This window comes from Papaver somniferum, chromosome 2, assembly GCF_003573695.1.
Source record: "Papaver somniferum cultivar HN1 chromosome 2, ASM357369v1, whole genome shotgun sequence".
NCBI lineage: Eukaryota > Viridiplantae > Streptophyta > Magnoliopsida > Ranunculales > Papaveraceae > Papaver > Papaver somniferum.
Genome location: NC_039359.1, coordinates 166,838,640 through 166,910,449, shown reverse-complemented (window position 1 = coordinate 166,910,449; position 71,810 = coordinate 166,838,640). Strand labels below are relative to the sequence as shown.

General features: G+C 36.8%; 3 protein-coding genes and 1 pseudogene across 5 annotated transcripts; 2 read left to right on the top strand and 2 right to left on the bottom strand.

Annotated features, from left to right (window-relative positions):
* Positions 1-11,210: 11,210 nt before the first annotated feature.
* Positions 11,211-14,239, top strand: LOC113349696 (annotated as a pseudogene).
* Positions 14,124-16,952, bottom strand: LOC113349695 (probable glycosyltransferase At5g03795). 2 transcript variants are annotated; one of them, XM_026593718.1, is made up of 6 exons: positions 16,593-16,952; positions 16,231-16,500; positions 15,723-16,009; positions 14,903-15,135; positions 14,627-14,784; positions 14,124-14,448 (listed from the first exon to the last, which is right to left on the bottom strand). In XM_026593718.1, exons 1-6 carry the CDS (start codon positions 16,764-16,766, stop codon positions 14,347-14,349), a joined length of 1,224 nt encoding a protein of 407 aa, XP_026449503.1. In that variant the 5' UTR covers positions 16,767-16,952; the 3' UTR covers positions 14,124-14,346. The 2 variants fall into 2 exon arrangements, with proteins under 2 accessions (XP_026449503.1, XP_026449504.1); XM_026593719.1 differs by having other exon boundaries at positions 16,231-16,516; positions 16,593-16,727.
* A 27,142-nt stretch (positions 16,953-44,094) lies between these two features.
* LOC113349694 (dynamin-related protein 3A-like) lies at positions 44,095-50,864 on the bottom strand. Of its 2 annotated transcripts, none has more exons than XM_026593716.1 (20): positions 50,195-50,864; positions 49,435-49,717; positions 49,276-49,304; positions 49,053-49,154; positions 48,657-48,725; positions 48,508-48,567; positions 48,067-48,180; positions 47,897-47,945; positions 47,489-47,598; positions 47,142-47,234; positions 46,915-47,007; positions 46,681-46,818; positions 46,439-46,552; positions 46,227-46,325; positions 46,110-46,152; positions 45,765-45,931; positions 45,523-45,669; positions 45,327-45,379; positions 45,123-45,222; positions 44,095-44,998 (listed from the first exon to the last, which is right to left on the bottom strand). In XM_026593716.1, the coding sequence occupies exons 1-20, from the start codon at positions 50,570-50,572 to the stop codon at positions 44,714-44,716; spliced, it is 2,526 nt and encodes an 841-aa protein (XP_026449501.1). In that variant the 5' UTR covers positions 50,573-50,864; the 3' UTR covers positions 44,095-44,713. The 2 variants fall into 2 exon arrangements, with proteins under 2 accessions (XP_026449501.1, XP_026449502.1); XM_026593717.1 differs by having other exon boundaries at positions 46,466-46,552.
* Positions 50,865-68,592: 17,728 nt separating this feature from the next.
* On the top strand, positions 68,593-69,648 carry LOC113352393. The gene is made up of 2 exons (XM_026596217.1): positions 68,593-68,838; positions 69,025-69,648. Exons 1-2 carry the CDS (start codon positions 68,593-68,595, stop codon positions 69,646-69,648), a joined length of 870 nt encoding a protein of 289 aa, XP_026452002.1.
* Positions 69,649-71,810: the final 2,162 nt, after the last annotated feature.

The window sequence follows — 71,810 nt, the reverse complement described above, 5'->3', positions numbered from 1 at the left end:
TACTCGTACGATATAAGATGCAAGATCAGATCACACAACTACGATAAAAGTAGTATCGGTCTGGCTTCACAATCCCAATGAAGTCTTTAAGTCGTTAACCTGGTTTTAGAAGAAGAAAACCAAAGGTTAAAGGAGAATCGACTCTAGTATGCAAACTAGTATCACAAGTGAGGTGTTGGGATCAGTTTTTTGCAAAATACTAGATGTCTCCTTTATATAGTCTTTCAAATCAGGGTTTGCGATCAACATTAGCTTAGTAACAAAGCATTCAACATTCACCGTTAGATGAAAACCTGATTTAAATTCAAGCTAATATTTCTCAACCGTTAGTTCGAAAACTTAGCTTGTTATACACACTTAACAATGCAAGCTTCTAGGTTTGTTAACCGTACCCAAACGTATGTGCTTGTTGGTTCAACAATAGTTAACCAAAAGGTTAGCCATATAAGCATTTCATATCAACCATGTTCTTCTTCACCATAACTAGTTCAAATGACTTCAAGATAAACTAGTTAGAGAGTTGTTCAATTGCAAGGAAATCTTATGTACTACACAAGACACAATTGAAGCAAAGATGATTTGATTCACTTGAATCGGTTCATGAACTTTTATAGCCACGGTTTGCAAACTGCATTCCTTAGTCTTTTTAAGTTTAAGTTCAGAAATCATCTTCATATATATAACCTTCTCAAGTTCGCAGACTAGGTTCACGGACTTAAGTTACCCGGCAGATTTTACAAACTCCAGTAGAAATTCTCGGGAATGAGAAATTCGTCGGTTCGCGGACTTAGCTTCACGCAAATAGTTTGTCAACTCCAGCAGAAATCTTCCGAACTTGGCTCACGCCATTCTTCCGGTTCTCTTGATCAACAAAGTTCGCAAACTTTGGTTAAAGGAATAGGACTTATACATAAATGTGTTTCCACAACAATGCTTATGTCCACCATTGGTTAAATAATCTAAAATCTCATTTCAATCATTGAAACATTCTTAGAGGATGTTATATAGTTGTTACAGCATTTCTCGTCAAAGCAATTTTCAAGATGATTGAAACATATCATGGCTTTCGTCACATGGTAAAGATAAACTTGATCGAAGCGAAAAGCTTACCAACACATATTTCGAGATATAGATAGGCGAGGTATACTCGGCTCGAAATACCAAATGTGTATAATCCAAGTCTTATATATAGCATAGGACTTCTTGTCTCAAAGAGTAGGAGATAGAGTAGATAGACTTTTGAGTGACAGATAAGTTCAAGTCTTCACATACCTTTTTGTTGAGAAGTTCCACCGGTTCCTTGAGTAGTTCTTCTACTTGTATGATGAATCTCCATGAAGTCCTTGAGCTCAACTACACTTTTTATCCTAGTCCGAGACTTAGCTACAATAGACTAGAAATCAAGACTTATAGTTTTGATCACTAACATTGACAAACATGCTTGAGATAGCAACGCATGCGAGTTCGACCGAGCAATGCTCTAACAATCTCCCCCTTTGTCATTTTTAGTGACAAAACTATCAATACATATGACATATAAAAAAGATAGAGAAACTTTAGTAGCTCCTATTCCACGTGTATAATCTTCAACATTCCTCAAAATCTTCGTCACTTCCAAGTACTCCAATGATCCCAAAGGTTGTAAGTTTAGCATCACCGCTGTTGAAGATCCGTAGCTATAACAATGAGAAAGCATCGGTCTTGATCATTTTTATACAGTGTCATAGTATTACTACACAGTGTCAAAGTTCAATTATATCACAACTTCAACAATAATACTATGGTGATATGTATCACTCCCCCTTAGTCAATACTCCATCTCACATGGAAACCACTCCCCCTTACACAAAGATCCGAAAACCATATATATCTGTAGTGTGAACTACATATTAATTCTCCCCCTTTTAGTCAATAAAATTGGCAAAGGTAGAAGAACGAGATCATAATGAAATTTTCGAAAGAGACATTTCATGACTAAAAGAAAAAAAATACATACCAACTAATTTAGATGCACTCATAATGCCGAAGCTAAATGCATTCATCAAGGAGTTTAAATATACAAGATAACCCCTCTAAAATACCACAGCCGCACACTCCCTCAAGATATGACCATTAAGCACAAGTTCAAAAAAACTCTCCCCCATTTGATGTCATTCCCGAAAGAACAACAAGAGCGACCTTAATTTCAAAAGAAAAGAAGGATTTTATTGGACACCAAAAACCATGAAAATGATTTTCTATATCCAAAAACCCAATCAAATAAATCACAAGTAAACCCATGATTAATTTAATCGGAATACACAACCAAATTAAACACAAAAAGTGATCAATTCAGTTGATTGTGCTCAACATAAGAGAACTTATGGAGACACAAAAATACTCAACTAGAATAATTACAAGAGAACCCATAATTAATCTAATTGGAATACACAACCAAACTAATTACAAAAGTACTCAATTTAATTGTCATTTTTTTTTGCTCGACATAAGAATACTTACGGAGCAATAACTAAATAACCAAACAAGATGATTAATTTAGTTCAATATGCTCGACATAACATATCTCACGAAACAACAACTAAGCTAAGAAAATCAACTTGGTTGTATAATGCTCAACATAAGATACATTACGGAGCCTCACAGTAATACATAAAATGTGGATCAGGGATGATCAATACTGCGGAATACACAAGGATTCATTTTATCTTCAATAACTATTTGCATAACGACAATAATAAACATAATCCTTGAAAACAAAATATTTTAACCTATCTTCCATAAAATATTTGACACTATAAGCTTAACTTTTGTATTTGTCAAAAGTCCATTCATTCTTTTACCCGTACGTGAATACCGAACACGAACGACTTTACTTTTGACAAAGTATGGGACAAATATAGTTCACGGACGTAAACTCCAATGCCATAACAGATTTCAATATATAAAATTATAAAGATTAATACTGCAAGAACATCATCCTCCAAATATTTTTAGAATTTAAACGAATAAACCTATAAAAAAACAAGAAGATGAAAAATAATAGCTATGTGTAGTCACAATCATTGTTATTCAAAGCACTAGTTATTCTTCCAACTAAACCAAAAAGAAGACATACTAGGCAACAATAAAGCAAACTAAAAATAGACTCCAGTGTTATCCCGAACACGAACTAAGATCATATGGACGGTTCAGAATCCTCACGAGACAAAGGGTCTTTTAGCTTGTGATCAACAACATTTATTGGAGCATCAGATAGGTGATTCTCTTTGCGAAGATCATTGATGTACGACTTTATGAGACCAAGGTCATCAGTAACCTTTTCCAACTCAGTTTTCAGCGCATCAACACTTTTCAGAGTAGCAATGAGCTCTTGTTTTGCTTCCCCAAAGTACTTAAGAAAGTCATGAACAACTTCAGCAGAAATCATATCATCCTTTTCAGCATCCTCATGAATATAGGCAAAATAACATGAAGCATTAGGATGATCTTCATCTACAAGGGTTCTTTTCTTTTTGGACTCAACAACACCTTTGTCAAGGAATCCTCTTGCAAAATCACCATAGCAAGATGAAGAAGAAGACATTCTTGACAACCCAGAAGTCAACCTAGAGCACGCGTTCGCAATCAACAAATTGATATTTAAGGGTCTCTTAGGGAAGGGATTCTAGGGTATTATTAAACAGTTGACTTGTCCCAGAACACGGATATCCGTTCGAGTACAACATGACCCCCAAAAAAAATAAAACCCAAAAGGAACTTTTGCAACAAAAGACTAAACAAAAATTCCATAATACAGGAAGAAAATTTTTGAGCGTAGTTGTAGCAAGATTCAGAAGAAGACTTCCTAAATAAAATGACACTTTAGACACAGATAATACTTTAAGCACAATGCGTCTATAATCAAAAGGCTTAGCTATGGATGATAAGAAGATAGCTCAACCTAACAGACGCAAATTCCAAAAGTATACCTGAAAATTAACACATCTTACTCAACAGGATTTTTATGAGTAAGCTCTTTAACCCTTGTGATTAATTAGCACAAGTATGAGCCACAAGCTCATCAAGAGATTTGTGTTTATGTTCAAGGCTCCTCCTGAATCTAGAGAGGGACTCTTTTTTATGTGAGAAATTATCATAAAACTTACTATCATCAAAATACGAGACATAGTTTGAGTTCTTACCAGAAGAATTTTGGTTTGAGGAGGAGGACAACCTGTTGACGAATTCTTTATAACCTTCAATTATCTTTTTTAGATTATCTCTCATTTCATTAATTTTTCTTATTTCTTCTGAACTTCCTTTCTCAACAGGAGCAGCGTTATTTCCTTAGACCACGACACGATCTTCCTTTAGACGATGTTTATTAAGACGTCTATTTTGTTCTTGAGTGTTCGAGGAACTCATTGAACTGACTTTCCTGGTAATATACACAGGGTAGGTACAAAAACCAATTGGTTTAGTCATATGAATGTCGGTTACACCTTTAAGAATTAAATCTAAGGTGTGTTGAAGTTGAACCAAGGAGTTTTTCTTCAACCTAGAGGTTCCCTTCCGTTTAACAGAACTCTTTGTCTCACAAACAAGACATACTTTCTGATCATCAGAATGATTAGATAGTACAGTCTTAATATCATCGTTAGAAGATTTCTTCCCTTCATTTGATGTGCACCATCCTTGAGTGTTGGTTACTTCAGGCACATCCATTTTACTAGAAGGGGCTTCTGTTTTTACTTCTGAGCATGAACCATATTTAATTGTGTCATAAGTACTTGGCATATTAGATTGCTTTGAGCATCCTTGAATAGAGAGCTTACTCAAGCGATGGTCAATTTCCAAGGCATCTCTTCTAAGGCTAGCTTCAAGAGACGTACGCGAAGAATGAACTTCAGAATTTCATTTGGGTTTGCAATCTCTTGTTACTCCAAGTAGAACATTGACATGGTGCTTCAACCGATTGAATCTATCATCTTGGATTCTAACAAGATTCAAAATCAACTCACTTTCTTCAGTTGAATCCCGTTCATCAATGGAGAGGCTCACATTTGAAGGGTAATCCCGTTCATCAATGGAGAGTTATCAATCACCTCACAACAATCTTAATCCTATGTTAGCGAAACAAGATGTTCCGGAATCTCAAACAATGAGACGAAGATGTTTGTGATTACTTTTTATATCTTTCCTATCGGAGATATCAATCTCAAGCCAATCAATCTGATTGTACTCGTACGATAGAAGATGCTAGATCAGATCACACAACTACGATAAAAGTAGTATCGATCTGGCTTCACAATCCCAATGAAGTCTTTAAGTCGTTAACCTGGTTTTAGAAGAAGAAAACCAAAGGTTAAAGGAGAATCGACTCTAGTATGCAAACTAGTATCACATGTGAGGTGTGGGGATCAGTTTTGCACAATACTAGATGTCTCCTTTATATAGTATTTCAAATCAGGGTTTGCGATCAACGTTAGCTTAGTAACAAAGCATTCAATATTCATCGTTAGATATAAACCTGATTTAAATTCAAGCTAATATTTCTCAATCGTTAGATCGAAAACTTAGCTTGTTATACACACTTGACAATGCACGCTTCTAGGTTTGTTAACCGTACCCAAACGTATGCACTTGTTGGTTCAACAATAGTTAACCAAAAGGTTAGCCACATGAGCATTTCATATCAACCATGTTCTTCTTCACCGTAACTAGTTCAAATGACTTCAAGATGAAATAGTTAGAGAGTTGTTCAATTGCAATGAAATCTTATGTAATACACAAGACACAATTGAAGCAAAGATGATTTGATTCACTTGAATCGATTCATGAACTTTTATAGCCACGGTTTGCAAACTGCATTCCTTAGTCTTTTTAAGTTTAAGTTCAGAAATCATCTTCAGATATATAACCTTCCCAAGTTCGCAGAAATTCTCGGGAATGAGAACTTCGCCGGTTCGCGGACTTAGCTTCACGCAAATAGTTTTTCAACTCCAGCAGAAATTCTCGGGTTTGGGAACTTCGGCAGTTCGCGGACTTGGCTCATGCCATTCTTCTGGTTCTCTTGATCAACAAAGTTCGCAAACTTTGGTTCAAGGAATAAGACTTATACATAAATGTGTTTCCACAACAATGCTTATGTCCACCATTGGTTATGTAATCTAAACTCTCATTTCAATCATTGAAACATTCTTAGAGGACGTTATATAGTTGTTACACCATTTCTCGTCAAAGCAATTTTCAAGATGATTGAAACATATCATGACTTTCGTCACATGGTAAAGATAAACTTGATCGAAGTGAAAAGCTTACCAACACATATTTTGAGATATAGATAGGTGAGGTATACTCGGCTCGAAATACCAAATGTGTATAATCCAAATCTATATAGCATACGACTTCTTGTCTCAAAGAGTAGGAGGTAGAGTAGACAAACTTTTGAGTGACAGATAAGTTCAAGTCTTCACATACCTTTTTGTCGAGAAGGTCCACCAGTTCCTTGAGTAGTTATTTTACTTGTATGATGAATCGCCATGAAGTCCTTGAGCTCAACTACACTTTCTATCCTAGTCCGAGACTTAGCTATAATAGACTAGAAATCAAGACTTGTAGTTTTGATCACTAAAATTGACGAACGTGCTTGAGATAGGAACGCATGCGAGTTCGACCGAGCAATGCTCTAACACAATGCATAACTTGGAACAAAATTTTGATGAAACCAGTCTTGGTTTCATCAGTTATTTCTCACTTACCTTTCATTGTTCTTTCTGAAAAAATTGGTCACAGGGGGTTTCTCATTTCTGTTGAGTACCTTCAAGATCTTCAAGTTATCAACTGGTTTCAACTTAACCCCCTGGTCTTCCTGCACCTCCTTGTTCTTCTTGCTCTTACGAGCTGTAACCTTTCTTTTTTTTGTAAGGTTGTAATCCTGCATTCTGATAGGTGGTCCAAATTCCTTTTGTCTTCCTTCATTCTTGTAATCATGTTACTCATCCTTTGTTCAACACTGACTTCTCCCTGTCCTTGCTCTTGACTGTCACACTGCGACAGTCCTAAATCGAATCCAGGTTGTTCATTTTCTAATTCAATTAAATCCTTCGCCATTTTTACGGCTGATTAGTAGTATACACTTCCAACATTTGGCTTTGACGACGAACAACCTTTCTTATTGTATTCGGATTCCATTTTCCTAATAACATCTTCGTCAATCACAAACTGAGTTTCGTTTTCTTCTTGTTCAATAATTTGCTTCGACGAAGAAGCTTTCTTCATTTCAGATTCCACCCACTCTGCCAACTTGATATCCTCAATGGTATTTGGAGTTAACTCAGTACCCTCTCCTTCATGTTCATCATTGGTGACTGGCTTCGACGAAGAAGCTTTCTTCATTTCAGATTCCACCTGTTCAGCCACCTTGATATCCTCAATGGTATTTGGAGTCAACTCAGCACCCTCTCCTTCTTGTTCATCATTGGTGACTGGCTTCGACGAAGAAGCTTTGCTCATTTCATATTTCACCTGTTCAGCTACCTTGATATCCTCAACGGTATTTGGAGTCAACTCAGTACCCTCTCTTTCTTGTTCATCATCGTTGACTGGCTTTGACGAAGAAGATATGACCTGCTCTTTTGCTACCCCTTCTATTAACAAATTTGTAAGGTCAACATCTGAAAAGACACTATCTAGAGTACTGGGATCTTCACCTTTTGCAGATTCGTGTTGATGTTCCGCATCTTGTTGTGTTTCTCCATGGGTTGAATCCTTTTCTGGTTCCATCAGAAAATCTTCAAGAGTTTGAGCAGCATATTCACGTGTTTCAAAACTTGAAACCTTTTCTCCAGGCAGAAAAACCTCACCTTGTCCATCACAGCATTGTCATCATGTAGTATCCTTTCTCCAGACAGCGAAATTGTTTCTTGTTCTATCACGCGATCCACTGTCGCTGCATCTATCATGTTAACATCCCTTGTTATCACATGCAATATTAAGATATCTAAGTCATTTTATTTTTCATCTTCCTGTGTTTCAAAACCTAATGTTGTAAAAATCTAAAACTTCTGAAAGAAAAGAAAGAACTGGCCAATTCATCAAACAAACATTAACTTGAAATGGTAGAACCAAATCTGGTTCCATCAAAAGAATGATGAAACCAAATCTGGTTTCATCAAAAAAATGATGAAACAAACATTAACTTGAACTGATGAAACCAAATCTGGCGACAACAAACCAAATCTGGCAGAAATGGTACATAATACCACACAAGTTTATGAAAGACTACCAATAATCTGAAATTTATGAAAGAAGTTAGAAATTTAAACTTTCTACTCAATTTAACTCATACAAGTTTCTTAAATTTAAGGGTCAACAATGTTATTCATAGGCAATGAAACCCTCTCTGGTTCCACCGAAAAAGAATTTTCATAGCAAATAACGGACAAAGCAACCTAATAAAACTAGATCTAACATATTACCTCAACATCTTCTTCACGGTTCGAAACCGCTTCAGGTACTATTGGAATATCCGCTTGTTTTCTTTTACGTCTCAAGTAAGTGCTTTGTACCGGTTGTTGTTCCCTGTCCTCGGCATCATATTTTGCCAGCAGTGATTCTTCTTCTTCAGAAATAACACTTGTAGCATTGGTCCTAAGATTTTCAATCAATGCTCGCGCAAATTGGTATTTGGCTTTGTAGAAGTTAGCTTCACTGCTAGCACCAACATTTTCTTCAACCGGCACTTCAACCGGCACTTCATTTTCATTGTCACCAACAATTTCCACTTCAACATTATCTTCAACAACAATTTCCACTTCATCTACGGGCTCAGCCAAGCGCATTTCTGTTTCGTCATACTGAAGCAAGAATGATCCCTTTAGGTGACCAATATTCTCTTGCAGTACACAAGAAAAATTGGTTTCAGCTAAAAAATTTGATGAATCGAAGTAAATATTTACACAAAATTGGTTTAAAATAAAACAGACGACATACCAAGCATAACATTTTAATGGTAACAAGTAATGGCAAGAACTCATAGCAATAATTCATAACATGCCAAAAGAAAAACAAATCTAATTCCGACATACTTGGGACACCCCAATAATGGTTTGGAAAAACACAATATCCCATCTATCTATATATCAATCAGTGGAAATTTTGTAGGTTGAGTGGTGGATGATTGGCTGAGTCATAATATATGTTGCCCTACATTTCAAACATCGTAAACTATACTAACAAAATTAATCAGTGCATAGACAGTACAAGATGAGGAGTTGCTACACTTGTGGTGTGAAGATTTATTGGTGGAACATGGCATGATATAAAATTGAGACATGGACGATATCTAAAACATAGAATATTTCGAATATTGTCTAACAAACAATATCATATAAGACCCTCTAAGTTATCTAAGAAACAAATATTCAGCTAGAATTTTTGATGAAGCCAAAATTGGTTTTATCAGAAAAGTAAATCTTCCAAGTAAATATTTACCTCAGATCAATGTTCTGTTTTTTCGACAAGCTTCTCGAAGTTAGAAAATACTTGTTGGCAGATGTTGCTAAGATTTCATCTAGCAAACCTCAGATACTTGTCTAGCCCATCCTTTCTTTGTGCGATCTTTGTCATCTTTGCCAACCAATACTGGAAAAAAAACAACAACCAATATTCAAACTAATCATCAAAAACAAGTCGCTTATTAATCTACAACCAATACTGAAAAAAATACTCAACTTATGAAACAAAAAGAACAAATCTTAACTTACCAGAGGGTATATGGCGCAACCAACTACTTTTTCTACGTATTTTATGTTTGTCATTATCGAATCAAGTAGATAGTCATGGAAGACTTCCGGCCAGCACATGTACAAGTACTTTGCTGCCAGAGTTTGCCCATATTTTTTAGGGACATTACGAAAAACTTACGAAAAAGAAACATTACGAAAAACTTGACAAAGTCATCCGCTCTGGTTTCATCCTTTGCGGCTTCCAGCATACATTTTTCAATATCGTTTTTTCTCGTCTTTTTATTTCCACGAAAATACTTAGGCACGAAGACGTTAACCTTTTTGAGCAGCTCTTCATCAATGTCATCTGCTTCTACATAATTCACCATTTGTAGACCAAAAGTCACAGCAAAATGTTTGGCATAAGATATACACTTGTAATGATGAAACCATAAGCACGAACAAAGTGATGAAACTGTGCATAATTCGAAAGTGATGAAACCATAAGATATACACTTGAAAAATGATGAAACCATAATCAACTATAGGTGATGAAACAATAAGCATAATTAGGTCCACAAACAATAACTCTAGAAGTAAACCAATAACTAAAGAATGATGAAACCAATTTTGGTTTCATCAAGAAACAGAAAATGAAATGTAGTTTCATCAAAAATCTGTTTACTCCAACAACAATAAAAAACTGTTTTTCACCATTAACCGAAGATGATGTAACTCGAATTTGGTTTCATCAGAATACACAAGGCCAACAGAATACACAAGAAATAAACACACCCAAAATTGAAATTAGTTTTCAATTGAACCCTAAACCTAACAAATGAAATCTAAAACTAACAGATGAAACCTAAAATCAAACTGAAAACCCAAAAAATGATGAAACCTAAAATCAAACTGAAAACCCAAAAAAACAAATGAAACCTAAACCCAAAAAATCTGGTTACATCAAAAAAGTGAAACAGAAACCATTGAAGAATAATGATAAGATTTCTTACCTTTTGTAGCTGGTTTCGCAGTTTTCCTAAGCTTGTCATCTTTCTTTTTCTCTTGTTGATTTTTTTTTCTTCGCCATTTTTATTGTTTTTAGACAATTTAGGTCAGAAAAATGAATTAATGTAGGTCAGATTTTGCGTCAATGGTTGAAATACGTAACCATCGAAGAAGATAAGAAGTTGAAATCGAGAATCAGTTTTGATTTTCGCTACAGGATGAAGGAGTTATAGCATATCTGAGAATTTTCTGGGTTGGTTTTGAAGGAGATACGGAAGAGAGTGGAGGTTTTTATGTTTTTTGTCCGTTACGAAACGTTATAAAGCAATAAATCAAGGAGGTGGTTTTGTCGGTTCTTTTGGGTTGAATTATGGGAGGGTAGTTTAGACAGTTTATAATATTTGTGTCATTTTTGTTTGGACGGGTTTTTTTTGTGGATGGATTATAACCTTTGGGGTTATAACCCGAGCGCCGACTGAAGAAACTAAAATTTTGCCACCAAAATAAGAAAAGGGAAAAGAAGAAAAGAATTGCTAACAGGTCTAATTCTATCACAATCTTAGCTGTAGGGTTTGGAACTCGTAATTCGTAGGGTAACCTAGAAGCCCTAGGTTTAGTGATTATGTATCTCAGTTATTCATGAGTTTTTAGTTTGCTGAGATTATTGGACAAATTATATTGATACTTGAATTTTATATATGTCGATAGGTAATTGATTTTTTGTTTGATACGTAAAGGTGTAGCCGACAAAATTCAGAATCATGGTAGATACGATTAGCTCTTCAGATCAGAACGAAAGAACGAGCAAGTAAGTTCAATTGAGAATAAATAAACAAAATAGCGGTTCTTTCTGCATTTCACCTCAGTTCTTTAAAATTTTGATGTACACCTTAAAGGCTTGTTCAAATTACTGTACAGCTTGTTTCCATTTCAGAGAAGCTCCTCGGTTATGTGCATTGTTAAAAGAAATGAAAGAAGGATTGGATTTAGTGAGGAGCAAAGTGCAAGCTTTAACATTGAAAGTAAGAAATCGTTCATTAGACGATGTTAACTCTATTTCTCATTGGTGGATAGTATAGTATTATTGTTTAATGGTGGGTGAAAATCTGTTCAGGTGAATGAAAATCAATTTCCGACCACACATGGGTTGAGCTATCTTGATGCCAATAGTTTCCTTCTTATGAGCTATTGCCAGTGTGTTTACTATTTACTTCGTAAGGCAAAAGGGCTTTCTCGAGGAACACCCAGTTGTCCGGAGCCTTGTAGAGATAAGATTATTCTTAGAGAAGGTTTGTGCATATATCTACTCTTGTCATCATATCAAGCCTTCTTGTCATCATATAAAGGTATTATCACCTAATACTGAGTACCAGGTCAAGCATGAAAATATCAGCTGTCTAATGTACATATCAACTTGTAAGTTATCTGACATTAGGATCTTTTGTTTTCATCATGGGTCTTCAACCTTTTCGCCCAAGTACTCTTTCATGCCGTTTGTTGTTTGAGTAAGCCTATTATGTTGTATCAATCTGAGTAAAATTGGTTAACAAAGATTTTGCACTTGTGAAACCTCTATTTCATCTTCTAGATTTATCTTTGTAGTATAATGCTACAAAGTCCATTGTTATTTAGTATTTACCGCAGGTGGCAATCTGTACAGGCTTACCTTTTTCTTATCTTATTTCCTGGAGTTAGAACTCAGGATCTAATAGGCATGGTATTTTCTCTTATAAAAAAAGAGCCAGTAGGCGTGGTATACTTCCTGAGTATGCTAAATTTTGTTTGCATCACGATGTTTACTTGACACTTATTAAGTTCTTTTCCCTTTATACCTCTTCTCGCTAATATTGCAGATTCGTACAATCGATAAAAAACAAGAGTACCTAATTAAAAAGTACATTAGAGGCACCGCAAATACTGAAGAGAAAGAAGATGCCAATAAAGAGCAAGCAAATACTTCAAACAAATCAGAGGACTTGCTGAGATATCGGCCAAATCCTGACATGTTTAAGTCCAAGTTGCCCAATTCCGAGGTTTGTACAACTAGACAAACACAAAAGTTTCTGTCAGATAGTTCTGCTGATTTAAATTGTCTGAATCATTTTTCCCTGAGAAATGTAGGGTGATGATGTTGTATACCGGCCACCCAAGTTTGTTCCCACAGCTATGGAGGAAGCAAATATATCTAAGAGTGAAAAACTGGCCCAGAGAAGGGACAGGCAAATTTTACGGCAGGCTAAACAAAGTCCCTACGTGAGAGAGATGCTGAATGCTGCTGAAGGGAAACCTGAAGAGGTCAGTTTGTATTAATGTCACTCAACCAAGTTAATTAATAGATTAGTTCTCTTTCTGAGAGGGTTTGCATTCAATCTTCTGTTCATCTCTAATTTGCTATGTTCAAATACAGATACGGGAAGTTGTTGGAGCCGAAAGTCGAGAAGCTAATCAGTATAGGGAGAAGATGAACAAACGCGCAAGACAAGAAGAGGAAATTTTCACCCGTGTACCACTTACGAAGGCGGAGAAAAAGCAAGGGAAGCATTTGAAGAAGTCAAGAAACGGGTACGAGTGATAGATATTGTATTCATAAATCATTAGATAGTACCTGTTATTCATCTTGATGTTAAATTATGTATCTATGATAAATCCCCTACTTTGCGTGACAATACCAGATTGGTTGGCCTGTCGGAAGATTTCTACGATGTTAGAAGTTTACCTTTGAATGGGGATGGCGAAGAAGGTCCTTCAAGCTTCAGTAATTCGAATAGGGGAGGGAAAAAACAGTTTAAGCGCAAGGTATATATTCTCTCTCCCTTTCTCTCTCTCTATAAATATATATATAAATATATCCACCTCTCTGACAGTGCTTCTCACACTTGCAGAGAAAGCATTGATGTAAGATTAACTGAAGCAAGTGTACCATTTACCAGTGCAGAAAGCAACCCCAAATAAATCTTGAGAACAACAGTGCCTCAATTTTGGCTTCTAATATTTGGCACAGCAAGGGGCTTTTCTTTCTACTAGATAAGAGGCTTTTTCTTTCTGAATTTGGAGAATTTTGTTTCAGCAAGTAATAATTTATTTAGAGATGGCAAATGAAAGATTTAGCTGCATTCTATTTTGATTTCCCCTGCTTAATCTGGTTTGGAGTACGGTGGTTCAATTTAACAGTGCAGGGGTACCAAATAATCGAAACAGCTAAAATTGGATTGCACACTCTATTTCAAGGATATGCTATGTTAACCTTCCATCCTTATAGTTCACAATGACATGATAAATAAGCCACAGATCCGATATTTAACATCTGAAGAGCCAGTCACAAGTGCATTTTCGAACCAAGACATGGGACTTGGGGAAATAAGGAGTCAGCATGGAGGCAAAACATTGCCATCAAAGGGGCTGGGCCTATTGGACTGCAAAGGCGCACTCATAACATGTCAATTCCATTCCGCACCGAATTTTTTAACAATGAATCGAGTATCAAAACGAGGCATACAGTTGTACATGTACAAGCCCCTTGACTTGTTGGAGAACAGACTCAATAAATCAGTCAGGAACTTTCAATATCTCCAGACTAACTCCAGGGCACCCAATGTACAAAAAAGAAAACCTGGCTTAAGTAACGGTGTTTTTAGTACTTGATGACATGATGACGCAGCCATAGATCGTACATAACCATGTGGAACGCATCATATCTGAGTGGTGGTGTATTCCATTGGAAGTGCTTCTGGACCTGATATTATCAAAGGGCAAAAAGACAAATCATAATTACATCTGCAATTTCAATTGGTAATGAATCAAATATGAAACAATTCATGACAATAAACAGCAGTTTGACTACATTACAATAGAACTTCAAGAGAGATCTATCGAACAAGAAGTATGCGAACAGAAAAACTCGAATATCGTACCTTCACTAAGTTGTTATGCAACAGAACGAATTCCTCATCAGGAATTTCTTTGAGAGTATACTTAAGTCTGTACACATCACTCTCCTTTAGTATGACAGCAAATCTTTCCCAATTAAGGATATCATTGAATGGCAAATCATAATAATTCGACAAAATAACTGCAGAGAGAGACAACACGGTTAGTTAAAAAATTCAACTGTAGGTGCTTGGGGGAAGAAAGATAAAACGTTACACCAATTGTAAATATGTAGGATGGCAAAGAAGTTAAAAGTTCACCAGGAATGCATCCATAGTGAATTGAGTCTGTGATCCGCGCGCTGTTAACCTGAGAGCCACCAGGGCATATGCAGAATTTCGTCCTATAAAATCTCTTCTGATAAACTAGAGGTCCAGTTGCCCTATTTATTCGGTTGTTCGAGATGTCAAGTTCTGTGTCGTTCTCCCACACACGTGCCAGTATAACCCTTATCTTAGAATTGCGATGACCTGCCCAAAACCCAAGAGTGGTCCTGAAAAAATGGCCACCATTTCTATGTAAAAACTAAAAGATAAAGTGGTTGTGTAATATGATATGTACGAATAGTTTAAAAACTTATGTCATATCGCTACAAGAAATATTAAATACATTACTGGAACTTTCTAAAAGAAACAAATCAATCACATTAGGCCTGATTTTAGTAAATTCTATGGAGGATAATAATCCACATACCACAACGACAGAAGAAACCATAAAGCCAACAGCCGAACAACAACAAAACATACTAGCAGCAGACAATGCGAGGAAGCCATAATCTCTCACATTACAAAATTATTAGGAAGGCAGATCGAGGAAGTCGATATTGAACAAATAAGCTATTCTCATTGCTCAAAGTGTTATTTTGTATACCGATATATTACTAACAAAGTAACGAGAACAGGAAGTTCATTAACTGCACAACTTACTGAACTTTCGCTAAGCATGGCTATCTATACACAAAGACATATCTGAAGCAAATAGACCCAATCAAATACCATCATTCACCTCCTAAAATTAATTTATGCTCAAGACTCGCACAAATATCTTGTAAAAAAAAGGCAAAAAGAACATGTTTCCTACCTATTTTCTATGTCGTTTCCCCCAGCTGGTAGAGCGAATGGCTGCAGTACTTGTGGGAGAGCAACATCCTTGTGAGGAATAAATCCAACATCATAACTTGGTGAACAAACAACTCTTATTGAATTCTTAACAAGAAATGGAACACCTTCAGTTGCTCTTACACCAACATCATGACAAGTAACAAAAAAATGATCTGCACCCAAGGTTCTATTCCAATAAGGGTACTTCATAATTAAGCTTTGCACATAATTATCTACAATAACCGTCATGTTCTCATACGATGTCCCCTGTGCAGAAACAAACATTTACAACAATTACCTTACAAGTTAAGTCACAAACCAAAATTTAAGCCTAAAAATTAAGCTCTCCTTGGGTTTGTCAAATTGAGGGCCCAAAATCAAATTGTGATTCCTATGGCAGCTAATTGTAAAAATATGGCAGTAATAATGGATTTCAGAACAAATGATACTACATTAATTCATTCAGAGTTCCAAGCAATAGAAATTACCTTTCCTCTCATCTTATGACAAGAAATAGGGATGAAGAAGAGATGGGCTTCATCTGGATTATCAGTACGAAAGTGACTTTCTCGAATATTCTGAAAGAAAAAACCCTCACTAGCATACTTTCCAGTCAATTTCCTAGGAGTTTGATAAAAAGTATTTGGATCTCCATCTGGATATATAAAAACCTTGAAATTCTTCTCCATTTCTTCATAATTCAATCGGAAAACTTCAGGTGAGTGATATATATCTGTAAATTCTTCCGATGTTTCAACCTTTATGAATCAAAACCTGTGTAAAATTACTAAGAAATCCGACAAAAAAACTTCAAAAGAAAATAGAGGAGGAGGGATGAATTGAAAATTACCTGACGAGTCACAGAAATATCTGGAGAAGAGTATTGAAGTGGGAAATGGAGAGATTTAAGAGAGAGGTAAGTGAAAGTGATTAGGGTTAGAGCTGAGATAGTTAAAAGAGATCTCTGTAGATTACATGGTGGTGAAGTAATCAAAGAAGAGAAAGGATTTGATTTTCCTGTCATAATTATTTCAATTGGGGTTATTTCAATTGGGGTTCAGTCTTCAGATACTGGAGGAATTTTTTTTGAAGTGAGAATGTGAGCTTGCTTGTCTAGAAAAGGGAGAGTGAGTGAAAGAGAGAACACTGTTTCCAGAATCCAGATCGCTGCCAACACCACGCTTCGGAGGGAAGAGGAAAAAATAAAATGCACTGACACTCTTTATTTTTATCCGGACAGCCTGGCGCTGGCGGTGGCTATTTTCCTCTCGGTCTTGTGAACTCGGCGGTGGCCTTATATTCTTGCGAGCACCAACAATGCCTCTTACACCGTGTTTGTTTGCATCTAACTCGCCCTCTAGATCGGTGATAACTCCTAGTTCACATCCTGTTTGTTTGCATCTAACTCGTCATTTAGACATAATCAACTCCTGATTCACACGGGAATGGACATTAGATTGTTTGTTTTCTGAGTTGAGTCAAATTTGATTCGTTATCTATTATGGACCGAATTTCTGATTCAGATCCGTTTGAGTCAGGTAACAAGATACTCCTGATTAACAGGAATAAACCACTGAATCACATATTTTTAAATCAGCTAAGTCACATCTGATTCAGAAAACAAACATATTGTGTCAGATCCAGATAAATTAGGCGATTTCATTTAAATCCAGACGACACGGATCCAGGAAAAAAGAAAATAAACATGATGTCAATTGTGTAGTACTGACACGGACACGATTATTATTATTATTATTATTATTATCAAAAAAATAAATTATTATTGGATAAAGAGTATTACATTAACTAGTTGGAAGCCTAACAAGCTAAGCTCCAACAACATACTACTATATTAATTGAACAGGTTGTTGTGCTAGCATACCAGCGAGTCTCATGGGTAATCTAGCCAAGGGAGCCGAAGCGGGTGGGGGGCTGAGATTGTGTCACAACGGGGGTAAACTAACTCTACCTTCCATGTTAATTTCTGCAATATTACGTCATTGGGGGCTCGAACCTGGGACCTCCTGGAATGCATGAAATTTTGGGGAACGGGGATGACCAGCTGAGCTAGGTACCCGTCTTTTTTATCAAAATTTATTATTATTATTATTATTATTATTATGAAAGGGAGCCGCTGAGGCATTTATTAAGCAAACCAAAAGAGAAATTACAACGACTTGGCTGGGAGTCGCGCAACAATTTGCGCCCCAACACCTTTCTGAATAATAATTCCTAGCCTATGAAATAGAATACTGCCTAGATGATTATTCACATCGTGATCTGCCATACAGTTCTTCAATCTCTTCACGAAATCAATGACGTCATCTCCTAGTTCCCCTAAGGTTGAAAATGCCAAGACACCGAAACTGTACCCATGAGCGGAACATATATCAGCATACTTGTTACGCTTGCGGGTAATAGCAGCTGAAATAGCATATCCAGGGGTGAAACTTCGGTTACCGCCTTTAGAAAATGGGGAGACGCCCGTGACGTCGAAGCATATGTCGCGTCCATTTTCCCAATTATAGACCATGATATCTGCTGGTTTGAGAGGAGTGCTCATGTCTGTTGTGAGGCCAAGTGAGACTTCTTTCCTCGCTGTAACTCCAGCTAAGCCAATCTACTTTGGGGTCTGGGTTAGGCCAAAAAACTTCAGTTTTTCGAATGTTTAAATCCAAACCTCTTGCAGGTCCATCAGCTTGTAGGATCTGTAGTGCTTTAGCAACTTCCAAAGTATCCCAAATTAATGTGCCGTCATCTAAATACCACGCATGAAGGTCCAAAAAACACTGCGATGCTATTTTACAAACAAGAGGATGTAATGCCAAAGAGAAGAGTAGGGGACCAAGAGGGTCTCCTTGTTGAACTCCTTGCGCAGAAGACAAGGTGAACTCATTGTAATATAATTTGGCCGGTTTTGCATAGCAAAATTCTATCCACTTCGAAATACTGGGGCATTTCGCACGAACCTCATTGATTATGACAGTTCTATTAACCACATTAAAGGCATTGGAAAAATCGACTAATAGCATAGTCAAGTTGTCATGGGTACCTTTCAATTCCAGTAGTCGATTTGCGGAGTGCAGTATACCTTCACCTCCACACGGAATGCCCACTCCGAATTGATGTTTACCAAGGTATTCCGTCATGTCTTGAAGCACCGCTGCAGCAGCTAATTTGGAACATAATCTCCGCCAGATTGTTCCCACCGCAATCGGACGAAGGCCTCCACCAGGATTGAGCAATGGGGTTAACGGTGCACTCGCAATATATTGACCAAGGGATGATGGGCATTTACCAGCAAGCCACGGGTTAACAACACCTGTTATGGAAACAAGAAGTTCATCTGAGACTGCTGCTGCTGCTCCACTGGTTGCGTCTAACAGATGTTGAGCACGAAGACCGTCACGGCCGCACGATGTTCCCTTCGGGAAGCTCCTCAAGGCTTTCAGCACAGCCTGGACATCTACAGATATTGCAGCAGAGTTGGGATCCTCATGAGGTATAGTAGGTGGCCGTACTTGAGGGTGTTTTTGTTCTAATGGAGTGTTTCAGGGTTTGTTGGGGCTACTCCATTGGATAAAAGAATACGTATAGCAGCGGTATAATGACCAAAATGAAGCTTCTTTTGACAGGCCTCAATATTGGTCTTGGGTTTCTTCCGCGAGGGTTGTTTACGTTGCTGCTGTATGGATTCATCTTGTGTAGCCTTCTCAAGTAATTTATGGACAATACTGACACATCCATTCGACTCACTCCATTTAAGTAGGCCTTGATTAATTGCTGTAATTTGCAGTTTCTTCCGTGTAAGTGATCTCTCTTCACTGGCATTGTTGGGCACATATAGATTAAGTGTGCAAATGGGTAGTAACAGTAACTGTAACCACAGAGTAAGGTCCTCAGGTTTAGCAAGCACTTTGTCAAGAGATGTTTTCAATGCCTTTGAGAAGTTCAATCTACAAGGTGGTGGAATATTGGCAGTCGTGGTGAATCGTTTCTGATACACCAGGTCTAGCAGTTCAAGGGACAAACATGGTGATTCATCCTGCACTGCTGAGACATCCACCATAGGGGAAGGGGTATCTTCAGAAGGGGTATCTATTCCATGTATTAAAAACTCCGCATGTCTGCCATTGAAGGGTCCTGTTAGGATATTGCCATTATGTGGACGACAAGCACGCTTCCAGGACTGCACTTTCATACAATCACCACATAACCACATCTGTAATTGTAGGAGTAATCTTTCCCAGGCATTGTAAATATTGGCATTAGTATGAATCCTTTCTTTGCACACAGTTAATCGCGTTTTAGATGGCCAATGTTGATCACGAATATGACGGATGATAGAGGTTTTAACATAACCTCTATTGTTATACCCATCCAAGCAATCGTCAAAGTGTTTGAAAGGACAATGTACCAAAACGCCATCTGGTGAATCCGTGTAAGGTTCGACAGTTTCATCAGTGTCTGAGAGGGATTGATCTTCAGAATATGATAGTCTCCTTTTTCTTGGCATTGCAGAAACCTTAGTAACTGCAATAACCGCTCGATGACCTTCTGGAAAATCCGTAAACCTGCACACAAGCGATATCAAACTGTAGGGGAAAAGTGGGGGATTGAATGATATACAGATTGAGAAGATTTTAGGCTGCTAGATTGTAGGAGGGAGAAAAGATAATTCTCGGCTTTCAATCGCCAGAATTTTCGCCAGAGCCACTCCCAGCTTTTTATATTATTATTATTATTATTTATTATGAAAAACTCTTTACTAAACTCTTTATTATTATTATTTTCATTATTTTTTTATTTTTTATAAAAGATGGCCACAAGGGCTTTTATTAAACAAACAAATAATGTCTTACACAGGGTCGGTGTGAAGGGTTGCAGGCAAGCAACAAGTTGCGCACCAACACCTTTATTTTTATTATTAGATAAAGAGTATTACATTAACTAGTTGGAAGCCTAACAAGCTAAGCTCCAACAACGTACTACTACATTAATTGAACAGGTTGTCGTGCCAGCCTACCAGCGAGCCTCATGGGTAACCTAACCAACGGAACCGAAGCGGATGGGTGGGTGGGGGGGGGGGGAGATTATGTCACAAGAGGGGCAAGATAACTCTACCTTCCATGTTAATTCCTGTAATATTATTATTATTATATTATTATCAATATTATATAAAAAAATAATATACAGAGTTGTATGATAGGGTTGGGAGTAGCAACAAATTGCACCCCAACACCTTTTTGGATAGCGATCCATATCCTATGAAAAAGATAACCACCTATCTTGTAATTAGCATCGTAATTAACTAAGCAATTCCTCAATTTATTTAGAAACACAATAAAATCATCTCCTAATTCTCCTAATGTTGAGAAAGCCAAGACACTAAATCCATGACTATGAGATGTGCATTGATTCAAATATTTAGCACGTTTGTGATTAATGGCGACAGAAATAGCACGTCCCATAGTAAAGCTATGGAATCCATCGCCAGCAAAATGTGAGACCCCGGTGACATCAAAGCAAGTATCTTGACCATTTTCCCAATTATATACAAGAAGATCGCAGGTTTTAGGCCCCTACCACCGTCGAAGAATCCCAGAGAGACTTCCTTTCTAGCAAAATTTATTACTATTATTTTTATTTTTCATACTTCAACATTTTTATTATTAGATAAAGGGTGTTACATTAACTAGTTGGAAGCCTAACAAGCTAAACTCCAACAACGTACTACTACATTAATTGAACAGGTTGTCGTGCTAGCCTACTAGCGAGCCTTATACGTAACCTAGACAAGGGAGCCAAAGCGGGGGGGGGGGGGGGGGGGGGGATCACAAGGGGGGAAATCTAACTCTACCTTCCATGTTAATTTCTGCAATATTACGCCATTGGGGGCTCGAACTTGGGACCTCCTAGAACGCATGAAACTTTGGAAAACGGGGATGACCAGCTGAGCTAGGTGCTTGTTAGCCAATTAATAACCATATTGATATCAACAATTTTATATCAAACATTTTGACATTAAGTATTTAAAAAAGACACCACCAGAGGCATAAAATTTAAAAAAAAAAAACAAAAAACAAACAAACAAACAAGAAAAATTACACATCAATGGTTGGAAGTCGGGCGACAATATGCGCTCCAACACCTTTTTGAATAATAATACATAATATATGGAAAAGAGAACTACCAATTTTATGATTAACATCATATCTACCAAGGCAGTTTCTCAAACGCTTTAGGAAAGAAATAGTGTCTTCATCAATTCGGCATACTTCAAATTTAGTTTTCTGTTGCTTGAATTTAGCCAATATTTTCTGAAAATGAGAAATTTTATAGCTTGATTTGAGCTAAGTCAAACTCGTTCGGCTACAAGATCTGAAGAACAGGTAGCCGAACTTAGTTTTAATGGATTTTTTGCTTTCAGAGAAAAGTTCGGTTAGGAGAAAAAAATTGCAACATAACCAAACTCAATATATAGGTTTTCAAAGAAAAATTCGGTTAGGAGAAAAAAAATTGCGACGTAACCGAACTCAATATAAAGGATTTCAGAGAAAAGTTCGGCTAGGAGGAAAAAAATTGCTACGTAACCGAGCTTTTATCTAAATATTCGGCTAGGATTTTTTTTTGCGAAATAGCCGAACTGTTCTTCATTTTCAGAAGGAGGGCAAGCTAACTCTACCTTCCATGTTAATTCCTGCAATATTACGTTATTGGGGACTCGAACTTGGGACCTCCTAGAGCGCATGAAATTTTAGAAAACGGGGATGACCAGCTGAGCTAGGTGCCCGTTAGCCAATTAATAACCATATTGATATCAACAATTTTATATGAAACATTTTGACATTAAGTATTTAAAAAAGACACCACCAGAGGCATAAAATTTAAAAAAGAAAAAAAGAAAAATTACACATCAATGGTTGGAAGCCGGGCGACAATATGCGCTCCAACACTTTCTTGAATAATAATACATAATATATGGAAAAGAGAACTACCAATTTTATGATTAACATCATATCTACCAAAGTAGTTTCTCAAACGCTTTAGGAAAGAAATAGTCTCTTCACTCAATTCGGCATACTTCAAATTTAGTTTTCTGTTGCTTGAATTTAGCTAATATTTTCTGAAAATGAGAAATTTCATAGCTTGATTTGAGCTAAGTCAAACTCGTTCGGCTACAAGATCTGAAGAACAGGTAGCCGAACTTGGTTTTAATGGAGTTTTTGCTTTCAGAGAAAAGTTCGGTTAGGAGAAAAAAATTGCGACATAACTAAACTCAATATATAGGTTTTCAAAGAAAAATTCGGTTAGGAGAAACAAATTGAGACGTAACCGAACTCAATATATAGGATTTCAGAGAAAAGTTCGGCTAGGAGGAAAAAAATTGCTACTTAACCGAGCTTTTATCTAAATATTCGGCTAGGATTTTTTTTGCGAAATAGCCGAACTGTTCTTCATTTTCAGAAGTTTCGGCTAGTTCTACAAAGTTTTTTTCACTAAATTCATGGCCGAACTTCTCTTTACAACTTTAATTTTATAATTACTACTCACTCAATTTATCAATTGTAATACCCCGATATTCGGCAGTGCTCGGCCGAATGGAATATAAGTAATGGTTCGTCCTTTCCTAACACCGAGGGCTTTCCAGCACAATTGGCTCCGGAGTTGGCAGAAAACTCTGCAGTTAAGCGTGCTCGAGCGGGAGTACTCCAGGGATGGGTGACCTCCCGGGAAGTTTCTGTTGTATTACCGCAGCGATGCCCGTTGAAAACCCCATACTGCCGGATATCTATAGTAGATAAGTGGGGACAATATCGATGGAGGGACGGGTCATTTACAAATGGTATCAGAGCTGATGACGCGTCTCTTGCCGAGGGTAGGAAGGTACGCTGGACGGGGTTGTCTAGGTGCTTCTCATGAGGGGTAGGAAACGTCGGAAATATGGGCTTGTATATATATTCAGGAGCCGAGGACGGCTCCAACTCCAATTTAAGGTGATGGTATTGTAATACCCTGATATTCGGCAGTGCTCGGCCGAATGGAATATAATTAATGGTTTGTCCTTTCCTAACACCGAGGCCTTTTCAGCACAATTAGCTTATGAGTTGGCAGAAAACTCTGTAGTAAAGTGTGCGTGCTCGGACGGGAGTAGTCCTGGGATGGGTGACCTCCCGGGAAGTTGCTGCTGGATTACTGCAGCGATGCCCGTTGAAAAACCCCACACTGCCGGATAACCGCAATGGCTAAGTGGGGACAGTATCGATGGAGGGACGAGTCATTACATCAATCCCAAATATATAAAGAAGACACAGCTTAGTCGGAAAGTACTTATAATATACAGATTTCTAAAATCCGTATTTAAAACTGGTATAAAAGTGGAAGAGAAAATAAGAGGATAACAGAAGAGTTTAAAATGAAATTTGGATAGTAGAAAAAATTGTGTTTGTGTGCTTATAAATTAGAGTTTTAATTAAGTTAGTAGGTATAGGAAAAATAAAAATTCGAACAAGGATAAAAGATTTTTTTTTGAAACAGAACACAAAATATATTTATTAGTTAATATTACACAACATCGGGCTAACTTCATCATCCCTTATAACATCTGCAAATTTAACCGAGATGGTTTTTAAAAATTCAAAAGAAGCTCTATCAGTTCTAGATTTGTTAGCTATTTTATGAGATGAGTTGTTGTGCGTTCTCTTTACTTGACTGACCTGACATAACAACATTCTAGATAAGAGGTGCTTTATTCTTCTACAATGCCCTGGTTTATCCAGTGTACATGACGGGTTGCACCTCTAACAAAGTTAACTACATTCAAACTATCAGATTCTAAAATAACGTTGCCAACTTCTAGAGTCTTGGCACATAAGATAGTTCTTTGAACGCCAAGCACTATGTTTGTTCAACATCTAGTCCTCCATTGCATAATTTTCCTCTGATGTGAAGGTACCTGTATGATCCCGAATAATTAAACCAATACCAGAATTATTATGAAAATCATCAAAGGAAGCATCAATATTGATCTTAAAGTGATTGGATGAAAGAGGAAGCCATTTATCTATACAGATTGCAGTGGAAGTATAATTTTCAGTCTCATTTTCCTTGTTGCACTGATGTATCAAACTGGTAATATTTTTTATGGTGATGTAATTGTTAAGATTTTTATTCTGAAACACCTTATTGCATATATTCTTCCAGATATACCGGGTAGTTGTCATCATGGTGAGAAGCCATTTGTTTGTTAAGTCTATATAACTATCAAAGGTTTTTGTAAAGAAGTGACTGGGTGTGATTCCTCTAAATGTTATTAGTGTTAACATCCATTAGAATCCAAATATAACTCGAGTGATCATAATGATAAGGTGTTCAGGAGTTTCCTGATCAGAGTAGCAAAGAGGGCATGTGCTTATGTCTTCTTTATATCTACTAAGCTTCACTTTAGTTGGAATAATGGCTTTCAGACATTTCCAGATGAAATTTTTTTATTTTATGAGAGGATTTAATCTTCCATAGTTTTTTCCATGTTTCCTTCAGAATGGCCTGTCGATTTTGATATACCTGATATGATCAGTTAGTTGTCAAAGCCTTGTAAGTTGATTCGATTGAAAAAATGCATATGCTACTTGGTTCCCAAACCATATTGTCACGTCCGTGCTGAACTAGATGCATACTAATAATCAATCTAGTTGTGTGAGCAGGAAATAATGCTTGTATAGATGAAAATTCTATATTCTTGGGTTTTTCAGCATTAAGTCGCAGACATACACTATTCTAGCTGGTTCAGCAAAGCTGTTATTCGGCACAGGTGGTTTATCTAATCCATAAACCCATTTGTCATACCATACCATCTATGATATTTCTTTATATTTTGTAGTCCTTCTTCTATTCATTTCAATATCCATGAAGAGTTTTGATGCTCATTTTGAAGATGTAAGAACTCAAAGAATGATGAATATTTGGATTTAAGAATTTTAACCCAAAGCTGGCCTGACTCATTACAAAATCTCCAGTCTATCTTTGTGATAAGAGCAATATTGTATTGTTCTAAATCCCTAAAGCCAAGCCCGCCATCATTTTTAAAGAAAGAGAGTGAGTCCCAAGCTATTAAGCTGATAGATCTGCTACTCTTATGCCCCCCACCAAAACCTTCTTTGAATGGTATTTAGTTGTTCATGTACCTTCCTAAAATGATTTCTACTCCATTTAGCTAAACCTTTTCTAGTTGCGACAAGCTTATATATAATTCACGCTTTGAGAGGTATGACTAGTATCAGAAGTGGACCATGCTGAAGTAATCATCTTAGAGCATGTGGGATCTCTTAACCAACATTGATATAATTTCCATGCATTCCTAGGTCTAGTGAAATCTGCCTCGGTTTCCAAGAGAATGGACAACGATTTGAACCTAAGAAAAGCAAGTGGTAGACTTTAGAATCAGGATAATTGATTTTCTATTGAGAATTAAGGGAAAAATCAATCCTGGCTTTTTTATAGCCTTTACTATTAGCTCTGTTAGTCAAGTTGAAATTGTTACCAACAAAACCCATATCCATGAGTCCAGCAACATCAATTGTGTTGCACACCCGGTTGTTAATTGAGGATTTATTTGAAGACCGACCTCTTTTATTAAGATGTACATTTTCATAACTACCCACGGTTGAAAAAGATTTTCACTGGGATCTGTAATAAAACCTCACTGAGTTTGTTTCCCATCATTATAGGTTGAACCATAGATGCAAGAGAGAATCCACTCTTGTTTTGAAGGATTGGATGTGATTAACAAATGTATCTTATTTTCTTTACTGCAAACAAAATCACAAGGGAATCCTTTTTTCCACAAGAGAATAAGACCTCCTGATAAACCTATTGGACTTATAAACAAGGAATTTAGTTAACAGTTGTAGATGGGGAAAAATGATTTGCTGGTCTTTACAGAATTGAGGAGACGTCCGTGTGGAGACTCCTTGAACCGAGCGAAATGTTGAAACTCACACAGATGCACTACAATAAGGGAGTGTTTTAAGTTCGAGAGATCAATCTATAGGACTCCGGCCTAAACCAAGAACAATGGTCATTCCAGAGTCAATTCGGTCACAAGAGAGGATGGGTTGATCTGTAGGAGGGAAGCTGAGAATATGTGAGATCAATGGTGATATGAGATTGTAGGTGTGTTGTGAATTCAGCATAAGTATGCTCTGAATGATTGAATTTTACTCAGTTGATAGTGATTGCTCATACGATGAGTTCGTGTAGACGAAATATTGTCTGTATGAACTTGCCGAGAAATCCCTTGTTTTAGAAGAATGTTCGAGTATTCGAATCTTGTCCTCTCAATCAGGATTCAGAGATATCTTATAATTCAGGAGTTGAAAACACTATGATCCCATGAAGTGTGACAGTTGCTGGAATCAGAGAGTGGGGAAGTGGGAAATCATGTCAAAACCAGTTGCTCATCGTGCAGAGACTTGGTTAATTTTCCACTCACTACTTTGCTGACTCTTCCAACTGATTGCACGACTTGCTCACACTCTCATCGTGTGTATGAACACACGTGTCATAGATCGCCATACCAAAATCCTAGTTAATATCCCCCCATGTGACACGATTGATGTCTCGTGATTGTGGAGTCAGTAGCTGACCTTATGGGACGATGAGTCCTTGTATTGCTGAGTTGAACATAATTTGCAAATGTTCTGAGACACATGAATTAAATGCATGTCTGCTGAGACAAGGCATCATTGGATAAATGTTGATAATTTAAGACGAGCAAACTGTGTTGCTGAATTGATGAATATTGATGGTTGAACCAATATCTTTAATCTGGACAAATATTGCTAGTTCGAGCAAATATTGCCGGTTTGAGCAAATATTGCTAGTCTGAGCAAATATTACTCGATGAATTGTTGGTAGCATGACCAAATAAAATATTAATTTAAGATACTGACTGCTGGGTCGAGTATAATAAACAAAAGTGTTGATCGTAGGATCAACATAAAATTATTAGCATTTGAATCTGCTCAAAATTATGTTTTTGCAGAGCTCTGGATTCAAAACCCTAATTTTGATAAATTAACGATTTATTGAAAATCAGCGAAGCAAGAACCGCAGGGACCGACTACATGGGATGACGAGTCGACCATGTAACGCCCAGATGATCGAATGAGCAAAATACCAAAGTCTCTTGAACACCAGTCGGTGAAAGAATGATTAAATGCTGGTTTAATCATTTATTCAAACAATGCTCGTGTGAGCGTCAGATAATAAAACCTAGTCATGAGAAGATGAGGGACCGACCAAGAGGTCATGAGACCGGCTCTTGGTGGCCGTGGGACCAATTGATGGTCGTTTGAGCAAACCCTCAATTGCTTGAAAAGAGTTTGAACCTAATATGAGCAATTGAGCAAATTAGGTTAAAATCATTAAAACAAATGGGACCGGCTGTTTGCAAGCCTTAGGGCCACCCTTCGTCGGTCAAGGGGATGTGCATGTGTCACCAAGTGTCTGTATCTCAGTCCTGAGAGTTTCAATATTTTCCGATGTGCGTTTGAGCAACATTTTGAGAAAATATGCAGAATCCAGGGTTTTGCTGAAACTACCAAAAATACATGAGATGATAAAAAATAATAGATAAAACAGGGAATTTCAAGGTGTGGGACCGGCCAAGGATAGGGCATGGTCGGCCGGCTGACAAGTACGGTCCCACACTTTCCCAGTTTTATGTAATTTTATGTATTTTCTCTGAATTGAGGGAAATTCCATGAAACTGGAGAGTTTTATGAAATTAGGGAACTTCCATGAGATGACAGAAATAAAATAATAATAAAATAGGGAATGATGGAGTGTGGGACCGGCAATGGCCAAGGGGCACGGTCCCAGGGCACTCTTCCCAATTTTATGTAATTTTCATGATTTTAAGGAATTTTCATAAAATCAAAGAGATTTGTTGAAACCAAAGTATTTTGTTGAAATCAAGGAGTTTTCATGGAATGAGGAAAACAAAACAAATAATAATAATAAAATAAGAGACGTGTGTGGGGCCGGCTAGGGCATGAACGCCCGTCTAGGCCCGGTCCCATGAGTTTTATTAATTTTATTATATTTTTCACAGGTTTAGGGAAAATTCATGAAATCAAGGAATTTTCATGGTTTTAGGGAAAATTCATGAAATCAGAGAATTTTCATGGATTGAGGGAAATAAAATAATGGGGAACCGTGAGGTGTGGGACCGGCCACGGCTAGGGCATGGAGGACCGGCTGGTGCTCGGTCCCGTGACACCTTTCCCTAATTTTATTATTTTCTTTGACATAAAGAAATATCATGAGATTAGAGAATTTCCTTGAAACGAAGGAGATTGACTCGAATGATAGAATTTTCATGAGATCAGGGAAAAATAATAAAATATGATAAAAATATAACATTGGGCGTGGGACTGGTCACAGCGTGACCAGCCGGCTGGTGAGCCCAGTCCCCTGGCGCCTTTGCTAATATTTTCTTCTTATTATTATTATTCCTTCCTATTTTGCATAGGCTCATCGTTCATTTGTATTTTTGAAATGCTCGTTTGCGCATTCAAATGCTAGTTTGTGCATTATTGCTAAGTACACTTGCACCATTTTAGTCAGAGCTTATTCGACGCTCAGATGCCTGCACGTTGAATATTTATTACTAACCCATGGAATTCTGCTGGGAAAACCATAAATTGAAGTAACGAAACATTCTAAGAATCGTAGAATATAGTTGAATATTCGGCTATGATTAGAGATAATTAATTGATGGCTCTATACTAGCAGGGATTCTTATCTAGGAGCATTAATTATCTGAGAGTTGAGCAATATGAACTTGTTGGAGTGTCATATTTCTCCTATATAGTCAGGGAAAACCCGGTTGCATCCTGAAGACGTTATTGCTCTATACTAGCAGGCACGCTGTCTAGGAGCCGTCCAATATTTTGATTCTATATAAAAATAATTACTGAAATTGATCAGTATTCATGAGATGTGTCGTGGCCTCAGCTAGGAGACTACACATCTACATATAATCTGAGAGACAGCCTTCTTAGTCAGAGATTTTATGGCATGAGCTTTCACGCTTTATTGAGAGACATGAGTCTCAATACTCATCCGATTGCCGGATCCGGAGTATGTATAATTATGGTTTTACGATTTTGCGCTTGTCGAAAATCCACCATCTACATTAAGTCCCCTACTTAGTGAGGAATAGTCATGTTCCTCAGTCAGCACTGAATGGTGATTTTCCAGTTATGAACGAAATAAGTAATTGAACTTAGTCGTAAGATAAGATGTTACCGGATTTTCGATCGCGCGAGCGAACCACGGCTTGAACGAATATCCCAGTAGCATGATAGAGCATCGAGCGCAAATTGGTGTAGTACTGCTGATTTGGTGATCGAACCTTGGTTGATTTAGTATTCATGGGTCCGAGCCCAAGAAAGTAAATCCTTGTTTTAGGAACAAACGCTCGTTCGTTTGTTAGTTCAAGGAACAAACAAAATGGACCTCAGTCTGATGATATAAAATTTTGTCTATGAGCTTTCACGAGAACCAAAATTATTATTTTTTAAGTATGTGAGATTTTACAAAGTGGAATAAACTCTCGTTTCAAAGGTGGATGCTCGTACGAGAGAAAAGTTTTTTTTTTTAATAAACGTGCGTCTGTTAGTAATAAAATTTTGTTTATGAGCTTTCATGAAATTTTTTTATCTTCAAGCTTTCAGAAATCTTTGAAAATATACTCTCGCTTCAAAGACAAATGCTTGTGCGAGGGAGCAAAAATATATAGATATATTATTCAAATTTACGTGAGTTTCACGTTAAATATTTGTATATTTTGTAAAATCATGTTTTGATTTTGAACAACTGTTGAAAGTAGACTATTATACATGTTATAATAATGTATGTATGTGAGTTTTCACAATTATAGAATGGACGTCTGTCTAGTTTTTGAAAACTAGTAGATGTTAAAATTCACGTGGGTTGTTCACGGTTTTATGAAAATCAAGTCATGATTTTGAATAATGAATTTTGCTCGTCTTTGCAGGTTTGAGGGAACGAGCAAGTTTTAGAAATTCTGACGTTATAATCACTATAGCTAGTGAAATTGTAAGTAGGTAAGAGTTGGATTGTTACCATTTTGTTACGCATTTGTTATTGGTATATCCATGACTCCATGTCTTTCGCAGATAGTGGTGACTTTTGGTTACAACCACTCTTCTGGCCCTTCCGGGGAACGCTCCGGAAATATCGTCAAAGATGAAGACTTCTGCAGATGTTCATGCCGAGGTGAATCAACCTTTCAGAGACGCTGGAAAGCTGATGCCTTTATGTTTCTCGATCATCTGGGAGTCATCCGTTATGGAGTCAACGATTTCTTAGCCTTCGCGGATGCAGAAGAGAAGCAGGGACGATATGAGTTATTACTGAAAAGGAAAGCTGAAGACGAAAGGCTTGCAGCTTATCAGCAAAACGCCGCTGGCTTCAGCAAATGGGACTAGAGGCTGAAGATGAAGTCTGATCACGTGCGAAAGGCGTATATGAATGAAGAATTTCGTCATAATTTGTCATCAGAAAATTCAGAAGTCAGGTCTTCACTGAAAATGTTGTACAATCTTCGTCCGATGTCGTATTTTCGTGATCTGCCCATGTTTCTTCATCCTCAGAAAATTTCCAAGCTTTAAAAAAGAAGTTTTAGGCTTTTGATCACGTTTACGGGACGAAATTGACGAAACAGTAAACTTCCAGGAGACTTCCAGAAATTTTTCAGCTGGTATGTAGTCCAATGTTTTGGCCACATCTTTTTGCTCGTTTCTCCAATTGCTATGAATTTTGGATATGTTTGTAGAGGACATCCATACGAAGAGAATGGTATATGACCCCATCCCTATATTCTTCACCAATTTCTCCCATCTCGCTGCTTTGTGCGTGACAGTGTAAAATTATCTCAGGCGAGCTTGTTGTAAAACACTCATGTTGTATCTTTAGACCATTCGCTTGTGTCTGGAACGGTTGGTGAAGGATTTTAATGTCATTTATTAATTTGAGATCAGGACCCCTTGATTGATACATGAGCACGGTGCTTGCAGTTCCATCTTGTTTCTGTCAGTCGTAGAAACATCACTTCTGAAACCCTGGTCACGGGACCATAACTGAGGTTGCTCTCAAGAGGGGGTGATGTAATGACCATGGTTTCATGTCTTGGTGGTAGCATTGCTTTTATGATGAATGATTAGCACATGAGAATCTGGTGCCACGGGTCTTGGACTGTGAAACTGATCATCATGATCAGTGGACCGTCAGTCCCCAGTATTTTGTTAAATCTCTCCTTTTCGTTTTCTCTTCTTCTGGCAAGACATGGATAGAGGACCCAGGTAGAAAAATTGATGTAAAGACCTAGGTGGTCGAATTTGAAGGTACCTTGATGAAGGACTTAGTGGAAAGACCCGGTGGACATCGATCGACTGTGGAAGTTATGAATCTCGTCTAAGAATTGCTGCTTGCATATTGTATACTCTGGAAGCTGTAGGAACCTCATATGGTGTCGGAATTCAGTGCTTGACCCCAACTTTTGAATCTAAGAGACTGAGTTATCACATGGGGAAATAATCACTCAATTTGGAGTTGTAGAGGTCAGCCAACGAAGCATGCACATTTGTAATTTGTAACCCCGTACAAATTTTTCAGATTTCATAGACCTGACGGTAAAGGCCATATTTTTCAGCTTGTATGTCCGATTGATGCGCCCTTTTGGTATGTTTTTCTAAACCCATGGACCGAAATGTGTTGTATCTCATTTGTAGAGGTGATGAGAACATCTTGTAGAAGACTTGGGATTGTTCCCGCCCGTCGTGTAAGCTTTGGGAAGACTTTCATGTGAACATGTTATCATGTCTACATATATTGATATCAATCTTTAGTTCTTGGAGAAGTCCGCTTCATGTGTAACACTTGAGAGAATGGTTAGTTGATGAAGCCTTGTCATGAGGATGTTGCTTCTGAGACCGTTGTTGATGCTGAGACCACGACTGAATTTTCTCCAGATGTTCTTGTTGATGCTGAGACTATGAATGGAGTTGCTACACATATACTTGTTGATTCCGATACTATGGTTGGAGTTGCCCCAGGGACCTAAAAGGGATAGAACCATGATTATAGATATATTCTTTGCTCCTTCATCCAGTGAGCCTTTTACATTCATGAACTAGTTGGTGAGTTGAGCATTCCTAAGATGAAGATGTTCTAGGATTTCAACCTAAATTCTCCTGAATATGACTTTACTGTGAAGTGGCTTCGTCAGGGAATCGACGTTATTGTGGCAGATAACAGCGACGGTCTCCATTCTGGATGTGAGTATAAAAGTTCCTTGGTCGTGCAAGGCTTGTGATATAGAGAGGTTCCGTTGATGAAGTTTCATGGAATCACATAAGATTTCAAATTCCAATAAGATCAAGTCCCCAGTGTATGTTGAAGGAGTTTGTGCCATCCATGGATGAATGATGTTGCATCTGCTTCAGAAGTCTTATCACGGGATAATGAAGAATTAGCGATTGTAATTTAGTTACACTTTGATTGCGCTAGTGTTGAATCAGTGTGTCATCGTCGAGATATTTGTGCTGAAGATAGATGCGCCGTTATAGGAGGTGTACTCTTTGATTGGGAGCACAATTTGAAGGCTTCTTGAGCGTTGAAGCGTCATATCCCTTGAACATGTCTTAGGTTTGATCGTTTGGCTCCCAACTATCTTCTGTTGATTCAGCATTCCTTTAGTCGCGGTAGTGGGATTCAACACTTGTGCAGACATCATAGCTTTATGATTTTGTGGCACACGCGAACACTCCTGCAAGGCTATGGAGAAATGCCCAAATTATTCTTTGCCGTGTTTGAACATCATCTCAGTAATGAATGTTTCAGTGAGATGTTCGATTCCGAGAAATGTCAGATTCAACCACTTGGTAAAATATTGCTGAAGTGAGATTACCCACTTATAGCGTCTTGCAATAGCATAGATGCTAGCAGAATTGAGTCCCCATGCTAGAATAGCATGTGAGGAAATAAATGACATAGACATGGGAGGAATGAGACTCGCCTGAGTGCAGGACCTTTTGATGAATGTCTATGCATCTTTTGCAAGTTCTTGTTTCAACCTCGTCAAAGTTCGAAATTCCTCCAAGTGCTTTGATGATGGAACATCCGCCAAATCTTTTGTATCAGAACTTTCTTCGTTGGAGAGATGTGTAACCAAAGGCGCTTTGTAAGTACCCATCTTTTCAGCGTGGATCCACGCTCGTCTGAAGAACATGTCATATCCTGGATCTTCCTGATAATGTGAAACTTGGTTTCTGTCCAGGTTGAACTCATGTTCACTTTGAGAGTGATGTAGCCATAAGTAGTTCTGACCGTTCCTTCAAGGTCTCTGATTGAGATGGGAGCATGAGTATCTTCTTGTCGAGTGATGCATGTGGATCCGATGGTTTTCAGTGGAATGTTGTTGATGGCGGTGCCAACATCGACCAACGTTTTTCCAAATTCGTTTCTTCTGAGATTGACTGTGGTAAGCAGTCCCCAGTCGTATATCTCTTGGTCTGTGGCTGGAGGCTCAAGAAGTATTTCCGGAATGGACTTCTTGACACGATGTGGTTCAGTGCTGTGAACACGTCTCTCCTTTGTGCCTTCGACAGATAGAGAAACTCACGTTCGACCAAGGATTTAGCTGCCTCTTTGATAGGTTGCTCAGAGAGTGTAAAGGTACTGATTGGGGGAGAATTCTTGTGTACTCCTTCAGTCTCCAGTTGATGCTGGGATTCTCCATTTCTTCTTCAGTTGGCTCTCTCCTGATGAACGACAATTTGATTGCACCATCTTGAACCCAGACTTCTAGTAACTCGATCACTCCTTCATGAGAAGAGAGAAGTTTGAGTCTGTCTGATCATTTCCCCGTTCGTTGATGCCGGGTCGAGGTTTGTGCATTTCAGGATTGGTTATATTTTCTTTGCGCCTTCAGAGGATCCTGGGATGTTAGAGAAGCGTTGTGTCTCGGCTTTCCTTTCATTACTTTCAGCAACAACGTTTGTTGAAGGATGGAGATTGTACTGATTGTTGACTAGGCGTCGGCTGCTCCGAGGTTCCTCGATCTTGAAGACTTTGCTCTTTCCAGTAAAGCGGGTGCAGTAGTAGCCGATCTCTTCGCCGCTTAATAAAGCTCTGAGAAGGTCTGGAAACGAAGATTTTACAATAAGGCTCTGTAGACCGGGATCATGTCGTTGATACACAAGTCTACCAGTTGTTGTTCTGTGACGTTTGGATCATGACAGTCCAGGGCCTGGACTCTGAATCTTTTCACGTAGTCATTGGGGTGTTCATTGCTCCTCTGAAACATTCTTCCAAGATCAGAGAGAGTAATTTTCTTTGATACAAAGAAGTACTTTCTGTAGAAGGCGTTAATCATTTCTCTCCAACTGGTGATACTTCCTAGCGTGATGTTGTTGTACCAGGTATATGCCCTGCCTTTCAGGGATTTTGAAAATTGCTTCAGACGGACGACATGATTGTGCTCATGTTCGCCCAACGCTTCCAGAAACCGAGAGACATGCTCTCGAGCATTGCCTGTTCCATCATACAAAGTGAAGGTTGGAGAGGTATAACCTTTTCGAAGAGGAATTATTTGCGTAGCAGCAGGTTACGGAGGCTGGCGATGATGGACATGTGATGTCTTGTCTTTTTCACGGTTCTCCAAGAGGTGTTCCAAATCTTCTCGAGTAATAAAATTTGATGATTTTCTCGCTGATGGATCGTCTTCAGCTTTGCGGACTTCACTGTCATCCACTGTATGAATTAGAACTACTTCAGGATCAACATCTGAGGATGTTTCCTTTTCTTTTCCTTTTCCTTGAGTCTTCTCTGACATCTTGTCAGTGAGAGTCTTGAGATAATTGAATATCTCTTTCTGTGTTGCAGCCATATCAGTTTGATTCTTTGCAAGAGTCTCTTGCACTTTGACAAGATCATCAATGGTAGGTGGTGGATTTCCTATGACTTCCTCAGGGTGTCGGCCGAACAGAGGATGACCTTCCGTGTTAGCATGAGGAGGAGTAACATCACCACCGCCAGCGTTAGAGGCCGGAATTGTTTCCGGGATATCCTCATTGTTGTTGTTGCTAGTGCTAGCGTCGTTTGTGTTGGAACCTGTAACTAACCCAGACCTAAGACCAGCCATCTTTGTGAATTGTGAGATTGCAACTGAGAGATTAATCTCCCACTATGGTCGCCAATCTGTAGATGGGGAAAAATGATTTGCTGGTATTTACAGAATTGAGGAGACGTCCGTTTGGAGACTCCTTGAACCGAGCCAAGTGTTGAACCTCATACAGATGCACTGCAAGAAGGGAGTGCTTTAAGTTCGAGAGATCAATCTATAGGACTCCGACCTAAACGAAGAACAATGTCCGTTCCAGAGTCAATTCGGTCACAAGAGAGGATGGGTTGATCCGTAGGAGAGAAGCTGAGAATATGTGAGATCAATGGTGATCTAAGATTGTAGGTGTGTTGTGAATTCAGCGTAAGTATGCTCTGAATGATTGAATTTTACTCAATTGAGAGTGATTGCTCAGACGATGAGTTCGTGTAGATGAAATATTGTCTGTATGAACTTGCCGAGAAATCCCTTGTTTTAGACGAACGTTTCGATTATTCGAATCTTGTCCTCTCGATCAGGATTCAGAGATATCTTATAATGCATGAGTTGAAAAAACCATGATCCCATGAAGTGTGACAGTTGCTGGAATCAGAGAGTGGGGAAGTGAGAAATCATGTCAAAACCAGTTCCTCATCGTGCGGAGACTTGGTTAATTTTCCACCCACTATTTTGCTGACTCTTCCAACTGATTACACGACTTGCTCACATTCTCACCTTGTGTATGAACACACGTGCCGTATACCACCAGACCAAAACCCTAGTTAATATCCTCCCATGTGACATGATTGATGTCTCGTGATTGTGGAGTCAGTTGCTGACCTTATGGGACGATGAGTCCTTGTATTGCTGAGTTGAATATAATTTGCAAATGTTCTAAGACTCATGAATTAAATGCATGTCTGCTGAGACGAGGCATCATTGGATAAATGTTGATAATTTAAGATGAGCAAATTGTGTTGCTGAATTGATGAATATTGATGGTTGAACCAATGTCTTTAATCTGGAAAAATATTGCTAGTTCGAGCAAATATTGCCGGTTTGAGCAAATATTGCTAGTCTGAGAAAATATTGCTCGATGAATTATCGGTAGCAGGACCAAATAAAATATTAATTTAAGATATTGACTGCTGGGTCGAGTATAATAAACAAAAGTGTTGATCGTAGGATCAACATAAAATTATCAGCATTTGAATCTGCTCAGAATTATGTTTTTGCAGAGCTCTGGATTCAAAACCCTAATTTTAATGAATTAACGATTTATTGAAAATCAGCGAAGCAAGAACCGCAGGGACCGACTACATGGGATGACGAGTCGACCATGTAACGCCCAGATGATCGAATGAGCAAAATACCAAAGTCTCTTGAAGACCAGTCGGTGAAAGAATGATTAAATGCTGGTTTAATCATTTATTCAAATAATGCTCGTGTGAGCGTCAGATAATAAAACCTAGTCATGAGAAGATGAGGGACCGACCAAGAGGTCATGAGACCGGCTCTTGGCGGCCGTGGGACCAATTAATAGTTGTTAGAGCAAACCCTCAATTGCTTGAAAAAAGTTTGAACCTAATATGAGCAATTGAGCAAATTAGGTTAAAATCATTAAAACAAATGGGACCGGCTGTTTGCAAGCCTTGGGTCACCCTTGGTCGGTCAAGTGGATGTGCCCGTGTCACCATAGTGTCCATGTCTCAGTCCTGAGAGTTTCAATATTTTTCGATGTGCGTTTGACCAACATTTTGAGAAAATATGCAGAATCCAGGGTTTTGCTGAAACTAGCAAAAATACATGAGATGATAAAAAATAATAGATAAAACAGGGAATTGCAAGGTGTGGGACCGGCCACGGCTAGGGCATGGCCGGCCGGCTGACAAGTACGGTCCCACACTTTCCCAGTTTTATGTAATTTTATGTATTTTCTCTGAATTGAGGGAAATTCCATGCAACTGGAAAGTTTTATGAAATCAGGGAACTTCCATGAGATGAGAGAAAATAAAATAATAATAAAATAGAAAATGATGGAGTGTGGGACCGGCAATGGCCAAGGCATGGTCGGCCGGCCAACGGGCGCGGTCCCAGGGCACTCTTCCCAATTTTATGTAATTTTCATGATTTTAGGGAATTTTCATAAAATCAAAGATATTTGTTGAAACCAAAGTATTTTGTTGAAATCAGGGAGTTTTCATGGAATGAGGAAAACAAAACAAAACAAAACAAATAATAATAATAAAATAAGAGGTATGTGTGGGACCGGATAGGGCTCGGTCCAACGAGTTTTCTTAATTTTATAATATTTTTCATGGGTTTAGGAAAAATTCATGAAATCAGGGAATTTTCATGGTTTTAAGGAACATTCATTAAATCAGAGAATTTTCATGAATTGAGGGAAATAATAAAATAATGGGGAACCGTGAGGTGTGGGACCGGCACGGCTAGGGCATGGCATGGCTGGCCGGCTGGTGCTCAGTCCCGTGACACCTTTCTCTTATTTTATTATTTTATTTGACATAAAGAAATATCATGAGATTAGAGAATTTTCTTGAAAGGAAGGAGATTTGCTCGAATGAGAGAATTTTCATGAGATCAGGAAAAAATAATAAAATATGATAAAAATATAAAATTGGGCGTGGGACTTGTCACGGCGTAACCAGCCTGCTGGTGAGCCCAGTCCCCTGGCGCCTTTGCTAATATTTTATTATTATTAATATTATTATTCCTTCCTATTTTGCATAGGTTCATCGTTCATTCGTATTTTTGAAATGCTCGTTTGCGCATTCAAATGCTAGTTTCTGCATTATTGCTAAGTACACTTGCACCATTTTAGTCAGGACTTATTCGATGCTCAGATGCCTGCACGTTGAATATTTATTACTAACCCATGGAAATCTGCTGGGAAAACCATAAATTGAAGTAACGAAACATTCGAAGAATCGTAGAATATAGTTGAATATTCGGATACGATTAGAGATAATTAATTGATGGCTCTATACTAGCAGGGATTCCTATCTAGGAGCATTAATTATCTGAGAGTTGAGCAATATGAACTTGCTGGAGTGTCATATTTCTCCTATATAGTCAGGGAAAACCTGGTTGCATCTTGAAGACGTTGTTGCTCTATACTAGCAGGCACGCTGTCTAGGAGCCGTCAAATCTTTCAATTCTATATAGAAATAATTACTGAAATTTCTCAGTATTCATGAGATGTGTCGTGGCCTCATCTGGGAAACTACACATCTACATATACTCTGAGAGACAACCTTCTCAGTCAGAGATTTTATGGCATGAGCTTTCACGCTTTATTGAGAGACATGAGTCTCAATACTCATCCTATTGCCGGATCCGGAGTATGTATAATTATGGTTTTACGATTTTTCCCTTTTCGAAAATCCACCATCTACAACAGTAAGACTGAGTTTGTACTTTTGCTTTAACATCACTAGTTTTTGTCTCAAATAGGAAGATTATATATGGATTGTGTTAATATCACCTAAATAATCTCTTATATCTTTTGTTGCAAATCCTTGCACATTCCAAGTCAAGATTTTCATGGTTATAAATTTTTTACTTTTAATCCCACTCTGAGTGGTATGAAGATAAAATGATTGATACTAATGCTACAAAAGTTAAATTTTAAGTGATTATGAGAAAAGGAAAATACCTAATCATCAGCGCTTGGGGATTTGTCCTCAAACTTAAGAGAGTAGTTCTGCGTTGAGACTGTCCCATGATAAGAAGGATATGAATTCGGATATTGAATTTTATCATCAATGATTATTTGAGTATATCATTTGTTAAGTCTGCATGTTCACTAGAAGAATCCTGACTAGATTGATATTGCTCAAAATGGCGAATTAGGGTATGAATTGGTTATTTGTATGCTCTGGTAGGATGAATATTAGCTGGATCTAATTCATAAGCATTGCAACTATTGAAAGAAACATCAAATTCACTCATAGAAAGATAAGATCTGAGCAAGTTTGGATCAATACCCTCTCTTAAGTTTCCATGCTGAGAGCCATTAAAGTTTATAATTGAAGTATATTCCAAAATATTTGATGGGTTATTGGTGATGTTCATAGGAGAAGTACAACCCATTTCATATGTATAGGACCTCCTTGTTCCACCCTGATTCTATTTACTTGTCTATGAGTTATCTCTTCCTTTTCTTCCACGAATAAAGTTAACTTGGATCATACCTTGTTTATTACACCCAACAGATGGATTGAGCTCGTTTCGAGTCGCTGATTTTCCAGATGGATTTTTTCATTAGTACATGTCATCTTAGCTTCAGTACCTTGATTGACGTCCTCATCATTGCCTTACGCCGTTTTTTGCTGATTTTCATTTAATGCATAGGCTTGATTATCACTAACCATTATTGCACGTCGGATTTCTTGATCAGTTTGCATTAACGAAGTAGTATTATTAGTATCCTTTTATCTCATATTATTTAGATTTCTCCAAGATGATGGATCTAGAATGGAGTTGGGTGAAAGAAACTGTTTTTGCTACCGAAGAGGGTAGTTTGCAATAGTCACACAATCTTGTTCCTAATGATCCATTGTATATAACAATGGGTATATTAATTATATGTCCCTATTTTTAACACCCTACAAATATATCCTTGTACAACATTAAATATGTCCCTCCTTTTTAATAATCTTATCTATTTAAAATTAGATTACCTTAATACCCTCACCCATATAATTTTTTTTTATTTCAAAATGGAACAAATTTCTTCCCTTCCCACTTCACCACCACCACCAACATTCAACTACCATTCCACCACCACCGTTCAACGACCACCACCTACCAACCGTCGCCACCACTAATATTCCACCACCACTCCATCACCACCACTAGTACGCCACCACCACTAGTCTGCCGCTGCCACCACCACCACCACTAATCCGCCGCCATCGCCACTGCCGGTTTAGATATTTTTGTACCAACAACAGTATTTGATCCAAATAAAAATAGAATCAACAGTAATTGATAAAAAAAAAAGGATCAACAGTAGAAGTTGATCCATTTAGGGGATTAACAACAGTAGTTGATCCAAAAAAAAGGATCAACAGTGGTTGTTGGTCCCCTAAAAATTGGATCAACAATGAAAGTTGATCCATGTAAATGGAGTGAACTTGGCGTGAGTCGAACACGCATCATCTAACATGGAGTCAGTCATGCTACCATTGCACCACAAGTTCAACATTGGAAGAAAATTACATGATTTCAACTATAAGCATGATTATACTTATCCAAGGAAATATTGTCAACAGTATTTAAACTATAAGCATGATAATACTTATCCAAGGAAATATTGTCAACAGTAGGAGTTGAAAGGATCAACAAAAGTAATTGATCCCATAAAAAATTGGGTCAACAACCGTAGTTGATCCCATAAAAAATTGGGTCAACAACAAGAGTTGATCCCACAAAAAATTGGGTCAACAACAACAATTGATCCCATAAAACATATAAACAATACCAATTAATCTTCAGCTGTAGCTTCATAAACCATCAACCATGAGAGAATGCATTGGCATCTGCAAAATCAGGACAAATAGAGTCATTAAAACGTAAAATTATATGTGTTGCGCTCAAACTTGAATACAAAATGCACAGTACAATCATGCTTTGAGCATATCTCCTGACAAATTTGTATAAAATGGCCTAACTAACAACTTAAAAGGGCATACCTCAACACCAATAGCATTTGCAATCGCAACAAGGTATCCAAACCATTATGTTCCTCAAACAGATCCAAGAGTAAAGAGTTTTAATAATCCAAACACACTTGTTCAGTTGCAGCTAATTAGTACAGAACAAAGAAAACTTATTTTCAGCAAGACTTAGTAGCAAAAATTTTCTTAGAAAACCTAAAAACTATGAATTATCCAGAATTATTGTCCAATTTTGGGTTATCAATGGAATAATTTACTCGGGAAAAACAACTAGTTAAATAATATGAATTAGCATGTGCATATGTTAGAAAATCAATCACACCAAAACTTAAAACTAAAAAAGAGTCGTATTATCTAATCTAATTGCAGAGATAATTAAAAGCAAATGAATTAATGTTCAGAGTTCACCTTCTTTACAAAAATTTTTATGGTTTGACTTACACAAACTAGACAACTCTGAAGGTCCACAACTCTTTGAAATTCAACAGGATTCAAAGCTCCATGTTCAATACCTAAACCAGAAGCACCAATTTCATCTTCCGGCAAGTAGATTACAAAATAAACACCAACACCACTTTTTCTATAAACCCATTTTCGCTGCACCTTTTTTTATTTCAATCCAATTTAGAACTTGAATTTCGAAAGAACAAACCACCGCCGCAGCCGCCGCCACCACCATCATCATCTTGAGCTTCAATAATTCGAACAAGTTCAACTTTAAAATTACTAGAAAACAAAACCTAAAATAAGATCCCAATCTCGTTGAATATGATGTTAAAAATTAATCTTTCGAAAATGAAAAAGAAGGCCTTTCTGAACATGAACAAATCTATTGCTGATAATAACTTTTGATTGAATTCTGAATTTGTTAGCAGCGGCGAAGGTGGTGGAAGCGGTAGTGGAAGAGGTGGATATGATGGTGGTGATAGCCGAAGAGATAAAGAAGATATTGATCTTTTTTTAGATCTGAAATCGGAATGAAAGAGAAAATAAGTGATACCTCAACCGACACATGGGTATTTGTGGAATTACAGTTAAAATCATTTTCTTATAAAAAAAAGTAGGGATATAATTGTTAATGGATAAGGATATTTGTGAATACCATAAGAAGGAGGGACATTTATTCAATTACCACTATAACAATAGCCACAAAAATTGCAGGGTTGCTTCTCATAAAAGAGTCTGATCCAAACTTCTTCACCCTCTGCATTCTTCATCCAAAAACTCTACGAAGAGGATCTCTAGCATCCATTGAAAACTTGAGCCTTTTGGACCTTGCCTTTTGGGAGAATACAATCTCGTGGGTCTAAATCTTCAAATTCTCCCATTGCAGTAGCAATACTTTTCACTATATGCCGATTGTCAAACTCCGGCCGCAAGTTGTAGCGCCTTAACCAGAGAAGCTGTTTAATAAGATCCACTTTGATTTTAGGAATTCTAGGGTTCCACGGATCCATGACTAATAAGTCACCTTCTACAAACCAAGGTCGCAGCTTTAGAACCAAGTCATATTCTTCTTGAGAATAAAACTTAATCACATGACATTCATTCTCCTTTTTTTGAATGAAAATATCCTTGCTCTTAATCTAAAGTTTCTTTAATTCTTTATCTAATTCTCCAACAGTACACTGCTATTCCGAGCAAAGTTTGGCGAAAAAGCAGAATTTCCATTGATTTGTCCCTTCAATCAAATCTTCTGTGGAAAGTATGGGTTGTTTTAGTTCTTTGAGTCTCTCAGATAAAAAAGTATTTTCCATTTTATTTTGAACCTCACTAATATGAGGGTACATGAGAAAAGAGAAAGCTTTAGCAGACTGGGAGTAAGAGGATATGTGATGAAGGAGAAAGAGAAGGATGGCTATGTACCAGAGATTGTTGTTTTTCTGCATAGTGAATGTTGGACACTTGTAAAAAAAAAGTAGGAAGGAAGTTGTTCTCTTAAGAAAAGAAGGAATAGTAGGCAAAACTACTCTAATTGTCTCAGACAGTCATACAAGTGCTATAGACCAGAACATACACATAAAAAAAAAAGAGCGCCATTGGTAAACAATAAAGTTATAGCATGCAAGAAAAATTTGAACCAGAAGAGAGAAAAGATTGTAATAATTGCATGCAAGATAAGATTTTAGAGATAAGAGGATTTGAAATTTGTGTTTTAGGGAAGAAAATAATGATGAGTTAACTCCGCGTCTCACAACTACTTAAGTATTTCTCTTCGTCTAGTTTCATTTAGACCCATTAATTATTCAGTAATCTTTTTAATTTATTTCTTAGTAGGTTCGATGATATTTCTTTTCCAATACAGGAGATTTTCACCGGGAATATTAAGATTAGTTATCATGATTTGAACAAGGATAAGTTTTCCTAACATTAGAACACCCCATATAAATGTAGGAAAGTGGCCTAAGTACAGGTCCCCCATACGAAAAGTTTCCAACTTCGGAAAGAATATACAGTAATAATAAAATGCATAAGCCAACTTTGATAACTAGGCATCCTCAGGTTTGGGAAGACAGAAACCAAACCAAAAACAAAAAATGATACATACTAGCCAGTTTCAGAAGATCACAAAAGGACTACTTGTTTCGTTACAAAATTCTTGGGAACTACTTAAACCTCAGAACCGTATCCATCACTGCTGATTGGGGTGTTCTGAACTAGAAATCAAAAACAGCCCTATATCCAAATCCTAAACTACACACCTGATCGTGTCAAGTTGGCCTTTCGACTTTGCAGTGACCATATAAAACAAGGCACATAACAGGACACAGTTTAGCTTTTTTCAACTAAGTGGCTGACAAGGGCGACGTGTTCCCTTACCCCAAAAAGATGGATGAAGCAGCTCAATCAAATCCACCAGCAAGGACCCCTCGACCAACGAAACAAATTTGTTACAGAGAATTCACATAAAACAAGGGTAAACTCTCAACACTATTATTTATTTGGTCCGTATCGTTGTCGGAACAAAGATATGAAGGTGGGACGAATGAACACCTTTGCAGATCAAGGGCACCGACCAAAACAAATATTAGTTCATAACAACGTTAACAGTACATCCCATGTGCTGTTTCCAGACGCCTACATGTCAAAAGATGAATAAGTAGACCCCAATATGCCTTGTCGTGAATTTCCATTATCCATGTTTGCATTCAATGGTGAGTTCAATTCCCCCGAATGAGATGATTTCCGGGACCTGGGGTTCTTTGGAGAACTGTAAGAATTGTAATCATTGCTACTACCTGGTGAATAAAACGATGACGATGATGATGGGAGTCCATGTATCTTTGGCAAACCGGTTGGATCGGTTCCCAAACTGTAACCCTTTTCTATTGTTTCAGCTTCCATTGGCAATTCATCCAATGTCTACAGCAATGGGAAAATAAAAGAGGGATCAGCCAAATACTTTATGCAAGTCAGAGGTAACTTTGACACAGAATAATTTCGTGTTAAGATAGACAGTGGCTTCCACAAAGCATGAAACACTGACCCGGAAAGCCTGTTGCAGAACACGAAGCATTTCTCGAGTGCGCTTCCTTTTCATTGCCACCTCATCAGGTTCTTGCAGCATCTCCTCGAAAAGGTTGTCTCTGTTAGAAACAAAAATAAAGATAACAGGTCAACATGATGCATTTGCATATAAACCAGTTCCACATACGCAAAGTCTTAGTTTGAGTTGGCAATTTCATGTCACCTGTAAAGTTTTTTAATGAATACATTGTGAAGATCTCGTTTGGTATGGTTGACCTGGATAACAGTAAACACGTATTAGAACTTAGAAGTTATGAGCATTCGTTCCATCAACATATACTGCTTGGTGAATACGTCATATAAGTATGCTTGATGGCACATGATAACAGAAAATTACGATGGAACAATTGAATACTTACCAGAAAGTGCATAATTGCTTTGGGCACTGAATCTTCAATATTCTTCCTGACAATGTCGTAGTACGATCTCAAAAGCAACTTGGTAACTGCGATTTCAATTGCCTCCTGCTCTGAACGGGTTTCTGACGGTCTCAAAACACTTGGGGGCTGCATAATTTTACTCAGAATTAAGCTTGAACTGAAAACACCAGATCTACTTTGCCAGCTTAAACAGTGATCAAAGGACAGTCTTTAGCATTTACCTCTCTCAACTGGATCATAGATAGGGCGTGCTCCATCACATTGTGCTCCATCATGTTGGGAACGGGCTCACTGTATGGCCTGCTCATTGAGTTATCTTTTGCAGATATACGGTTCTCATTCCCACCAAAAATAGATGAAATCCCCCAACTTGAACTGGGGTTATTTCCTGAATATTCAGTATAGCTGTTACCAAACTAGAATACTAACCAAACAGAAACACTACCCAGGCAGGTTAATTTACTAATATTATACAAGTATGTCCTTTTTTTTTTAATCACATGAAAATATATATAGAAAAGTTGAATACGGATAAATAATCCAGAAAAGTTGACCGCAATACATACCAGCTAATCTGTTTTTCTCTGCGTCCATCACAGGTCGAGGTATCTGGTTGTCATATATGTAAGTAAGAAAACCAGGCAAAATACTATGTCAACAAATAAATAAGATATTCGCCATACCTGATCAGTAACAATTCCGTTCGCAGGTGATCTAGCAAGAATACCTCGAGATTTCTGAGCTTTCTCAGATGCTAACCCTCGATCAGCTTCAGTCCCATCCTAGGATCAACAATGTGAGAACCAATTAAAAATTTAGAAATCATGAAACTAACAATATCTAGCTGCTATGCCTAAAATCGTCATTTGCATAGCCAGGAAACAGAAAAAGGAACCTTCAGTCTAGGCACAGTTGCAGATACCCTTGACGACTTGACCTGCTGCAGCGCAGACTCCACAGCTTTACTCCCACCAATGAAATTTGGGTGCGAGGTGTTTATATAATCCATCTGAAAAATTAAAAACAAAGGGTGATGACAAACAAATTTGATAATTTGGAATTTCTGCTATTCTTCACTGATACCCTAAATGATTCCAAGGCTAATGAAACGAAGGAATGATTCCATACTACGCATACCTCCATTTCAATAAGGTGTCCAATCATAGTCTCAGAAGGTTCTAAGCCTTCTCGCAAAAAGTTTCCTATAACTTCATCCATGCGCTTTCTGAGAGTAGGGAACCTTTGCAACTCGTTCACCAGGCAGCGATGACTCATCTGATAAATTTACAGTTTCAAAAGGATTGCAAAATAAATACCAACCTGAAACAGTCTATACAAAACAACAATGATGCCCTTTTGAAGTTTACCAACCTTTACTAATTCATCATAGATAAATCTCGCACACTGCAGGCTTGGATCTAACAAACGAGCAATCTGCCTTCGTATAAGAACCTCAAATGGCACCTTAATATTCAAGAGAGAAATGATCAGCATACAATAGGGAAACTGAACAAACAGAATGCAGGGTAATAAACAGTGGCTTTCAAAAACTTTATAAGACTATACAAAAAAAAGATGACAGGCACTTTAAAACCCACCTCAGGTACAAATAAAGCAGATCTAGGACCAGTAGCATTTTGAATAGCTGTGCGGATGTCATCATCAGTTAGATCATCACACGGATCCACTTCCTGCAAAAGCTCACAACCAAAATCAGATACTGCATACTTAAAATCTACCTTACCTAATCAGAAGGTGGTCTAAGTGGAGTGGGGTATATACAGCACAGCAATGTTTGAAAAGACAATCAAATATCCAGGTTTTAAGGTTTATGCTCCTTTGCAAAACATTCTGGCTTTAGTTAACAGCAATACAACAAGAAATCTATGCAAATAACTGGTAAGACTACTTGTCTACTTCACATATTAATGGTAGCAATACGCACTTCTAGACTCTTCACAAAGATTGATTGGAAAATGTAGTGAATTCGTGCTCCTCCAGAGAGCTCGGATGTTGACATTTCCTCGTTTTTTCCTTCTACCATGGAAGTCAAAGCTGCAGCCAAGAAGTCAAATACGAGGGTACAAAAGAGATCACAACACGGACGAAACAATTCAAGAACAAATGAACCTATCGAGTAACAGAGAGGTAAAAGAAAAATTAACTAAAGTTTAAACGCAGCTCTACCAACTGACTCAGACGAACAATCTCCATCAAATAAGAATTACACTACACTTGAAATCTTCAAATACAGCGCAAAAAAACGAGTTCATACACAGTTAATAACTCCTGTGGTTGACCTGATATGTTTAGGATACAGATGAAATTAGCTTTCGGATAACAAGATAATTACCCTCAGAAAATTTTGAAAGAATGTTCAGTAGAAGTGCTCCCTGACCAGCCTGCAGATAATTAGTGAATCAAAGGTCAGTTGAACTACTCAGATTTAGTAAGACTTCTAAAATGCAGCCAATTCAAAAGGAGGAGTGTCCCAAATAAAATAATGTAAAATTTAATACATACTTTTGATTCTGTTATTTCCCCATAGCTAGCATGCTCCTTCGCCACAGCCACCAGTGAAGAACTTATGCGTGACTTCAACTCTGGAAGCACTGTTTTAATATGTTGCACTAAAATCTACAAGTAACAGATTGATAAGCATAAGGTATAAATCGGGATTGAAACAGAACTAAAAGATGTCAAGAACCTGAAGTGTACAAGTTCAGATGCACTAAGACTAGCACTATGAAACTGCTACACTATAAAGCACTATGAAACTGCTACACTATAAAATTTGGGTAGTGTAATAAATAAATCGACACGGCATATCAAATGATACAGTAAAATCGCCTGGTAAGAGCAAAAGTTTATAGAACAAAGAAAATTTAGGTCATCCTGTATGGAGATCCAAAATTTAAGTCGCACTTGGGTATCTATTTTAATGAGGTCAGCCAATATGTCTACCTGGTTCAACTTCTTAGCTAATTGAGGGACACCGCACCGGTCAGCAAGGCCATTGTACACCTGAAACAGTTAAAAAGTACACGCAAAGTTGGTAATCACTTCTAGACTAAGTGGTTTAAAACAAGTCAAGAGAATAATTGTGGTTATACAGGTCGACTGCGAAAGAAGCTCTCTTCTTGGGAAAGTGCATCCTTGATACTCAGATTCTGCATAATATCCTGTTCATAACACCACCAGCTATATCAGAGTTGAACAGTCTACAGCATATATATCACTATGAAGAATATAATTAGCGGATTAATTCGTCTTTTTATCTGATTTAAAAATTGGTGTAGTTCTAAATGGAAAGAACACTGACAATCGACAAAATCAGCCCTTTCAGGAATATTTACCAGCACTATGGTTTGTCAAATCTTCTTGACAACTTAGAAAGGCTTTCATAAAATTATAATATAATCATTCATCAAGACCATTTGATATCAGTATTAAATCAAGAAACAATCCAAATCTAAAGAACTTTTCATCTAGAGTGATAGAATACCTACCTGCTGACTACGATTCACAACACCAACATAACCGAGTCTTAAAGGGACAACTTTTCCAAGCAAGAAGTTGCGGGCATCAGTACCTCTGTCCATGATATCCAGCTGCAGCCAAAAAGTGAATTAATATTAAGCAAAAAAAAAAAACCCTGTGATATCTAAACCTGTTTCCAGACACCAATCCATGACATTAAATTTTCAAGCAAAAAATTGAAAAATCTTTCACCTTGGTAATTACACCAATAGTTCGATAACCTGCCAACAAAAAACAGAAGATGCAAGCCTTAGAATTAAGTTTCTTGTTAACAAACGTAATAACTACTAAATCCATTTATCCAAATGCACACATGAAATATAAATGCCAAAAGGAACTCTACAAATTTACCATCAGGATCAGCAGTTCCTGCGATCTGAAGTGCATCTGAATTCGCCAAATCAGCATTTGCTGGTGTAACTGCTAAAATTAAACAGCTTGGATGTTTGATATACGATAGTATCATTGTTCTTATTCTGGCCTCGATATCAGATGGCTGATCACCTACTGGAACCTTTGTTATTCCAGGTAAATCCACCAATGTAATATCGAGAACATTTGGTGAATATATCTTTAAGCGGATCTGTTTGTCTGAAACACCCTTGTTGCCTCCTGCTTCTCGATCTGTTTCAGCCTGCATACAATAATTAACCAAATTACACGACAAGCTGCAGTTGGGATTTGCGGGATATCCCCTTAACTGTGTGAGTAGAAAAGTAAAATCAACCGAATATGCATGTTATCTAGGTCAGCTATACGAAACAGAATCGTCAAACTCAATTTGTCAGTGAACATAGTTAACACATCACTAAACGATCATTCCTCCTAACTGAAAAAATCAACTAATTAACTATGTGTAATATCTGCATCCCTAACAAGTTAAGCCCCATGTATAAGTTTGAAACACAGCTGAAATTATGATTCACAGGATTGGTTTCTTTTCCTAGTCTCTCTAAATGATCATTCATAATTGCAATTTGTGAACAAACTAGGTTATCAATGAATTTTGAGTTTCTCCTCCAACAAAACCCCTAGTTCGTTATTTCCAGTAATACAATTAGACCTGAAAACACTAAATGAATTCAATAAAAGAAAGATTAAAATCTGTCACCTGAATCTCTCTGCGAATATCAGAGAAATCAAAGAATTTCTTCTTAGGCAAGTGCAAGAACTCTCCATACTCTTCATCAGCTCCACCATCAGATTTACGTTTAGTCTGCAACAATTGTAAAACCAATGGTCTTCTTGTACAAATATCAGAACCTCTGGGTAGAAAATCTCTACCAACTAGAGCTTCTAAAACACTTGATTTACCACTACTTTGACTTCCAACAACAGCAACTTGTGGTAATTCAATCGTTGATGAACTTCCTAATTGTGCAAATATATCTTGTAGTTTATTCACGATTGGTATTACTGAATGACCCAACGGTGATGATGATGACGAGGTCGTCGGTTGTTGAGCTGTTGAAGTCGTTTCTTCCGCCATTGATCACTAATCTCAATCGACTAAACCCTAAAAAAAAATGATTCAATAACCTAATGTGTGAAATTTCGATTTTGATTTTGATTTTTTTTTAATGTTATTCTTCTTCCCCACGGAGTCTATGAAATGGTTGAATGAATTTGAGTTAGTGATGAAATAATGATAAATCGGGTCGGGAGAGAGATTTTTGATTGAAACTTTTGCCAGCAACGTAAGGTTGGATGATCCTGTGTGGGGCAAAGAGATACCTCCTGCTAGAACAACTATGTGCTTGATTGCGCCTTGTGTGGTTAGGCTGTTAACGTGCGCAAACCTGGTTAAAGAAATGGGAGGAAAGAATAGTTCCGGTGTCGTAAGCACGACAAAAATAAAACACCGGGAAAACTATTTTGACACGAGGTTTATTGCTTATGGTTCTGACTCTACGGATTTGACTCTTCGTTTACACATAAAAGACCGGATGGGATGATAATACACAAGTACTTTAATTTGAAGTCAATGTTAGAAGTCATAAGAGTAGATGACAAAATATAGTATTTACCAAAAGACCGACAGCTAAAGAGTAAGACCAGGTCTAGTGGGTATTCCCAGCCACTTCCCAAACACCTTTGCACCTCGGTCTGGGAAGGACCTGGTTCTTGTAGTTTTTCCCAGTAAAATCCAAGGACGGCTGACCATTAGCCGTTCTAAGCAAAAAAAATGGATAGCAATCAACCGTTCTTCAAATAACGGCCAGTGATCACCCGTTTCAATGGAAACGGTTATTCGTTAACCGTTATTCCTATCTTGACCAGTCAAACCCCGTTGAACCGGCTAACCATTAATCGTTCTACAATTTCACCTAAAAGTTACAGAAACTCGACAGAGTTTTGTTCTTCATCCTTTTTCTTTTTTTCCCCTTCAGTGCATCTTCTTCCACTAAGTAAAAAATCAAACACCTTTGTTTTCTCCATTTCTTTTTTTGTTTGGGTTTGTTGAAGGAAGGGTGAATTCGAGTTTGCTTATGATTTGAAGGAGTTTTAACCACTAAATCCCTAACAGATTGTTTTTGAACCTCAAAAACAACTTTCTCTCTCTTGCTCTGTGAATCGGGAGATTGCATTATGCTAACTCGGTGAAATTTTTACTCTCTGGTTTGATCTAAAAACTCCTCTTTTAATTATGCATCATTAAAACATGATTTCCATTTAGTCTCTCAACGTTATCTTTATCCTGCATCCATATTGGTATTTTTACAAATTTATTTCTCAAATTTTAAACAACTTTTTCTTTCCTTCTCTTTTAATGGGCCGTTAATCTCTCTTGTATCTCCAAAATGTGTTTACAGTTTGATTTTTCTCATATGGCTTTTGCCTGTGTATTTGTTATGATTGTTGCGTTTGCTGAGTATGTCTTTAAGCTTTTGCTAACATGCTTGGATTGTGCTGGTATCAATGGTATCAAAGGTATCAATGGTGTCAAACTATTTGTCAGAGATGAGTTAATACAACGAGTTCCTCTAGCGAGTCAAAGAAACAGTTTATCCCGCTTTCTAGGTAATTCAAAAAATTTCAAAATGAACAAATTCAGTCTAATATGGAAAGTCTGCCTCCTAGTTTTGCTATTAGAGTTGTTAGGCAGCTGTAAAACTTCCCATAACCAAAAATATCCTCAAAAAATTTGTTCACGTAATTCTAACCAGAAAATAAACTTTCAATTATATCAATCCTATCTTCAAAACCCTAAGATCTCTTTTTTTATTTATAAGAACGAAACTGTTGAAGATTGTATCACACAGTTAAATAACCCTTTCAAGATGGAAGAAGAAACATCAAGTCATGTTGGTGATCTGGTTAACAAGTTCAAACAGGCCACCTTGGAGTTGGGAGATACTAGTGAAGTGATTGCTTATAATCAAGATAATTACACCTCTGATGAAGAAAAATCTAACTGGGAGGCTAGTGCTATGGGGAAGGTTATTATAGAAGGAAGAATGACATATGCTACAATTGAAAAGTGGCTACCTCTTACCTGGCCATTTATGAATTCTGAAGATGTGCAGATTGTGGAGGTGGAACCCATGTTAGAGCATTGCTCGGTCGAACTCGCATGCATAGCTATCTCAAGCATGTTTGTCAATGTTAGTGATCAAAATTATAAGTCTTGATTTCTAGTCTACTATAGCTAATTCTCATACTAGGATAGAAAGTGTAGTTGAGCTCAAGAACTCATGGCGGATCATCATATAAGACGAAGAACTACTAAGGGAACCGGTGGAACTTCATCGACAAAAAGGTATGTGGAGACTTGAACTTATCTATCACTCAAAAGTTTATCTACTCTATCTCCTATCTTGAGACAAAAGTCGTTTTGCTATATAGACTTTGATTATACACATTTGATATTTCGAGCCGAGTTTAACTCGCCTATCTATTTCTCGAAATATGTGTTGGTAAGCTTTCGCTTTGTCCAAGTTCATCTTTACCTAGTGACGAAAGTCATGTTATATTTCAATCACTTTGAAAATTGCTTTGACGAAAAATGGTTTGTGAATAACAACTATATAACGTCCTCTAAGAATGTTTCAATGATTGAAATGAGAGTTTAGATTATATAATCAATGATGGATATCAGCATTATTGTGGAAACACATATATGTATAAGTCCTTATTCCTTGAACCGAAGTTTGCGAACTTTGTTGGTCAAGAGAACCGGAACGAGAGCCGTGAACTAAGTCCAACTCAGTCCGCGAACCCAGTCCACGAACTGGCAGAAGTTCTCAACCCGAGAAAATCTGTTGGAGTTTGAGAACTCCTTCCGGGAACTTAAGTCCGCGAACCCAGTCCGCAAACTTCAGTTAGGTTATATCTAAAGACGATTGTTTGTGAACTCATGTTTATATAAACTAAGTAATGCTAATTGCAAACCGTGGCTATAAAGTTCATGAACCGATTCGAGTGAATCAAATCGTTTTTGCTTCAATTGTGTCTTGTGTAGTTACATAAGATTCCCTTGCAATTGAACAACTCTCTAACTAGTTCATTTGAGTCACTTGAACTAGTTATGGTGAAGAAGAATATGGTTGATATGAAAGTGCTCATATGGATAACCATTTGGTTAACTAATGTTGAACCAACAAATGTACATATTTGGGTACGGTTACACAAACCTAGAAACGTGCATTTCATTTGTGTGTGACAAGCTAGGTATTCGATCGAACGGTTGAAAGATATTAGCTTGAATCTAATCAGGTTTTCATCTAACGATGAATATTGAATGCTTTGTTACCAAGCTAACATTGATTGCAAATCCTGATTTGAAAGACTATATAATGGAGAACTCTAGCAACTGGGAAACCTAATCCCCACACCTTACGTGTGATACTAGTTATGTAAGCTAGAGTCGATTCTCCTTTAACCTTTGGTTTATTCTCTAAAACCAGGTTAACGACTTAAAAACTTCATTGGGATTGTGAAGCCAGACCGATACTACTTTCTCGTAGTTGTGTAATCTGATCTTATTGTTTCTATCATACGAGTACAATCGCAAAGATTGGCTTGAAATTGATATCTCCGATAGGCAAGATATAAAAGTAGCCACAAATATCTTCGTCTCATCGTTTGTGATTCCACAATATCTTCTTTCGCCGCGTCGATTAAGATTATTGTGAGCTGATTGATAATACTAGGTTGTTCTTCGGGAATATAAGTCTGGATTATCAATTGGTTCATGTTCACCTTGATTTATCAAAAGACGGAACAAAACTCATAGGTATATCTGTGGGAGACAGGTTTATCTATTATCGTAGACTTTTCTATGTGATACAAATTTGTTTATTAAAGTCTTCGACTTTGGGTCGTAGCAACTCTTAGTTGTGGGTGAGATCATCTAAGGGAATCAAGTGTGTAGTATCCAGCTGGTATCAGGACGTAAGGATCACAACTGTACCTTGGATCAGTGTGAGATTGATTGGTGTTTAACTACAGTCCAGACCGAAGTTAGTTTGTAGTAGGCCAATTTCAGTAGTGGCTTGATACAGTGTGTGTTCAACCTGGACTAGGTCCCGGGGTTTTTCTGCATTTGCGGTTTCCTCGTTAACAAAATTCTGGTGTCTGTGTTATTTTTATTTCTGCATTATATTGTTTATCTTTATAATTGAAATATCACAGGTTGTGCGTTAGAATCAATCAATTGGAAATCCGACCTTTGGTTGTTGATTGGAATTGATTGATACTTGAACATTGGTCTTTGCAACCGTTCAAGTTATCTCTCTAGTATTTGATAAAGACTCGCAGATTTCTATTTTCTTGAGTATAGATCAAATCGAGAGATTGAGATATTAACTCTTTGATATACGTTTTAAAGATTGAGTCTTATTGATTCTCTTAAAAGTATATTAGAGTTTGTCCAAACAAATTGCTAAGGGAAATATTGGGTGTGGTTGTTGTACCCCCACTTTTTCAACCCAACATTATGATTTACAAGTTCAAAACCTGGGATTTACTTAACAAAGTGATTAATGAGAGTTCATGGAGTATCAACAAGCACCTTCTTGTTATCCATGATTACATTCCTGAAATGGTCTACATTGAGAAGCACTGGGGATTTCAAATGTTTTGGATTCAACTGAAATATCTGATTCCTGAACACATGAATGTGGAATCTGTCACTAAGATAGGAGAAATTATGGGAGAAGCTACCAAAATCGAACCAAAAGATGTTATACCAATTGGTAGTACACCTGTCAAAGTTTGTGTAAATATTGATTTGACAATGCCATTAAGAAGAGGAATCAAGTGCATCACTAATGATGGATTCACAAAATGGCAGCAGTTCTTCTATGAGAGACAACCAAGAAGCATTTGCACAGAATGCTATGTCATAAAACAATGCAAAGTCGCATGCAGAGCTGCATCTACCTACTTAAACAAAGCTTATGAGAATCCTTACTTTTTTGGCAAAGCAAGTACCATCAGGAAATTCATTACAACAAATTACAACAACTCTGCACTTGCATGTCAAAAGACCTCGAAAAAATTCATCAAGACTACTGCTTTTGTCCCACCTAAAGATGGCATTGCGATCAACATGGAATTTCTTTTCAAGAAAAGTGATCAGGAACCAGTTGAAGATATTATACTAGGAAAAAGTCTAAGGGTTATGGACAATACTGCTGAAACTCTTGATGATGCTGAAAGCTCCTCTGGCAATAATATACTAGATACCGGCACTTCCAACCAGACTACTCATAAGGTCATAACTAGAAAGGATCAAACTGGCGGTAAAGGAGATTCAGGTATTCATCCCGATTTTTTTCTCAAAATTCTTATTTATTTCACCTCGTTCTTGTGTTTTTGGGAACTGCATACATCAATAATTGTATTAGGTTTTTAATAACTACTTTAGGGTTAGAAATTTATTATAATATTTCTAGTATAACTATTTTTCCAAAACAATTAAGCCTGAGTTACATAACTCCCACCTGTCTAGATACGCACCTCTATTCTTTTCAACAACTGCATTATATGCTCTTATTTGTTTCTTGCATATTTAGTTATACAAAAAAAATATTAAGGCATAAACATAAGAGTCGTATCCTAGTTCTCATCTATCTCGTCATTTGCTCATTCAACATAATGAGAGTCTTGTCTTGGAATGTACAAGGGTTCAATTCTATGGCTACCAGAGATCACCTTAGAGACTTAATTAGGTCTCAGAACCTAGATATAATTTTTCTCTGTGAAACCAAACTCCATGAGGATAAAATGAGAACCCTACTTGCTCCTTTTAGATACCCTGATGTTAAATACCTGCTACCAGTAGGCCTATCTAGTGGACTAGTTCTTTTATGGAAAAATGGATTTTCTTGTGATATTGTTAGTTATGATAATAACATGATTCATGCAGTAGTTCAAAGTGACCCTAGTCAACCTGAATGGCTTCTCTCATGCATGTATGGATATTGTAATTACTCCAAGAAAAAAGATCAATGGGAATTCATAAAGGATATAAGTAGCAACATCAATCAGCGTTGGATACTTTTGAGTGATCTGAATTTTCATCTCATGGATAATACTTCTTCAGCTTCTACTTCTAGTGATGGTTTAGTTCATACAGTAATTCAACATGTTGGCTTAGAAGATCTTGGTTTTATAGGAAGAAAACACATATGGTCTAATAATAATATTGGTACTGGGAAGAAAAGATCCAGATTGGATACGACCTTGGGTAATGCAGATTGGAATACTTTTTTCCAGATTCAAAGATTCTTCATCTGAACCAATTTGGTAATGATCACTGCCCTATACTTCTTGTGACCGATTATACTCAGCTAAATCTCTGGAAGCCATTTAAATTCTTTACATCTAGGATACAAGACAGAAGTTGTGCTGTTGAAATAGCTAAAGCATGGGAAAAGACAGTATCTGGTTCTCCATGTTACAAGCTGGTAAAAAGACTGCAGTTCACAAGGATTGCTTTGTCTAAATGGAATAAGGAACACTTTGGGAATATTAATAAAAATATAGATAATATGCAACATCAACTTTCTTCCATTCAGGCTCTTCCCTACTCAACATCTAATATTGCTAGAGCTATTGAAGTAACCAAGGAATTACAAAGATGGCATAGTATCCAGCATGAATTTTACAAGCAAAAGTCCAGAGATAACATCTTCAAAGATATGGATTACAATACCAAGTACTTCCACCCTCTTCATAAAAGAAAAAGAGCAAGAAATAACATTGACTCCTTGAAAGATTCAAAAAATAATTGGGTTCACAATAGGGATGATCTAGCCAACTTGCTAACTAATCATTTCAAAAATATTAGTTCTACTTCTTCTCCCTCAATTGATGAAAGGCACTAAAGCCATATTCCTACTTTGTGAAATGACGAGGGTACCCAAATATACCTCAATCTAAAACTTTTCCTACCTATAAGTCATTTCTCCGAAAGTGATTGTCTATGGACTGAGTCGAGACAATGCAACTAATCGGTTCACACGATATCGAGACAATACAACAACGAAGTATGTTTACTTGATAAAAAGGTTCAGACCTAACCAAACACAATAGGATTCACTTATCAAGTAAATAGGAATTAACGTTTGTGTAATTTACTTTAAATTATAATAAAGACAATTATAATTACGGAAAATAAAAGTAAATGACACATCAAGATTTTGCTAACGAGGAAAACCGCAAATGCAGAAAAACCCCGGGACCTTGTCCAGAATTGAATACTCTTAGGATTAAGCCGCTACACAAAATTACACATAACTTCGTATAGTTGAGACCAAGCAACTAAACCTATAGTTCACCTAGTTACGTCTGTATTCTCACCCCTCCAACTTATAAATAAGTCACGTACTTGGAACAATTCTTTTGGTTCGTATTCCAAATAGTAAAGGAACAACAAATCTGTTTGGTATCAACTCTCTTCAACCAAGTGATATGAGTCGGACAAAGGCTCTTCTGTTTATCTTAACATAAACTCCTTCGTCAGGTCCTCATATATATCTTATGTTCAATTACCAAAGTAATCGTTAAGATTTTGCAATCAACACTCTTAATCCAAAGAATTGTGTTGATGCCGATCTACTCAATTAATCAATCCAATTATATCACAAGGATAAAACCGACTATTAATTGGATCCTCTTTTTATCGAAACAAGTATTGTGCACACCAAAGATTATGAACCCACAAATCATAAATCTTCAATATCTTCTTCGTCTTCAAATCTTCTTAGATCTTCAATAAACACCTGCACACAATCACTTGAATCTCTTGTGATCAATCACGCACAAAACGGAGTCTGTTAACAATGGATTATCACAAGATCGTCTTTATAACTACAAACAGTCTAAAGATCCCTGTCGAAACTCTGAACTAGTTTGAGTGAATCTTATATCAGAAGAGAAGATCATCAAGTATAGACAAACTAGGTGCAATCAAAGTTGAATCACAGTTAGTCAATCGAATCAATGAAAACAAAAGATAAACCACAATTATCTAGTTTCCCACCAACGTTACTAATAGAGATTCTAAATACCAAAGAAGACTTTAAAACGAGCGACCGTAAGAGATTTCGCCTAATTAGGTTACTCTCCTCTCCGAATAGGCGGCTTCACCAGTAGCAGCACAAAAAGAGGTAGTTTGCTGTTACGAAGGATTAGTTTGCTAGAAATGCAAACTTTAAGTATTTATAGACTAGGAAGTTTGGACACCAAGGAATTTTCAAAACCGAAAATATTCTCAAGATATTCATTAAAGCACAAATTCGGTTTCCATAATTTCTGGAAATGCTCTGTCCAAAAATAATGATCGAAATCTCTCAGAAAATCTTTATTAATAAATGCACATTACTAATTCTTATTTTTCTAAAAATGAAATTAATAACCTTAATTAAAAGATTCTTAACTTATTTATGTTTCGATCCTGGGATTATCTTCCCTTAGCTATTAAGGAATAACTTTGAACAATTAAATAATAAAGACAGCATGTGTTCAAAGTATGTCAACATCCTAACTTTGTAAGTTCTCTTTCATACTTACAACCTTGAAACCGATTTGCCACACTTCCAAACAAGTTTAGAACTGGTTCATCTGACTTTCAAGAACTATGTGATTGATCAAATAACATTCAATCGCAAATCATGGGTTTAACGGTTCTACCAAAACAAGTTTCGGTTCTACCTCCATGTGAGTATTGTGCATAGTCACACTAGCTTTCCAAAATTCGGTTGACTAGGTACTAGGATCGATTCCCAACATATATATGGTATCTAACTTGAATGTGTTGCACATGTCCATAGGATCGGTTCCCCTTTGCCTAAAAACGTGTTGCACATGTCCATAGGACCGGTTACCCTTTTTGCTATAAACCTGCTGCACCTCATACAAGGATCGGTTCCCCTTTGTGGTGTACTGCACCTCTTACTAGGATCGGTTCCCCTTTTCCCAGTTTTGGTCAGACATAAAATCACAAACTCGATCATACCATCTCCGGTGATTATTTAAGATCGGTTTCACTAATAAAAGTCATACCAATACATAAGTCAGGCCTTTGTGAATAGTTTTACCAAGAACACAACAAGTCATGAACGGTTCTACTAATCACACATATCGGTTGTTCAAAAGATAAGTAATGAATAACAAAACTAATAACACCTGGCGATTTCCTTTTCGATTCACAAACCAAGTTCATGAAATTACTTTCTTGGAACACATGTAAACATTTGTTACCTAAGATGAAATCCTCACCTCATACCCATACATAATCATAATAACATTAAAATGATTATGGCGATGTCTTATCTACAAAGTTTAATGGTTAAGCAATAAAACTCGTATTGTATTCCTTAATACTATGTCTATCTAGAGTTCAAACATGCTTCGCAGTTTTGTTTTCAATATGCACGACTTGAAAGATATGTTAGGGAATGGAACAGTTCAAGTCAAATATCACTAACCTCAAGTGGAAGGATGATTGTTGTCGTTGTAGCTCCTTGTTTCTTCACATCTTCAAGTCTTCGAAATACTTGTAATGTCTCATATCCTATTACTTTCAAGCTAACCTATACGAAGTTTACTCCAGTACATTATCAAGTGACTCTTAACATGAGTTTTGATTCACTAAAATATGAAAACCAAACTTGACATACCAACGCTTGGTGGGTTCAACCGAGCTATGCTCTAAAAATCTCCCTATTTGTAAATTTTAGTGACGAAACTCTTACATCATATGGATAAACAAATTACAAGAATTCATTACACATACGCTTGATTCCCGAATTCAACAACACAGTAATCTGCGTACATTCAATCCTCAAAAATGTCGTCGTTGACATTATAATAACAAAGCCAATACTCCCCCTAAGGAAGATAGGTAGATATTCAATCTGCACGTCTTTGTTATACCACTTAATATGATATGTTACTCCCCTTAGTATGTGCTTTCACTCTTTCATTTAGATTAAACGTTAAGGCACCAATGTTCTTTTCCTTAGCGATACTAATCAATATAAAATCAATGCTAGTATCACTTGTTTACTCCATATATTTCTCCCCCATTTTGTCACAAAATGACAAAGAAACGAAAAAATAAAGGACAACACGAAAAGAATCTTACAAATCTCAAAATATACTTGCAACCTGTAGAGTTAAGCACGAGGGTTCCACACACCATGTTCTGATAACCAATATCAAAACCGAAACTACAAGTAGTTTTATTTTGATATGTTACCAAGGAAACAATTGTCCGAAATAATTTTTCCATTTTATTTTAGCAAACCAAAAATCAACTAAGCACCTTAGTCCCTTTGCTAAACCGATTGTACAAAAACAATCGGTTATTCAATAAGACCAAAATAAATATAACTCTATTTTTCTCATCAGGTTATAATTATCCATAAACTTAGACCTTTCAATTTTAAACAAGACAAGTACTAGGATAGTTGACTAGCATTTCTTGTTAAGCCATTCGATTAGACTTGAATAACTGAAACCTCACTTCTATAAGTCTAACTAAGATCATAATTAACTTAGTTTCTCTTATCCGGAATCGAATTGGACTAAACAACTCATCCCTTAAACCTTTTATTTCGTTAAGCCATAAATAATTCATACAAACCAAATAAATCAACTTGCATAATTATTCACCTCAACCGGAAGCAATTAAAACAACATAGACATTATAGCACCACAATTGCACCTAAATTTTGTAAGCCTAAACAATTGATACCACACAATAAAGCAAGATATCAATAGTTTTTCATAACCGGAACCAATTGAATCATATATACATCCATATACACATAATGGAATAAACATCAATTGTACCGAAATTTTGTTAAGCAAAATCAATAAATATATATGAAATAAACTCGGGCTTTTCTTAAACAAGAAAACAATTAACTAACAAGATTGTTACCTCAGATTTCGCATCCACTTCTCCAATAAGTTTGCGTCTTCGTCCAGGGAGAATTGATATTGAAATATCATCATGTTGTCATCCTTATGCAGAAACAAAAGAATAGCAACAACCAACCTTTACCAGAGAAAGGTTGAAAATCGGTTTTAACAATTGCAAGAAAAAGTTGAAAACCGTCGAAAGACATATGCTTTTATGCTAAACTAAAACCGATTCAACATATTGTGACTTTTTCACATATTGTTTCTACCAGAACCCCTCATGGTTCTTTGATAAAGCCTACCAACATGGGCTAGAACTTAATCCTGCTAAACCAAAAAGTCACCCAAACCACAAGGGTTCACAACATATGAGATCGAATATTAAGGTAGTAAAACCGAAATCAAACATCCTATAAACATACATAGAAATAATATAAAAGCATTCAAGCACAGGCTATGTAAATAAAAAACTATGACAATAAAAAATATAAATCAAATAATTTTATTCATAACAGTTTTATTCATAATAGACTAATACAGTTATTGAAAGAAATCAAAAATCGATGTCTATTTTTTCTGGATTAAGTATTAAAACTTATTCATCCTTATTATCCTATGTTTCCATGATTTCATCAAGGTTCTCTTCATACATTTCAAGATTATTGGAGTGAAAACTAATCATTTGAAGATCATGAAAGTCTCTATAAGACGCCCAACAAACAACATGAAAAATAATTTCCTTTCGAGCAAGAGAGGATAATTCCTTAAAGAGTTCTTTCTGTCCTATCAGTTCAAGAACTCCTTCACATAAGCTAGTAGCCCTTACTTCAGTAAGAGAGGGCATGATCTGATATGAGCAAAAATCAGAACAGATTTCGAAACTTCCTTTGTTAGAGGAATCCAAAACACTCTCCACTTCCTGGATACAATATTCTCCCACAAATTCGCTGTAAGACCTTTTATTCTCAGTAAAAAGGATTATATGAATTTTTCTAGATAGAAGATCATGAAATCTACAGAAACATATCAAATCAGATATAGCATTCTTTAGATCATTCATTGTTGAAACCCATGAAGTTTTCGAATGAGAATAGGGTTTTTATAAGATCTTACCACTTATAAAAAGGAAACCTTTATATACAAATATTTTTGGTAATCTTTCTCAAAAAGGAAGTAAACGAAATTACCCATTTTAAACAAAATTCTATAACACATGAGTGCTTGGGTACAGAGAAATTAGTTCTTATGCAATAGTGCATCATTTTTTATTGTTCTTTCTCTTCCATTTCTTGAGATATGATATGTCATCACAATCTGATTGTTTTAAAGGATGAGAGACAAATCTTTCCCGTTTAAACTCATTTTTCTTATGCCCCTTTTTGAATGATTTTGGTATATACTGAGTAGACCAAAAATCAGCCTAATAGTCCTTTACTCTGTTTGATAAGAAGTGAGGATCAAAGTTTATTTTTCCCAATTCCTCTGAGACAAAACGAAGATCATTTTGCATTTTACGGATCTTGCATAACTTCTGAACATGATTTTTACTAACACAAGAATAACAACATTTGATATTATGAGAGTTGTAATGTTTGTAGTTACATGTTTGTGCAAGATTGTTGAAAGTTCCTTTATCTTTCTTTACTCTCCTTAGCTTTGATCCCTTTTATTCTTCATCACTTTCCTTCTTCTAGAATGACTGATCATCAATTGTTTGTTTTTCCCTGCAGGTTTCTGTACAGTTGAATTGGGTATTTTCTTTTGGAGAATCCTCTGTTTGACAAACTTGGTTTCATTGTTAGAAACTACAATATTATTTCCTTCAAATCCTAAACCACGTGTGTCTCCATGGTTTCTTCCTGACTCCTATACAGAAGATAAGTTGTTTGAACTCACATTCATTTTTCTCAATATAAAGATTTCCTCTTTTAATGAATTGTTTTCAACAAGAGTAGTGCTGAGAGATTCCTCTAAACAACTTATGTTAAAAAGAAGATTTTTTTTCTTTTTCCTTGAAGCACTCTTGTTGAGAGTTCAATTTTATTTTAGAGTCATCAAGCACTTTTTCCAAAATACAGATGTTCTCTTGAGATCTTTTCAGATCTTTTTCACAAGTTTATACATGATGACGTTCAGTTTTCATCCTTTTTTCGTAGTCACAAACTTGTTGTGTGAATTCTTGTTTTAGTAATTCATGCTCTTTATAGAGATTTTCCAACTTCAGTGTTAAAGCTCGTTCTCTTTTAAGGGTTAAGAGAAATTCATTGGAGCAGAAAAGAAATTGTTTACTCAATTCCTTTAGTTCAGAAGTTTTCACACTTGATCTTTCATCAGAGATCTCAAGAATGAAGCTCAAAAATGTCTCGTTAGAGATCTCATCAATTGAGCAATCTGAGATTGAAGAACACTCTCCTTTAGAGCACACATCTTGTGATACGTTAATTGAGCCATTCTTTAATTTTCTCTCTCGTTTAACTTTACTTTGGCCCATATCTTATAGGTTGGATCGCACCAAACACAGATTGTTAGATCTTTTCGTGTTTTCTCACTCTGATACCAATTGAAAAGACGAGGGTACCCAAATATACCTCAATCTAAAACTTTTCCTACCTATAAGTCCTTTCGCCGAAAGTGATTGTCTATGGATACGAGATCGAGACAATACAACAACGAAGTATGTTTACTTGATAAAAAGGTTCGGACCTAACCAAACACAATAGGATTCACTTATCAAGTAAATAGGAATTAACGTTTGTGTACTTTACTTTAAATTATAAAAAAGATAATTATAATTACGGAAAATAAAAGTAAATGACACAGCAAGATTTTGTTAACGAGGAAAACCGCAAATGCAGAAAAACCCCGGGACCTTGTCCATATTTGTATACTCTCGGGATTAAGCCGCTACACAAAATTACACCTAACTTCGTATAGTTGAGACCAAGCAACTAAACCTATAGTTCACCTAGTTCCGTCTGTATTCCCACGCCTCCAACTTATAAATAAGTCACGTACTTGGAACAATTCCTTTGGTTCATATTCCAAACAGTAAAGGAACAACAAATCTGTTTGGTGTCAACTCTCTTCAACCAAGTGATATGAGTCGGACAAAGGCTCTTCTGTTTATCTTAACATAAACTCCTTCGTCAGGTCCTTAGATCTATCTTATGTTCAATTACCAAAGTAATCGTTAAGATTTTGCAATCAACACTCTTAATCCAAAGAATTGTGTTGATGCCGATCTACTCAATTAATCAATCCAATTCTATCACAAGGATAAAACCTATTATTAATTGGATCCTCTTTTTACCGAAACAAATATTGTGCACACCAAAGATTATGAACCCACAAATAAGAAATCTTCAATATCTTCTTCGTCTTCAAATCTTCTTAGATCTTCAGTAAACACCTGCACACAATCACTTGAATCTCTTGTGATCAATCATGCACAGAATGGAGTCTGTTAACAATGGATTATCACAAGATCGTCTTAGAACTACAAACAGTCTAAAGATCTCTGTCGAAAATCTGAACTAGTTTGAGTGAATCTTATAACATAAGAGAAGATCCTCAAGCATAAACAAACTAGGTGCAATTAAAGTTCAACCACCGTTATTCAATCAAATCAATGAAAACAAAAGATGAACCGCAATTATCTAGTTTCCCACCAACGGTACTAATAGAGCTTCTCAATCCCAAAGAAGACTTTAAAACGAGCGACCGTAAGAGATTTCGCCTAATTAGGTTACTCTCCTCTCTGAATAGGAGGCTTCACCAGTAGCAGCACAACAAGAGGTAGTTTGCTGTTACGAAGGATTAGTTTGCTAGAAATGCAAATTTCAAGTATTTATATACCGAAAATATTCTCAAGATATTCATTAAAGCACAAATTCGGTTTCCATAATTCCTGGAAATGTTGTGTCCAAAAATAATGATCGAAATCTTTCAGAAAATCTTTAATTACTAAATGCACATTACTAATTTTTATTTTCCTAAAAATGAAATTAATAACCTTAATTAAAAGATTCTTAACTTGTTTATGATTCGATCCTGGGATTCTCTTCCCTTAGATATAAGGAATAACTTTGAACAATTAAATAATAAACATTCACAACACGTGTTCAAAGTATGTTGACACCCTAACTTTGTAAGTTCTCTTTCATACTTACAACCTTGAAACCGATTTGCCATACTTCCAAACAAGTTTAGAATTGGTTCATCAGAATTTCAAGAACTATGCGATTGATCAAATAACATTCAATCACAAATCATGGGTTTAACGGTTCTACCAAAACAACTTTCAGTTCTACCTCCATGTGAGTACTGTGCATAGTCACACTAGATTTCCAAAATTCGGCTGACTAGGTACTAGGATCAGTTCCCCACATATATATGGTATCTAACTTGAATGTGTTGCACATGTCCATAGGATCGATTCCCCTTTGCCTAAAAACGTGTTGCACATGTCCATAGGATCGGTTCCCCTTTTTGCTATAAACCTGCTGCACCTCATACAAGGATCGATTCCCCTTTGTGATGTACTGCACCTCTTACTAGGATCGGTTCCCCTTTTCCCAGTTTTGGTTAGACATAAAATCACAAATTCGGTCATACGATCTCAGGTGATTACTTAAGATCGGTTTCACTAATAAAAGTCATACCAATACATAAGTCAGGCCTTTGTGAATAGTTTTACCAAGAACACAACAAGTCATGAATGGTTTAACTAATCACATATATTGGTTTTTTAAAAGATAAGCAATGAATAATAAAACCAATAACACCTGACGATTTCCTTTTCGATTCATAAACCAAGTTTATGAATTTACTTCCTTAGAACACATGTTAACATTGTTCCCTAGGATGAAATCCTCACCTCATACCTATACATAATCACAATATCATTCAAATGATTATGGCGATGTCTTATCTACAAGGTTTAATGGTTAAGCAATAAACATCGTATTGTATTCCTTAATACTATGTCTATCTAGAGTTCAAACATGTTTTGCAGTTTTGTTTCCAATATGCACGACTTGAAAGATACGTTAGGGAATGAAACAGTTCAAGTCAAATATCACTAACCTCAAGTGGAAGGATGATTGTTGTTGTTGTAGCTCCTTGCTTCTTCACATCTTCAAGTCTTTGCAATACTTGTAATGTCTCATATCCTAATACTTTCAAGCTAACCTATACGAAGTTGGCTCAAGTACATAATCAAGCGACTCTTAACATGAGTTTTGATTCACTAAAATATGACAACCAAACTTGACATACCAATGCTTGGTGGGTTCAACCGAGCTATGCTCTAACACTTTGGTTACTGGAGAAGACAACATAAGACTGCCTGTTGCTCCAACGGATGAAAAAACATTCAAGATTTTCAAGACAATGGAAAACTGGTCAGCCCCTGGACCAGAAGGATTTCAAGCAGGCTTTTACAAATCTCAATGGGCGATTGTTGGAAATGATGTGTGTGACATGGTTGAGCAGTTCTTCTCTTCTAAGCATTTACTCAAGCAATTGAGTAAGACTTATATTTCTTTAATTCTTAAAAAGAGTAAGCCTTGTTCTCCAGCTGAGTTTAGACTTATTAGTCTTTGTAATACTTCATACAAAATCATACCAAAGATTTTGGTAAGCAGGATGAAGCCAATTATGGATAAGATCATCTCCCCATTCCAAGCAGCTTATGTTTCTAGCAGATTAATTAATGATAACACTATCATTGCTCATGAGATTATTTATTTTATGAAGAGAAAAGAAGGACAAAGTGGATGGGTAGCTTTCAAGTTAGATATGTCAAAAGCTTTTGACAGACTTGAATGGCCATTTCTTATTAAGATTATTCAGAGTTTTGGCTTCTCAGAAGATTGGTGTCACCTCATACAACAATGTATCAGTACCACCACTTTATCTGTTCTTCTAAATGGCTCACCTTGTGCAGATTTCAATCCTAGCAGATGAATAAGACAAGGAGATCCTATTTCTCCATAACTTTTTATTCTAGTTATGGAATGGTTTTCAAGAACTATGGTTGAAGCTCATCATTCAAAAATCATACAAGGTATTTCAGTAGCTAGAGGAGCACCACCTATTAATCATATTCTCTTTGTAGGTGATTGTCTCATTTTTACTCATGCAAATTTAACCAGTGTGAATAATCTCTTGCAAGTATTACAAGATTTTAGTTCACAATCTGGTCAAGTCATTAATTTTGACAAATCTTCTATTCACTATAGCAACAACATGGATCATGAGGTCTGTGACACTCTAAGTAACATTCTAGGTGTTAAACCTATGAATAAAAATGTGAAATATTTGGGTTCTCCTATAATTATTGGCAGATCAAAAGTTAAAGCTTTTGAAGATATTCAAGTGGCCTTTGAAAGAAGACTAGGTAACTGGCAGGGCACCACAATGCATCAAGCTGGAAGATCTATTATGGTTAAAGCAGTTCTTAACTCCATCCCCATGTATCAAATGAGCACATTCAAGATGCCAAGGAAACTTCTCAAGAAACTAGATACTATCCAAAGGAAATTCTGGTGGGGCTTAAAAACTAACAAAGGTTTTAATCTTATTTCTTGGCAAAACATGTGTTTATCTAAAGATTTAGGAGGTCTAGCATTCAGAGATTTAGAAATGATGAATCATGCTCTTCTTGCCAAGCTAGCATGGAGAATATGTCATAATTCTGATAATTTGTTGGGCCAATTCCTTCAAGCTAAATATCACAAAAATGAAGATTTTCTATATTTACATGGTGAAAGGAATAATTCTTCTTGGATATGGAAAGGCATAAAACGGGGTCTCTCTATAGTTCAGCAACACTGTTTCATGGAAGTTAATAATGGCAGATACACCAGAATTTGGACAGATAAATTGATTATAGGATTGAGTCAAACTGTTGAGCCTCAGTACTCTTCCCATTATCAGTTTATGTTTGTTAGTGAGTTAATCTTAACAGGCACTAATGAATGGGATACACGGCTTCTCAACATTTTATTCTCACCAGATAATGTGGAAAGAATATCTAGAATACATCTTTCAGTAGCAGAAGAATATATATTGAGATGGTCTCCTTAAAAAGATTGAGTTTTCTCAGTTGAATCTACTTACAATAAACTCATGGAGAGAAGAGTTCTACATCAAGCTGTTGTCTGTCCAGTTCCTAAGACTGTTTGGAAAGCACTTTGGAAGATGCAATTACCTCATAGGGTGAAGCTCTTCATTTGGAAATGTCTCAAGAATGCAGTGCCCACAAGACAAAAACTATCTCAGTTTAATTATCTGGATCAGTATCATTGCAACATCTGCAATTTTGAAGAGGAATCTTTATTCCACCTTCTTCTTTCCTGCAATCATTCTAAATCTGTATGAAGACTTCTCAACATAAATATGGATCAAGTCATATCCAACTGCCAAAGTGTTATACAATGGATAACTTCCTGGTTTATGGATGTCAGAAATACATGTGCAGAAGAAACTCAACACTGGAGATCGTTACTCGTGTTTGGCTGCTGGATAATTTGGAAGGAGATATGTGATTGCATCTTTCAGGATAAAACTCTTAACCCTGAAAATACAGTAGATAGAATTAAATATCATATGTCTCAACTTAGCTCAACACCTGTCACTATAAATAACTTAGCAAACAATTTAATAACTTGTACAGGTGTTCAGAGTCTCAGTCCTGGAGATGATGATGTTCTCAAAAATTTTGTGGATATTTCATTTGATTACATTACTAATGAATGTGGCACCGGTATGGTGCTTTGTAATTCTGCAGGGGCAGTCTCAGGTGTCAAAGGATCCTATGCAACTAGAGTAAGAGATCCAGAAACAGGGGAATGTATGGCTATAATGGAAGCTTTGAGTTGGGTTCGAGATAAGAACATCCTGAAGATTCAAATTGTAGCTGATGCAGAATCTGTTGTGAAATCTATCACAATGGAAGAATTAATTGTTAGCTGGGAAAATAAGAAAACTATCAGAACCATTAAATCTATTTTATCTTCTTTTAATTTATGGTCAATCACTCATGTTAAAAGAGATGGTGATCGTTTGGAAGATACCATTTCAAAAAGAATAAGAAGTGATAAACAGTCTATGGAAGAGTGTTACAGCTCTGCTCTTTGTATTGATACTTTTCTAGAGAGGTTTATTGATCATCCTCCTACTTAAATAAAAATTTCAGTTATAAAAAAAAAACCACTAAATCCCTAAAGGTAAACCATTTTAACCTTAAACCCTAGTTTCCATTTTTGTTTTCAATTTGGATTAATTTGGTAAAATTGATAGGTTATTAACATAAATTGAATTCCACAACTATTAGTTACTGCTTTGTGTTTGTTTAAGATGAATTTAACATGATAAATTCTGGTTAGTTACTGATGAATATGATTGATTGTTTAGTTATTGATGAACATGGTTGATTTGTAGTGACATTTGATTTTAAATTATCCTAATGATGTTGCATGTCTTGTAATTTGTATAATACACAATTGATAGAAACGTTGGAATGAAAATTTGTTAGTAAAATATGCTTTTGAGTATATAGTTGAGTTTTTCCTCCAAGAGGTTTACATTTGTTAGTTGATTTTCATACGTTTCTATTTGTTTGTTTGGTGCATTTAGATAATGATACTGGGTACCCAACGGACCAAAAATTGTCCGTAAAAGGTAGAGATGACCATATATCCGGTAAAGATGCACCGAAGATGAAAATGAGGACTAGTTGGGGAAGCCTTAAGGATTATTATGATATCGTTGTATGGAATAATCCACGCGTACATCAGGTACTAGATAGTTGTGGGTTTTCCAAGATATTTTTGTTTAATTTTAAGAATTCAGATGTGCAACTCACAAATTCTCTAGTAGCTAGATGGTGGCATACAACCAAGACTTTCCATTTCCGGGGCTTTGAAATAGGATTGACACCTTTAGACTTTGTAATGTTAACTGGAATTCCTATAGGCAAAGGTGAGCCTATAAATTACTCGAAGAGGCTAACCAGAGAATATTATGAAAGTTTAGATGATTTGTACTTTAAAGATAAGAATCTGATGCTAACAGTGCGTTGATGATGATAAGAATCCGAGGCTAACAGTGTGTTGATGATGATAAGAATCCGAAGATAACAGTGCGTCTGAGTGTAAAGTTGTAGGTTTACATTTGTTAAAATCAATGTGATTCGTATGTGAGTAAAATGCACCTTTACACATGTACATCCAACACAATTGAAAATAAATATTACTCCAACAAATCTCAAAACAAATAGAGTGTAACCATTAATCGTAAAACAAAAAAATAAACTGCAAATGAGTGTACATGGAGTGTAGACGAAAACAGGTCAAGAAACGGGCATCCATTTACCTTTTTATGAAAGGAAAAACGGTCGATGATTAGCCGTTCCAGTGGAACGGTTAACGATTGTCCGTTATTATGAAGAAGAACGGTTAATGGTTGAGCGTTTTCTACTTTTTCAAAACGGCTAATGGTTCGTCGTATCCGGAGTCTTCCCTCTAGGATTCCCGCACAGTAGGGAAGCCTTGCGGGAAGACACCATTTTGGCCACGTTTTTTTGGTTTGGGAAGGGGTTGGGCATATGCCCATAAGACCCAGTCTAATGCAACTTAGATCTGAAATAAGACTCAAGGCCAAATGTTGGAGGTGTCTCAGGTCCAAACAAGCGCAAGGGAAAAAAACTAATTGGGTCTCGAGTCTCGACTGTCATGTGCTTACTTAAGATGAAAGTTATGTACATGTAATCCCCGTAGTTATACAATGTATAAGTAGCCAGAAAGGCTCATAATGTAAACAAGACATTTCATTGATAGAAATTACACTTCGAACATTTCACTCTCTTTATATTCTCTTCTAGTTGTTAAGTTCTTCAACCGACTTAGAAAGATAATCAGAAACCCTAACTTTACAGACTAGATCACTGAACCATCGATAAAAGATAAGAGATCAGGGTGATCAATTAAGGCCGTGACTCCAAATTAAGGACTACAATCAAAAATTGTGAAGGTATGCTTCTCATACGAATGACATCTTCAAGAAGCAAAAACAACTTGCTTTGCAAAAATGGGAGAATCGAAAAGAATAGTTCTAGTGTTGTAAGCACGACAAGAAAATAGACACCAGGAAAGTTCGTGCATATGTACACATTTTGACACAAGATTTCTTATGGTTTTGACCCCATGGATTTGACACTTCGTTTACATAAAAGAACGGATGTGATGATGCAAAAAAAACAAAAACAAAAAAAAAAGTATGTAAATGAATGAAGAGAATTAAAATTCATCGAAAAAAAGAACAAATTAATAATAAAGCTTGTAAAT

Excerpts from the sequence above, each read along its gene's own strand:
- LOC113349695 (XM_026593718.1), bottom strand. The coding sequence starts at position 16,766 with ATGACAGGAAAATCAAATCCTTTCTCTTCTTTGATTACTTCACCACCA. Across the intron at positions 15,136-15,722 it reads GGAAACGACATAGAAAATAG|GACCACTCTTGGGTTTTGGG; the intron begins GTAGGAAACATG and ends CCATTTTTTCAG. Across the intron at positions 14,449-14,626 it reads TGCATAACAACTTAGTGAAG|GTCCAGAAGCACTTCCAATG; the intron begins GTACGATATTCG and ends TGATAATATCAG.
- LOC113349694 (XM_026593716.1), bottom strand. The coding sequence starts at position 50,572 with ATGGCGGAAGAAACGACTTCAACAGCTCAACAACCGACGACCTCGTCA. Across the intron at positions 47,599-47,896 it reads TCTTTCAAAATTTTCTGAGG|CTTTGACTTCCATGGTAGAA; the intron begins GTAATTATCTTG and ends TCTTGGCTGCAG. Across the intron at positions 47,235-47,488 it reads TCTTTGTGAAGAGTCTAGAA|GAAGTGGATCCGTGTGATGA; the intron begins GTGCGTATTGCT and ends GAGCTTTTGCAG.
- LOC113352393 (XM_026596217.1), top strand. The coding sequence starts at position 68,593 with ATGGAGAGAAGAGTTCTACATCAAGCTGTTGTCTGTCCAGTTCCTAAG. Across the intron at positions 68,839-69,024 it reads CCTGCAATCATTCTAAATCT|GATAAAACTCTTAACCCTGA; the intron begins GTATGAAGACTT and ends TGCATCTTTCAG.